We start from the raw sequence: 72,089 nt of genomic DNA on the forward strand, positions 1-72,089 counted from the left end.
TCTCCATCAGGATCCTCCTATGTCATTACAGAGAACATGCCACAGGAGGAGGAGACAGGAGCCTCGCCATACACTTGTCTGTCAAAGGAGATTATGCATTATTCTACACTAGGGGAAGTATTTCTTACGGGTGACTTCAATGCCCACACAGAGAGCAGACAGTGTGAGGTGTATGACTATGATGACATGGAGATCCTCCACCCTGTGAATCCAGAGGAGATAGGGGCTAGTCGGGCATCAGAGGACACGGGATGCTACAGTGGCCGAGATCAGGAGGGCTAACATGCTTCCCACATGGGGGTCATACACGGACCGGAGGCACGGTGGTAGACTACATTATGGGGTCTTTGGAGGCATCACAGCTTGTCACCTCATTCTCCATCCCACCTCGTCCTATTGGGGCAGATCATACATACTTGGCATTTTCACTAGCCGGATCACCTGTATTACCAATCCCCCACATACCGACGCCACACACTACCATCTACTTCACACATGACATGGCAGACATATAGACTTGCAGAGTAGTAGAGGATGGGCTCCTACTCATGGATCCCCTGGCACCTATGGATACCATTACAGCCCAGCTGGCATCACTCCTACACACGGCTGCATTACAGAGCTTCCCACATCGCGTCCACTCAGGAGAGCCTGCGAGATTTGGGACTATGCCCCAGAACAGATGGTATGATGACGAGTGCAGAGCCCTATACTCACGGCTCCACATACAGAGAGCCTTGGGAGCCATCATACAGCAGGAGTCGAGGAGAGAGATGAGACTTACTTGCCGCAAAAGGCGGGCCTTCACAGAGATACAAGAGCTAGAGATCTTCCATTTCTTCATGAGTAGAGATAGCCCTATCTCATGGCGGCACTTCAGAGAGCCCCTGGACACCGACACCCATTGCAGACCCATAGATATGGCACACATATGCAGAGGGCCTATACCACGCCCCACAACAGCCACCTATACCTCAACCACAGGAGCCTCGACCTACCACAACTAGCTTCTTTACCCACTCGATGGTAAAGGAAGCTATCCGGCGCCTACAGCATGGACGGGCCGCCGACCATATGGGCCTACAGGGTGAGCATCTCATATATGCAGTAGATTCTTTGGCTCCTTTTCTTGCACACATGTTTAACAAGGCACTAGCAGAGGGTTTGCCTGCGGAGTGGACGATGCACACCATTGTGCCGATCCAGAAAACAGGAGATATGCTCGATCCGAGCAACTACAGGACGGTTATGGTTGGCCACGTGTTGGCCAAACTCTATGGTGCAGTGTTGGAGCAAGAGCTTAGCTTATATGCTGAGCGAGCACGTTTACGCTCATCAGCGCAGGCAGGCTTCAGGAGAGCTTTCTCTACCACTGACCATGTATTCACTTTGAGATGTATGATTGATCAGGCCAGAGTGAGGAAGAGAAAGCTCTATTGCTGCTGTATGATTGATTAGGCCAGAGGGATATGCAGCATTGAATATGCTAGAGAGACAGTGCCACCAGGCGTATTTTTAGGAGCCCCGGACGAAGCGGTGGCTATTTGACACATTACTCATACCGGCACTGATGTTGTATGGAGCAGCGGTATGGGCGCCAGGCCTTGCTACCCATTGGTGGACACAGATAGAGAGACCATAGGCCCTCATGATGACACGCATGATACGCAGCAAACCGTTAGTACCTCATGACATTATCCGAGCAGAGTTTGCTTCGCCTCCTATGATGGTAGAGGCCATATTCCAGACCATATGCCTGCTAGACAGATTCAGAGAGATGCCACAAGACAAATTGTCATACAGAGCTTTTGAGGCATCTAGACAGCTGGCTGAGGCAGGAGCCAGAGGATCATGGTATGCACAGGTCACACATTGGTTCTCACAGCATGGCCTAGACTTGGATCATTTACCACCATTCCAGTATGACAGGGATGCACCACATATCCGTCTCATAGTGAGAGGAACAGAGTATTGAGACAGGACCTATGGTAGCTCTATACACGAGAGACATGGATATCGCCTACACAGCCTCTTCCATCGAAGATGCTATACTACAAAGATCACTTCATGAGTATCACTGATGATGGATTTATAGAGAGGCTTGGATACATGGAGGGCTTTTTACCACACGGCTCCCGAGTAGCTATTGGTCAGCTTAGAGTCTCATCACATCAATTGGAGATCGAGACTCGCAGAGCAGCACGGATCCCCCCAGAGGAGAGGGTATGCAGATTGTGTAGAGAGGAGGTGGAGAGTGAGGAGCATTATGTATGCAGATGCAGAGCATATACAGCCATCAGAAAGAGATATCCCATTTTATTCAGAGAGCCACATTCCCTACGCCAGATCTTCGAGGCAGCAGACCAGCGCATACTGGGGAGATTCATTCTAGACATACGTCACAGAGAGACATCATTACAGGCTCAGACAGCTCCAGAGGGGGGACGACAGACACAGATTACTACATTTTTTCAGAGATCCACCCCACTCCTAGCCCCTACACAGCAGGGAATTACTCTCTAGAGAGCAAAGACACTTAGAGCCCGTAGGAGACAGAGGACACCTGGCTTTCGGACACCACGCCTATACCAGAGAGAGATGACAGAGATCAGAGCTCAGTTTCACAGAGAGGGTGCTGAGCGACCGGCTCGCTTCAAAGAAAACCCAAGCATGTTCTTCAGGGAGCTGTGGACACCCCCTTCATTGATGTATACCATTTTATGCCCCCAGTATGGTACAGGATGGAGCTAGCTAGGTTGCATATTATGATTGTATACTCCATGCATATAGCTTTGCATTCTCCTAATACTAGAGCTCCATCTCCTCCCCCACTCATTGTACTTATTGCACACCCAAATTCAGCTTTTTAGTTCAGTACTTTTTCATTTTGTTGGGATGGCAGAGGATACTCCACACAGGTACACTAATTTGTCTCATAGGCCGAGTTCGGTCTTTTGGAAGACGTTAATAAAATCTCTCTCTCTCTCTCTCTCTCTCTCTCTCTCTCTCTCTCCTGCACAGTTGCATGTGACATCATCAGATTTTGGGGGAGCAAACCCAGGCATGTTCTTCAAGGAGCTATGGACACCCCCTTCATTGATGTATATCATTTTATACCCCCCATTATGGTACAGGATGGAGCTAGCTAGGTTGCATATCATGATTGTATACTCCATGCATATAGCTTTGCATTCTCCTAGTAGTAGAGCTCCATCCCCTCCCCCACTCATTGTACTTATTGCACACCCAAATTCCGCTTTTTAGTTCAGTACTTTTTCATTTTGTTGGGATGACAAAGGATACCCCACACAGGTACATTGATTTGTCTCATAGGCCGAGTTCGGTCTTTTGGAAGACGTTAATAAAATCTCTCTCTCTCTCTCTCTCTCTCTCTCTCTCCTGCACAGTTGCATGCGACATCATCGGATTTTCGGGGGGGGGGGGGGGAGAAGAAGAATCCCAAAAATCGTTGAGAGAGAAGTACAGAAGTTGCAAACTGCACACAGCATACCTTGCATTTGACCTTAACCTCTTTGAACATTTGACATTGGTCTAACATCCAAAGCAATTAATAAATCATTTATGTCTTTCGCTCAATGTACCCCTATTGTTGAAAATTTTGATATGCATCTTGCTGTAGGAAAAAACCCAAGACCATGATTCTACCTCCATGCCACCAAGTACGCCAAAGAAGGATAACAGAAAACTCTTCTCCCTGAATGAGCTATACAGGAATGGCTTTTCCTAGGATTAATAAAATTGGTCTTGAAATTATATAAGCCTGATTATTGGGATCAACCGAAGCTTTACCAGGTGCAACTCCATACTACAAGTACATCTAACCTGATGAATGTACCTCCAGTTGCGACGTCCCGTGAGAACTGGCTCTTTAATCTTTTTCTTCTTCACACCATCACCTCATCTTCCTGTTCAGGAAAATATACCTAAAACTACTCCCGCAATTCATGTACAGAAACATCAGCCGTTGGATCACCACACCAGTTTTTGTACATCACCCAATAATTAATTCCAAGGGTCACCTTCCACCTTAACCTCAGATGGCTCCACCACCTCTGCAGCTTCAACCGTCTCAGTCACTGGACTCAGTGTCTCATCTTGTTCCAAGCTTGATTGTGAGCTTGGACTAGCCATTGCTAAACCCAAAATCTCAAACACCTTCCCACCATACTCAGCAGGATTTTCAGGCTGAAACATAGACCAGAAAGAAGAAAAAATGAATATGATGAATCTCAGCAACCATGACGAAAGTGGAAGAAGAAAGTTCGGGCCTCAAGACTTACGAAAAAGCCACTTGACAATAAAGCAGTCTCATGCAGCATCTCCACGATCTTCTGAGCTCGAGAGCTTCTTGGAGTGTCCTTACAGGCAAACTACAAAAATCTTTACAACATCAATGACAACACAAGTACAGGGTAATAGGGGTCCTAACCGCATCAAACTACAGAAACACTAGAATTACTCACATTAAGATCCTTAATTATAGGGTGATCAGGATTAATCTCTAGAACACGTCTCCCCCTCATAAACTCCATTGTTGAGTCGTCTCCTAATGTTTGGGCTTTCATTATCCTGTAACAAAAAGGGTCCGTGCACTATTTACACATTTGACTAACCCACAAACATAAACAATGAAAAATCCCAGTAATGTTGCAAAAACTCAATGATTGTACTACCTCTCCATATTGGCAGACCATCCAAACTTTCCTGAGACAAGGACGCAAGGTGAGGAGCTTATGCGCTTAGAAACTTGCACTTTGGCCACCTTGTCCCCGAGTGTTTGCTTCATCCAATCACAAAGAAGCTGGTATTCCTTCTCTTTCTCTCTGTCTTCTACCTCATCATCTCCACCTTCATCCCAAGCACAACATCAAAACAGGACTTGAACTATGAGCAATTAAAAAACAGTTGCTAAGAGAATAAATTCGTAATTACTGATGTCATACCCAGATCCAAGTCCTCTTTGCTGATATCCACAAACTTCTTTCCTTCATATTCCTGAAGGTTTGTGATGGCCACTTCATCTATTGGCTCAATGAGGAATAGCACCTACATTGGAAACACAATTGGCGGGTAAAAGCAATGCCATGCCTGCACGGTGCGCTGGTATACCTCAAAATGGTAAAAGTTAAAGGAACATCATATCATGCCTGCACAATGGGCTAACATACCTCATAATCTTTCTTCGAAAGTGCTTCAAGGAAAGGTGCACTTTTAGCACTTTTTATACTGTCTGCTGCAAAGTAGTAAATGGCGTTTTGGTCAGGCTTCATGTTCTCCATGTAGCCTTTCAGACTTACTAAGTCATCCTCATGTTTTGAAGTATAAAAACGTAGAAGCGGAGTCAGCCGTTTGTGATTGGCCGAATCCTCTATGCATCCCAATTTTATACTTCGACCAAAGTTGTTCCAGAAGTTCTTGTATGCCTTAAGTAAAAACAAGAATAATTTAGACTAGTGTTAACTGAATCATGACAAAGAAAATTATAACTAACCATAATCATAAGAAAGAAAACAATACTTAGCCATGGCAAAATTATGACAAAGCATATGTGCTTGATAGAAGGGCAAAGAAGTTACCTCCTTGTCTTCCCTGTCAGCAATGTCTTGACACATATCAAAAATTTTCCTAACAAGCCGTTTTTTCATGATCCTAACCTGCAGCAAAACTCCATGGGCCACACTGTACATATAAACAGTCTAAACATAAAGCACGCAGCACAACCAACTACCACATGCTTACAATCCGGCTTTCTTGTAGGATCTCTCTTGAAACATTCAATGGAAGGTCATTTGAATCAACAACACCTTTGACAAAACCAAGATAGCGGGGCAGCTGCAAGTTTGCATAGAAATCTTCAGATTCCAGAAGCACCAAGATAAAGGTTCAAAAGACAACCAATTGCTCAAGGTTTTTTAACTGGAAAAGTTGATGGCATACCAGTTCCCCATCAAAATCAGCAGAGATAAAAACACGCTTTACAAATAAGCGAATATTCTTTGCATTGTTGCTGTACAACTCCTCAGCATTAAAAGGAGCCATTCCTGGGATATACAGGAGACTTTTAAACTCCACTTCGCCCTGCAAAATGGAATACAAAAACATACACCTTCACCAGCTTGCCTTCTGTAGGAAAACGAGCATTTAGCTCAAGAACATTGTGCACTGTGCGATATCCCAACATAGCAAAATAATAAGATATCCAAATGTACTGTAAAAATTAAGTCAGTTCTGGATTGGATCCCAATCTTGACAAGAAGAACATGCTCCACACACAGCTTTGAGAAAAAGCGCATCTTATGCAAGTCCTGTACACTTCCGTAAGTGAGATTTGTGCAAAGGCAAGCAAGCCAGGTCTTCAAGGAAAGGATCTCAACTGAACTTCCACCAAAAGCATATGTTAAAAAGGCTTTGTCGATTAGCAGGTTCAAGCGTCCAGTTTGAGTGTTCACAAATAGTAGTGCTGTCCATAAGCTTGCAGTCTTTCCTTCCAGCTCAATGAAGTGAATTCACAGATTTTGCTCCCAGCTTGCCAAGGCCACAAAAAAAGAAAAAAAAAAGAAAAAAAAAAAGAGGATACCATGATTTAAGCCCGTGTCATCGGTGTGGCAGCCTGGCAAACAACAAGCTCGCCTACTTCTGCGGCACTGTAATTTATTGAGTTGTTTGTTGTGAACAGGGCAGCCAGACACACATTTTCCATCCTCTGGCTGCATATGTGAGGTCGACATTCTCCTTGCACAGCCCAAACATTGCTAGCCCAGTATAAGGCGAGTCAACCAAGATGGAAGAGCAGAGCCTATTGATTGTGATCACAACATGATCGTGTGTGAATCAAATGACATCCTTTCTATTTGGGCTAGAATCACCTTGCTCTATTTGTTACAAATCATGTAATTTAAAAGTTTGCTTTGTCCATAAGTACTTTAATAAGTTATTAAGTTAACCTTTTAAGCTAGCACATAAAGCTAGCTCCTTAAATTGGACAGTAATGTTATATATACCTAGATGAATCCAAGAGCATGCCCAAATTCACTTTATAAGAAAGCACAATTTATAACCTCATGGTAGTCATCCACAAGACAATAAACCATCAACTCCATCATGCATAGTACGGACTAGATACTACGACATCCCCACTAGCGTCATCAGTGCCCAATAGTGGGTGTAGAACTTGGTATCAATATATGCTCCCACACACACACACACCCCATGCAAACACACACACACATAAGAGCATACATTCATACAAAGGTCTGTGTACTGAGTTTTTGTCAAAGCTCCAGAAATGCATGGCAAACTCAGCCATAATGAAGCCTAGCACTAAGGATCATTACAAATAGAAAGAATTATTACAACAAAAGGTAGTTGATAGGGCATATGCACCACTAAAGATAGAAAGAATTAACACAATATCAATTGGCTGCAGCCTGGACGAAAACTTCACAATGTGAAATTTCCATGTCCGCAAATACAGCAAAAAGATATACCTAGATAAATCCAGGAACGCGCCCAAATTCACCTTATAAGAAAGTGCAATTTATAACCTCATGGTAGTCATCCACAAGACAATAAACCATCAACTCCATCCATAGTATGGACTAGATACTATAACGTCATCAGTGTCCAATAGTGGGTGTAATACTTGGTATCAATATATGCTCCCACCCCCCCCCCACGCAAACACACACACATAAGAGCATACATTCATACAAAGGTCTCATGCATGAAATGGCTGACACATGTACATGCAAGTTTCCTGTGTTGTCCTAGTAGGTTACAAATTTATGAATGTATCCAAGGATCCTAAGTGACCCTCCGGATATTAATTTACTCCCAACATGTGCACCTTAGTGCACCAACAAAATAAATGCCAACACCACAAATACAAGTCGCAAAAGAGCGCCCCAAGTGGTGCTCAACTCTGTAGAGGGTGTGTCCAAAGAGTCATGTTTGTCAAGGATTATTGTTAATGGGAACCACCGCCAAGCATTGTATTATGTAATTCATGTGAGATAAAACCCTTTACTTGAATATTAGGTCAAGCCCTTGGCTTGGCTTAAAATAGAAGAAAGGCAGTCATGTCACGTACATGAAGCAACAGAAGACTTAAACATGAGAGCTTAACTCTAATCAAAACTAAGCAAGACACAATAAAGAAGAGAGATGTAGCCCTAATCTACTAGATTTTACAAAACATGCTAAATCTACAATGACGTTCTTGGATCTTGACTTAGATCTTGTTGTGGCATCCTCTCCTACTTGATCACATTTCTTGCTGTCCGTCCGACTGAACTCTAAACTTGGAGCACTAGGACAAATCATACTCCTTTGCTCCACTTTTGTTCTAGTACATCTGCAAGCTCCACTCCATATCCATTGGTTCGATCTCCAAACTCTTGGGCTCAATAATTGGATCTTCTACTACAAGAGATGTAGCCTCATCCTCCTCCAAGGCTCTTTGGAAGCTCCATGGAAACTGATATGCTAACCTCATCCTCGTCCTCATAGGATTGGGGGAGATCTACCTGTCGTCTCTCTAGTCCAGGTTCCAGTTTGGGTTCAGGCATTGGCAATCTCAACAATGAAACATCTATTGAAATATCCCTATCCCCATCTATGGTAGCGTCACCCGAAAGCTTCTCCTACCTTGGAAGCTCTCCCTCACTTGGATCACTGCTCTTGGTCTTGAACGACTCCTCAATGCTAGGCAATACTTGCCATTACAAGTACTTGCTTCATCATGCTATTTATCACCATCTTGATAATCTACATACATACATATATACATATATACATACATACATACATACATATATGTATGTGTGTGTGTGTGTGTGCGTGTGTGTCTATATATATATTATATATATATGAAACTCATTTCGGTGGCCTTGAGACTCGTTTCACGTTTCGGTGTTGAAACGTTTCATGCGCATAACTGAAACCATTTCGTTTCATGTGGAACAAAAAGTTGTAATTTTTTCTATGGTTTTCAGCCTCTCTCTATATTTTTAAGCCTTTCACTTTCCTTCTTTTACGACTCTTTTGCTCTCGTTTCTTCAATGGTGACATTATAGTAATATATTTTCATGTTGTCATGTATATATCGTTTCGATCTACCGTTTCATTATGCACCTATCCACATTTGAAACGTTTTATTCCAAAATAGATCGTTTCGACAACAAAACGTTTCGTGGTGACCTTGATATATATATATATGTGTGTGTGTGTGTGTGTGTATACATATACATCTTGGATTCATCTAGGTATATAATTCAGCCATATTAGCGGACATGCAGATCTCACATTGTGAAGTTTTCGTCTGAGTTGCGGCCAATTGATATTGTGCTAATTCTTTCTATCTTTAGCAAGGCATTTCCCTATCAACTACTTATTTGCTGTACTAATTCTTTCTATTTCCTACTTTCCTTAGTGCTAGGCTTCATTATGGCTGAGTCTATCCTGCATCTCCGGAGGTTTGACAGAAACTCAGTATGAAGGGCTTTGTGTCAATATATGCTCTTATGTGTGTGTGTGTGGGGGGGAGAGGGGGGGGGGGGGGGGTTGTGGAGTGCGTATGTGAGAGCATATCTTAATACAGAGTTCTACACCTACTATTGGGCACTGATGACGTTAGTGGAGATGTCGTAGTATCTAGTCCATACTATGCATAATGGAGTTTATAGTTATATAGTCTTGTGGGTTGACTACCATGAGTATATAACACGCACATTCCTAAAAGGTGAATTTGTATCTTGATTCAACTTTCTTCACACATTAAGGGCATCCGTCAACATATTGAATTGATGATTCTGCTAGGAAAAGGGCAAAATTTTGACATTCAAGAGTATTGGGAGAGATAGGAGTATTATGAGACGCAGTCTGAAGGAGGAAAAGGAGAATTGAAGAAGCACATCAACAAGAAGAAAATGAAGCAAGGCTTTGGGAAGAGCAAAGGAAAGCCTACACATACATACATACATACATACATATATACATACATAATATATATACACATACATACATACATACATACATACATATATATATATATATATATATATATATATATATATATATATATATATATATAAATATGTGTGTGTGTGTGTGTGTGTGTGTGTGTGTGTGTTATACACACACACACACACACACACACATACATACATACATATATATATATACACACACACACACGTAAGGAAGAGTCATCTCCAATGCCAACCAAAGAAGAGAGCGACTGATAATCCTCCAAAATATGAGAATGTTTGGGCATATAAGCGGAAGCACCGTTGTCACTAACCCACTCAACCTCTATTGGTGTGTCACTAATCTCTATGGAAGAAGTTATATCTGTGATCACGAGGAAAGTATCCTGTGGAGAGGTAGGGGAAGAATTTGTAACTGCCATATGTGCCACTTGGGCATTGCCCGCATCCTTCACCTTTTCCTTGACTTTATTCGTATCAGAATCCTTGTCGGAATCTTGAGAGTTACCTTTGGCTTTGTATTTGGCTTTGGCTGCCCTAGAACTGCCACGTCGAGCAAAGCACCACTCCTCCGTATGGCCTGATCAACCACAAAAAGGACACTCCAAGGTTTTGTTACCTTTGGCCTCTGTAGCATCCTTCTTGCCCTTGCCTTAGGCAGCTTTGTTCTTGTTGTTGTTGTTGTAGTTGCATCCTCGTCCTCCTTTGTTCTTGCCCTTATCTTGGGCAGCAAAAGCAGATTCTGACTTTCCTTTGCCTCTCATCAAACACTTTGTTGATTGAGCTCCCATATTCTTCAAGGTGCTACTTGATGCGAGTAAAGTCTCCAATCTTATCAATGATATTGTTAGATTCACTAATGGAAATCTTCTCAAGATCCGCCTCCAACTTAGTAATCTTTATGGAAGAAACAACACCAAACCTCCCCCAAATCTCAAGCCACATCTGTCAGGCATTACTCCTTGTAGAAATAAATTGTGCCTATATGGCAGGAGTCATGCAACAAATGATCATGCCGCATGCACGAGCATCCAAAACTCCTCGAAAAATTGGATCCACCAAGGGAGGTGGCATAACTGATGTCCAAACACTAGCACCTTCAAGTAGCAACTAGGTGTAAAAGGGCCGCGTATGATAATTGGTGGCTTTAAGCTTCATGGAATCATTGATTTGGGGAGGAGTGTAGGATGGAAACTGAGAGAAAGCAAGAATGAGATTTTGTGGCAAGGGAGAAACAAGAGAAGAAGTGATTGGGGGAACCACCAAAGGGAGAGAGTACCGATGAAGTGGTAACCTGAGAAGTAGGGGATAGGAATCCCTGGGAAGAGAAAAGAAGTCTGAAGTTAGAGTATTGATCTCCTAAAGCCATATCCTCCAAACGTAGAATCTTCCTCTTCAAATAGGGCTAGAAGCAGCTAGAACTCCTCTAAAACTGAGCACAGTTAGTATGAGGATGAAGGAGGAGGAATGCAAGGTGGGAGGGAGGGAAAAACCCAGAAGAGGAGAAGAGAAATGGATCTCCAAGGTTTAATGGCACCACAGATGCTGAAAACACAGCTCTGTGAAGAAAACACAGCACCTTTGAGAAAAACGCAGCTTTCTAATGAAAAATGCAGATCCCACATGAAAACACATCTCCTAGATCTGAAAACGCAGGTCTTTATGTGCTGAAATCTGTAAACAACAGGTTCTTAAAGAAAAACGCAGGTCCTAGAGCAGTTCTAGGCTCTGATACCATGTGAGAAACATGTGCTACTGCTGTAAATCTGAAAACAGAGAATAAAACAGCATATATGTCTAGACAGTAGACTGCAGATGATCAAGAACCTGAATATGATGGAAGGTACAGCACGAGGGAGGCCCGTGAGTGCTGGTATGCATGGATTTTAAACATTTATGTGACTTAAGGTTTAAGGTTTTTAAGTCAATGTGTTCAGACATCATTAAAGATTGACTGGACATTGGGCATGAATCCCTAGACAAAAGGAGGCGCCTAGGTACAAACTTGTGCAACAAGTTGAGAAAAGCATAAAAGGGGGGATATTCTAGGCAACCAAGGCCACTTTTGGCAAAAAGGGGAAAAGCATGGCTAAAAAGCCGACTCCAACAAAAGGGAGGCAAGCCTGAATCATAAAAAGCCAGGGGACTGTTCGTGGAAAGAGGTGGCACACAGGATTGCAGGTCGGCTGTAGCTGTTTCTCTCTCTCTGCACTGGCCGTAAAGGCGGAGTTCTTCTCCCTCTCCTCCCAACTTTAAGCTAGCCGACAGCAGTGGTTCTATATCCTTTTTGTTGGCTGCCCTAGAGCTGGCTGTACAGCAGTCGCTTGCTTTCTTCTGGCCGACAGAAGCTCATACTTCATCTTCCCTTCATCCGATTGGTTGACAACAATGTTCAAGAGCGGGTGGTGCACATGTGTACAGGCTGGCAGCTCCTGTTCACACTCTTTCTCTCTTGAACAACTGGCTACTGCAAGAAGCTGGCCGTATAGCAGTTACTTCTCTCTCTCTCTCTTCTAGCTGCCTTCAATCTGGTGGCTGCAGCCATGTGGTGCCTCTGCCTTTTATTGGTTGCCTACAGGGCTGACTTGGGACTGTTTTGAGACAGCTTTTGGACCGTTTTGTGCTTAGCTTGAGTCTTGTTTATGCTTTGTGGAAAGTTGCTTAGTAAACTGTAGAAAATCTAGTGCTGTATGCACCCTCGCTTTGGATTCTTTGTAAAGATTCTACTTGATAAAGAAGTTCCTATGGGGGGGCCAGCCGTTCTGGCTCAGTGTGCTATCTGTTTATTTCATGTGGCTTACTTATGTATACTTTTTGTTTGCGTATTTGAAGTGTCTATCTTTCGTTGTGGGTCCCCTATCAATTACATGGTTGCCTGCATAGCAGCTATCAACTTTTGGTTCTGGACTCGGATAGCTTCACGTTCAAGCCTTTCTCGAGTTGCTTGGTCTGCCTGTGTTTGGTCTTCTTCAGCCCTACGTTTGGTGTCCTTGGCCCTTGGTTCATCCTCACGTCCAGCTTCTTTGACCTGTCGTTCTTCCACCTTTTTGGTGTCTTCTTTTTGCCTTTGTTGCTCCATGATGAGAAACAATCTTTCCAATTATGAGAGTTCTTTTGGCTTTTCAGCCGCTTCCTTGGCTTTTTTAGCCTCCTCCTCAACTTTTTTTCCTTTGGCTGTTTCTTCTTTAGCCTCTATCTGTTGCCTTAGCAACTTGTTTTGTTCCAAGAGTAATTTAATGAAGTCTTTATTGTTTTGCAGAAGCATTTTTTGTAGTGGTGGTGTCTTCTTTGTAGATCTCACCTTCCATATCTTCTTTATAGCTTTTTGACGACGTCTCTCCTCATTTTGTGGAGACCCTGGGTGGTTTTTCCTGACCGCAATTTTACCATCCACAGACTGCTCTCACTTTTGGGTAGACAAGTTGGGTCGCAACCTACAGCTCTGATAACAATGTAGCATGCAATAGGTTGATCATCGTAACGTGCAACAAATCCTTCTTTAAACCCGTGAGTTTATGCGATTCCACTTTACTTTGATAGAGGAGAGAAGATAAGAGTCGACACTGTATTGGGTCCCAATTACCCACTAAAGGGCCCCCCCTGAGGGCAAGTATTTGCTTGTATTTCTTTGGAGAACTTTGTACAATGAGGATGAAAGATGACTGAGGACTGCCAAATGCAAGGATAAAGTAGACCGAACGCAGGCTGAACCATATGCTGTCCAAGCTCTCCTTTGAATAACTCTTCAATGACTGCTGTCGCCCTGTTTATGGGACAAATAAAATGCTTATTTGTTAGCATGTAATGCTGCACATCATATCAATATTGTCCTTACGATGCTGGCCGGCTGGAGCATACCCGACTGCACACTGAGCAAGGCTTAATGCTGGCCGACCAATATATGGAGACTTCTGTAGGCTGCCGACTGGCTGCCTATGCCATCCATTGGCTTAGAAGGTGGCTACATGCTGATTATGTTAGCTAGGCTAGCCATCATGCATAAGAGCGGTGGCATAGGGTCCTTAGACCCATATGCAAGGCGGCCCCCATGATGGGGTGCCTAATGGGCTGGCCCATGTGCATATGCCCTAAAATGCCTGCTAATGCAATGCTTCAAGCTGGACTTGACCTCTACATGAACCTATCTGATGAATTCTCCAAGTGGGTAATAGGGAACCACCCTAACTTGCACCCCCAGGCGTTGTGTTGTGTAATCATGTCAGATAAAACTCTTTGCTTGTATAATTATTTAAGTAAAGACACTAGCTTGCTTAGAATATAAGAAGAATTTCAGCCCTTTTTCTATCCTAACCTTCCGCTGATTTGAAAACCTTAACCAAGCCTCTTGCTTACTCCAACTTCAGCACTGTTTAACACTAATTTTGAGCTGATTTGCAACCCTAGATTGTGTCCCTAGCTTACTTCATCAACATAACTGCAAGACCTTGTACAAAAATCAGCAATACAAGCTGAAGAAATGGTGTTCTCGAGGGAGGGGTTGAATGTAAACTCTCAACAAATCAGAAAGTTCCCTCAATGGGGTGAGATCCCCAATTTGGCCCTTAGTGTGAGCCTCTATTCTATTGTTAATTCTTGTTAACCTTTCCTGTATCACTAAGCACATTAAAAAAACCTTCTCATCAAAACCCAAGCCTAGTCTCTCTCTAGACATAAAAATTGAAGTTTTATTTGAAGTGTTTAGCTTGTTAAGATATAATGAACTAAATGCCTTAGAAAAATTCATCTCCCTCATCATCCAAAATCTGCATGCATGAGCAAGGAATGATAATAATTCATTTAAAAATCTTTAGAAAGCGCTTAATCTAAGAATCAATCCCGTCATCCAAAATACACCTACACGAGCAAGGGATGGTGACAACTCCTCAAAGAGTTATTAAAAAGGGATTTATTTTAATTAATCACATGCATAAGAACTTAAGTTTACCCTAAGATGTAACATTGTTAGACAGCATAAACAAGCTAACAGTGCCTTGAGCCTTAGATTGAAAATTCCAAAGCATCTATAACCACAAAAACAAGAAGATATAAGTATAAAACATTGAGTTAAAATAGCATCTTGACTTCATAAGTTCACCATGTATAGCATTGCATGCAAAAATCCACTTTAAAGGTTAAGTTTTATAAGTTCCTTAAAATCAATATAATTTTCTCGGTGAACCTAATAAACAGTATTCAGTAGGGTGGTCACATACTAAGACAAAAAAAAAGATTGAAAATTTGTGCTATCATTCAACTATAGCTCAAATTAAACACATGAAGAAGTTAAATATAGTATAGAATACCTCAGTTGTAAAATGTGTGTAAGCCAAGGGCTCTAAATATTCATTGAAGGTGCTTTTGTAGAAAGCATCATACTCTTCTTTTTTCACCTCCTTGGGGCTACGCATCTGAATCACACGAATAGCTATCTCCCTCAAAAAAAATGTGAAACGTTTTGGTAAAGGCAAAAGAAAAGAATTCTACAGAGATGAAAGCCTTCAAATAAAAAATCATGTGGCATACCCAAATAGGTTTTGTTTCATTGACCAACTCCCAGTCATAATATTTTTCTATCTTTGTCTTCTTCTCTCCTTCCTGCACATTGAATGCAAACATTCGCTATGTCCCATAAATAGTCAAATAAAAGTATGTAGCCAGCTGCATTTGTGCTTGAAGGCACACCTTAGATTCGCCACTTGTTTCAACAACCCCATCTGCATTCACGATAGTAGTAGTGTCCTAAAAAATGCACAGATACATGTATAAATGGATTTTTCTTAGAGGTAAACAAACCAACAATTCTTTTTGAAAATGTGCACACAAGAAAACGAAGTAACAGGAACAAAAATAAGAAGAAACTATGGCATTTGAAAGCCTCCAAGTGTAATCAAATACACCAAAGGCATAACTGATTACTACAAGCATTAGGCCTCTAATTATACAAAATTGTCACTGTTTCCAAATTAAGAAACAAGAGAAAGAGCTATTTGTAGCCCCTAGGTACAACATGACATAAACCATAACAATAAATTTTTTTACAACTCTATGTAGTATTTTGTACCTCCACTGTTCGAGATTTTTCAACCCATGTATAGATAGGAAATGAGATGAACTGGGAGTAGTTTTTCACAAGGTCTTGAATGCGAACTGGGTCAGAGTATTCAAAAGTCTCATCTGGCTGCATGCGGAGAGACATAGTATGGTAGGTAAGCATTGCAACTTAATAGCAATTCCAGAGAAGCAAAAGGTGAGTGAGTGAGCGAGCGTGCATGCGTGTGTGCGTGTGTGTGTGAGAGAGAGAGAGAGAGAGAGAGAGAGAGAGACCGTGTGTGTACTTATATGATATTTATGTTTGTATATGCCACAGATCGGTACCTTTAGATACAAGGTTATGGAAGTTCCCCTTGGCAACAAATTCTCGGGATTTGTCTCCTCTCTAACCACATAGGAACTACTGTCTGCTTCTCCCTCCCAAACATACTGTCTGTCAGATTTGGGACTCTTGGTTGAAACAACCACCTGCCAGAAACAAGCATCTGTAAGACAACACCATGCAAGAAACAAAAACAAATAAAGCAAGCCCTTACCAATGTAAATGACATCAACACCAAGAAAGTCATAAAGCAGGCTTAATTACAACTTGGCTGAAGGCTTCAGCACTCATAGAAGCTACATAGATGTGCTTACTATTGACACTGGCTACAACCAAGTGGAAGCTGCAAGATAAAAGGATACAACCAAATGCAAGCAGGAACATCAACAGATTTAATAACTAAGGACTAGAGCTACATCAAACTGAACATTTGCAGTCAGAGGAAGCACAATTGAAGATCACCCACCATACACATAAGAAGCATTTAAAAGAGCATCTCCAAACAGTGGAGATGGAACGAGAAAGGAATGACCACCTTCTCGGAGACCAAAAATGCAGAGTAAAACCCGACCCCAAATTGACCAATCAAATTGTTGTCACTTGAGGCCTCTCTACTATCCTGTCAACGAGCACCAGATGTGTAAGCAAGATCACAGATCACAAGACGTTTTAGAACCAAAACAAGCTGGACAATGTAGCTTACTTTTAGTGCCTTCACAAACTTGGCAGTGCCACTCTGTGCAATGGTCCCCAGACTATCAATTAGTTCCTGCTTAGTCATGCCCACTCCCGTATCCCTGGAACCACATAAGGAAAAAGTCATTACAAAAGCAGGCCCTCCATTTACATATATTGTTTTGAACATGGTGACATAGAAGGTCACGGTATCAAATGGCATTGGCTATATTGCTGGCATTGTCCATGCAAGTGCTTCAGGGGACATGTGCTCAAATGGTTTTGATTTTGATTGTCTATGAGGAGCCATTTGTATAATGTATGGTTGCATGTGTGCCTTCATGAGTGTGCATCAATGTTTTGACCTTAAGAGTCTTTAGTTGGAAAAATGGGTGGGCGCTTATGTGTGTTTTTGATATACAAAGGGACATATTTAGCAACAGACCACAAGGCCCACAAATATTTTATTGAAATTTATTTATTAAAAAAATGTAAGAAGTAAAACAGAAAACACATCAACATTCTTACGTTATGGTAATGGTTCCGTTATCAGGATCAGGTTTGATTCTTATTTCCAAATCTTGGAAGTCACTCAATATGCTGTTATCTGTGACACTTAGAAACCTCAACTTGTCCAGTGCATCACTAGCATTACTGCCAAAAACAAAACAAAAATGTGATTGCAAGTTGCATTGAATATTTATAAGAAAACTTGTGCAAGCTCTTCCACAGCAAGTCTTAAATTTTTACAATGGTAGTAAGGTGTAAGGGTACACTGAGCACAAATACCTCACAAGTTCGCGAAGAAAAACCTCCTTGTGACTGTACAGACTGTGAACAATCAGGTCTAGTAGGCGACTAACCTACCAAAAACACAGCAGGGACCAATTTCCAAAAGTCAATAGAGAGACCAAGGCACGTGGCTCAGCTGCTGTAGTGCACAAACTCATTCTCTTACCTCTGCTTGATACTCAAACTTCTCAGCAGGAACTTCCGCCTCCTCTACCTCTGCCACCGTAGCCTCACATCTGAATGGTGCGTAAGTGTGGGGCAAAGCCTTTGCTGTGCATCCAGTGCCACAATGCCCGACATGGGTTAACGACTGTCCGAAGAGAGAAGTCTTCAAGACAGCTTGGCACCGTCTCAATGTCCTGCTTGTCTGCAAACCTTGAATTCCTGACTTATAAACAGAAGCTCGAGCTCCAGTGGCCTGCAAAGATCCAAACAAGACTAAGCAATTTAACATCCATCTCCATATACACAGAAGGAAATGAAAACCGTATAAAAGAGGAAACACTAGTACTACTCAAAAATGGCTGAACCAGTCAATTCTCCCTGCTAGGAGGTACACGTTGTCTTCCTATGAAACATCAATTTGCCATCATGCTTAGAATTTTCCAATTCAAAGAGTTGAATGGCTGATGGTAATTAACAAGGTTGATTGTCTTGAAGGAGCACTTCAAACTGACTGGATAAAAGAAAGAAAAAGAGATTACTACTTGGCTTTCTTATTCCTATTATGAGTGACTCAGTTCCGGCACTTCAGCATAGTTTTCAGCCAAGTGTTGGACTATGTCCCTCTCCAGCATTTATCCCATTTACTGCACCATTTATGCAGCATTTTACTTAGTCGTAGGTATTTTTCCCCACATTTTTAGGCACTTTTCCCCAATCATAGGTATTTTCACCAGTCGTGGCCCGTGGGTTTCTTCTACTAGCCAACTTGGCAATTTGTGTTGTATATAAGAACAAGCTTTTTGCCATTTAATTCATTCATCATTTTGCTCAAGTGTTGGTTGCTAGTCGCTCCTCTGCTTCCGCTTGCTGCCTTCAACCACTCTCTCATGGTATTAGAGCGCTGACTCGCTGAGGTTCTCAGGCCCTTGCTTCCACACTCTACAGGAAGACTATCAGCCAGTGTTTTCTTTTTTTCCAGCCGTCCCTCCCTGCAGAGGAGGTAAAACGCGAATTTTGTATTTTGTGAAGATGAAGACTTTACTCCGGTATCATCGGCTACGGGGTATCGTTACCACGGCTGACACTAGGCCAATTGCGGCTTCTCCTCAAGCTAAGATTGATGCCTGGCTTGATAAGGATGCTCGGGTACATGCGTTCATCATCTTCAACATTAAACCATCTGTTGCTCGTCAATTTGATGACAATGATGATGAGACCACAGAACAATTGTGGGATGCCATTCAAAGGAGGTATCATAGAGAGAATTGTACTCAGAGGATTGCCTTGGAGACTCAGCGTGCCAACCTGAAGATCTCTGATATTGCCACATAGTTGATTCCGTACGTCGTACGGCTGAAACCATACGTACCTACCGTACCGTACAGATTCGTACGATACCGTACGAAATGATTTTTTTTTTTAAATTATTTAATTATTTTATTTTTTATTTTGGGTGCGTGGAGCAATTTCAGTCTTCTAGAGAGCCATTCATCGCCCTTTGCAGCCTATAGGGAGCTGTTTGTCAGGAGCGTGTGCACTTGCCATTGCCATATTAGGTAAGCGATCATAGAGGTAAGCATTATTTTACTTAAGTGTGGCTGATTTTGTCATTTGTGCAAAGCCCTCAACTCATATGATTTATCTACCATGTAGGTTGGGGCTCAAAACGTGGTGCAAGTCATCACCGACAATGCATCAAATTGTCGACGCATGGGCCGTTTGCTTGAGGAGGAATTCCCCACCATTGTGTGGACTCCATGTGCGAGTCATTGCATTGACTTACTCACGTGTCTCGTCCACCTTCGAAGAGTCCTCTTCAGAGAACTCTCTTGATGGACACTCTAGTAGTGATCATGTTGATGATCATGCAGATGTTGGTGATGATGTAGACTTTTGATATGTTATAGCTCTCTAGGCATTGGGCATCTATCTCCTTCTAGCCCATCGATGATGTATTGTAGTATGTAGTATCATGTATGTACGCATGTTGGCGGTCGACCATGCCATGAGTTTTTGGCCTATCCTTTTGTAGCAATTTTGTACTCTAATGGCATGATGACATTATGTTCATGGTTCTACTATTTTGTAACTTCTTGTCTACAATTTTTAACTTTAGGAAGTATTTTTTTAAAAAAAACGTACTAATATCGTACCGTACCTCAAAAAATTTTAAGGTACCAATTAGTACCGTATTTTATCGTACCGTACCGTACCGTACCTTTCGTACTAACTAACCATGTACTGCCAACATCATGGATTCCATCACAAAGTTTGTTACCATCCAGAAGCAGTTGGTCGCTTTGGGGAGCAAGGCTACTGATGAACACTTTGTTCATCGGCTCCTTGCCAAATTGCCCGAAACTTTCTCATCTTTCTATGATACTATCACTTATTCCCTCTACTCCCGCCTCTTCAGGTCAAGGGTAAAGGCAAATGGCAGTCTAAGGATTCCACCAACAACAAAGTTGACTCTAAACCTGCTAACAATCTTGCTCATAAAGATCTTACTTGCCATTATTATGGTCACAAAGGTCACTGTAACTCTTTGGTCCTCCTAGCTCTATTTCGCATTATGAAACCCATGCCTGAATACCAGAAAGGTGGAAGAAGACATGGGGAAAGGGTCCATAAGGTTTGATTAAGAAAAAGCACCATTCTTGGTCAAAAAGCAAGAAAAAGTAAAAATTCAAACAGGGTTGACCGCCAGCCAAGGGCACCATTGAAAAGAGGAGATTGAGCCGGATCAAAAAGCTAAAAGGTGCTTTCTCAAAAAGCAGCTCTAAGGCCAAAAAGCAAGGCCTTAAAACCAGAAAAGCAAAGCACCAAAAGTTGAGTAATATTTTATTAATAAAAGTAAAAAGAGCAAAAGCAAAGCATAAAAAGGCAAAGCAAAAGCATGATGGCTTTTTGGCAAAATGCAAGGCCCTCCCCAAGTATAAAAGAAGCTAGAGCCCTCTTGTTTTGGGCATCAAGCTTGTGGAGAGCAAGGAGAGTCTCATCTTCATCCACTCGCCCCGCCGCCGCCGCTCAGCTCAACCACTCCAGAACCGCTACCGCTCCCACTCAGCTCAACCACTCCAGAACCGCTACCGCTCCCGCTCCCGCTCAGCTCAACCCGGCCGCCACCCAGCTCAGCCACTCCAAAGCCGCTTTCGCTCTCGCTCACCTCAACCCGGCCGCCGCCGCCCAGCTCCACCGACCGTAGCCCAGCTCCACCCGGCCACCGCCCAGCTTTGGACACTTGGACTTGTGCATGAAGCTGAGACATGAACATGAAACTTGGGTATACAGCTTGGGCATAAAGCTTGGACATGAAGCATGGAACTTACACATGGGTATATAGCTTGGGCATATAGCATGGAACTTAGATATATAGCTTGGGCATGAATTTTGGGTATGAAACATGGAACTTTGTCACATGCACTCTGCGCTGTAGTGCATGGTGACAAGCTGGCTCATCATCATCAGTGCAACATTGTAACAGTATTAGTACCTTTCAAGATGATATTTGTCGAATGCCATGACCCCATTGTAATCTTCAGTCCAGGATAAGTCACGCACGAGCCACATAGGTCATTCTCAGCCATAGCAAGTCAGTCAATCAGTCTAAGTCCCTTAACCCACTTGAAGAGACGCATTCATGCATATACAGTCAGTAGAAACCTTAGGGTTTGCATTAGAAAGCATCTTGCATATTGCACATCATTCATGCATAGCATCTAGACCATTGCAGGAACCCCAGATATCATCAAGTATTTATCAGGATATTTACTAGGACTTTTCTGGTACTTTTTCCATCATTTTCAACATTTTATACACATTCATGCATTTATTATTGGATAGGAGCAGACGGCCAATACAGTAGCCAGCCGACTGGCTCCATGAGTCCATATAAATAGAATCCTTGCATCATCATTCATTCATTCAATCATATTCAGCCAAGGAGCATTCAGGTGCTTAGCATCTTCAGCATAAGAAGCAAAGCGATTGCAATTTTCAGCCGCCTCCTCTCAACGTTTTTCTCCTACAGCAGTAGGCGCCTCAATGCATGAGCATTCAGCCATCTTGCATCAGCAAAACGCATCAGTTCAGCATTCAGCCTTCAGTCCACCTTGCGTTTTCTGCATCCATACAGTTTTCAGCATTCATCCATTCATCGTTTTGCTCCATCCACTTGGTGAAGGTAAAACGCAGTATTCATATTCATTTACAGCATTCATACTCGAGAAATTAGAACGGTCCTTTTATTGGCCAAAGATGAGGCGTGATGTATATTCACATGTTCAAGCCTGTAAGATTTGCCAAAAAGTAAAGGTTCCACATACAAAGAAGACTCGTTTACTTCAACCTTTGCCTATCTCCAACAGACCTTTCATCGACATATCTATGGACTTTGTAGGGCCTCTACCAGCATCCATCGAATCCCGTAACACTCATTGTTTCACCATTGTGGATAGCTTTAGTAAATTCTGGATGCTCATCCCATGCAAACATACGGCCACAGCCAAGGATGTAGCCTGTCTGTTTCTCAAGCATTGGTACCCAATTTGTGGTTTGCCTAGCACCATAACATCAGATAGAGATTCCAAGTTTACCTCGCATTTCTGGAGGGCATTATTTGAAAATTTCGGAACTAAGTTGCAGTTGTCTAGTACATTCCATCGGCAGACAGATGGCCAAACAAAAATTTAGAACAAGTTGGCCTTTGAGGTTCTCAAGTCATATTGTCATGACCAGCAGTCCAAATGGGAACATTATCTTCCATTGGTCCAAGCTATCTTGAACGACACTCATTCATCCAGTGTCGGACGGACTCCATATGAAGCAGCCTTTGGTCGCCGTTTCTCTTCTCTTTTGACGAGATTGATGTCTCCATCTCTAGAGGCTAATAAAACCACGGAAGCATTTTTCGAGATCATTGAGTCAGTCAAGGACCACTTGACCAAAGCACAAGAAGCGTATAGCAGACAGGCGAATAAGTCTAGACGAGATGTCCACTTCAAGGAAGGAGATTGGGTCTATTTGCGTATCATGAAACAATGATTGAAACAAGTGGGAAAACGTTGTCCCAAGCTTTCATTCCGTAGTTTTGGACCTTTCCCAATAGCTAAGAAGTTAAGTGATGTCTCCATGAAATTAAAATTGCCTACCAGTTGAACGATGCATGATGTTTTCCATGTTTCTTGGCTAAAACCATATGTTGGACCAGAAGTGTTTGATGTTTCAAATGAATAGCAGCCAAACGTGGTAGACGAAGCAGAAGTCATCGAGCCCGAGCAGATCCTTCTTCATCGTTGGAAGCATGGTTCCAATCGACGGATACGTCAGTTCTATACGAAATTCCGAGATCAAGGCACCCACGAAGCCGTATGGCTAGACGAGTTCTTTCAAGAGTACCCCCAGTTGTTGGCGGACTACTTGGAAGCCATGAACCTGCCGCCAAGCTAAGCAGGAGGGAATGTCACATGCACTCTGCACTGTAGTGCATCATCATCAGTGCAACATTGTAACAGTATTAGTACCTTTCACGATGATATTTGTCGTACGCCGTGACCCCATTGTAATCCTCAATCCACGATAAGTCGGGCATGAGCTACATAGGTCATTCTCAGCCATAGCAAGTCAGTCAGTTAGTCTAAGTCCCTTAACCCACTTAAAGAGACGCATTCATGCATATACAATAAGTAGAAACCTTAAGGTTTGCATTAGAAAGCATCTTGCATATTGAACATCATTCATGCATAGCATCTACACCATTGCATGAACCCAGATATCATCCAGTATTTATCAGAATATTTACTAGGATATTTCTGGTATTTTTTCCATCATTTTCAGCATTTTATACACATTTATGCATTTATTATTGGACAGGAGCAGTCGGCCAGCTCGGCTCCATGGGTCCATATAAATAGAATCCTTGCATCATCATTCATTCATTCAATCATATTCAGCCAAGGAGCATTCAAGCGCTTAGCATCTTCAGCACAAGGAGCAAAGCGATTGCAGTTTTCAGCCTCCTCTCAGCGTTTTCCTCCTTCAGCAGTAGGCGCCTCAACGCATGAGCATTCAACCATCTTGCATCAACAAAACACATCAGTTCATCATTCAACCTTCAGTCCACCTTGCATTTTTTGCATCCATACAGTTTTTAGCATTCATCCATTCATCATTTTGCTCCAGCCACTTAGTGAAGGTAAAACGCAACATTCATATTCATTTACAGCATTCATACTCAATCTAGAACAGTCCCAAACAGCCCCACTCAACCCTAGCTTTGCATCCCTCCCTCATTCCATTGGGAAGAGTACATAGGCTCGAGATTGGACATCTTTGGTGCTTCTACAGCAGTGTACAGTTTGGCCCAACACTCGGTCTTCAGAGGTCTTGCGTTTGGCTTATCGTCAGTCACACCGTCAGTCTATTTAAAGATAATAAAGCAAATACTATCTCGGTAATGGGATAGGGGACCCTTCAGTGGGTAATTTCATACGGTGTACACTCCTCATCTCTCTCTCTCTCTCTCTCTCTCTCTCTCTCATATCTCTCTAAAGTTTGAAGTATTAAAGTGGATTGCTAAACTCGCGAAACTCAGGATACAGAAGACGGTGTGAGAATTTGTGTGACAGGATCCTCCAATACGAATACTTCCGGCTAAGTACTCATGCCTTCCAATGATGGTAATGTTGATGTTAATGCTGCTACTGCTGATGATGATGATGATGAATGCTGATGATGATGATGATACTAATACTGATAATGATGATTCTATTGCTGATGCTACTAATCTAATGACCTAAATGTTGACTCAACTGAAGCTTAATCAAGGATTAAGACTGTTCATGCAAAGATTTAGCCATGGCATGGGTGTGCACGTGACATTCCCTTCTCCTAAACTTGATGACACTCTGTCATCCTTCCTCCCTGCGACTACTAACTTTGAACTGCTACTCACTTTGACCTTCTACTTTAACTAACTTTAACTTTAAAACTGATATTTTTTTTTGTCCAAACACCTTCACTCCTGAACTCCACTTCCAAGTCTTGCTGAAGAACTGAGTAGTTGTTCCACTGCTATCCCTTACCCTTAACACAGTAGTGGGTCACTTCCCAAAACTCATGCCTGTTGCTAGGTCTTTGGAACTGATCTAAGAGCTTAATGATGTACTAGTTCTACGTGCATAACGTCAGGGAATGCTTCCTCTGGCTTCGCCTTGCAGACCACTCCATCTACTACCCTACAACATTCTTCTATTGAAACTATCATGTTGATCTTATGACCTAAATGCTGACTAAACTGAAGCTTAATCAAGGATTAAGATTGTTCATGCAAAGGTTTAGCCATGGCACGGGCATGCACATGACATATTATGCCTTGGAAGCTCAGGATGATACAACATTGTGGCATGTTCACTGCAGGCACTATGCTTCTCTCCAACAGCTATCTTCTCAGAAGATGGTCAAGGGTCTTCCGCAACTGGAACCCTCCCACTCCACTTGTGTGGCTTGTTTGCATGGCAAGCAACACAGAGAACCTTTTCCTCACGAGGCTACTCATCGGGCTCCTCACATCTTCGACTTACATATGGATTGTGCAGTCCCATGCAGACTACTACCCAAGGTGGTGCCAGGTACTTCATGCTTATTATTGATGATTTCTCACGTAAAGTTTGGGTGTATCTCTTGGCAAAGAAATCTAAGGCTTTCTCCCGCTTTCAAGAGTGGGTGGCTCTAGTCGAGAATGCAACCATAGAGAAGGTTCGACAAGTAAATTCGGACAATGGAGGAGAATTCATCTCCAAAGCCTTCCACAACTTTTGTTCAAAGAAAGGTATTGGCCGTCAGTTCTCCAAAACCTGGCACTCCACAGCAAAATGGTGTAGTTAAATAAAAACACTACTGTTCAAGAGATGACCAGTGCCATGCTTTCTTCTTTTGATCTTCCTCGAGAAGCTATGACCACTGCTGTCTACATCATCAGCTGTTCTCCCACAAAGACGGTTGCTAATATGACACCAGAGAAGGCTTTTACATGGCAAAAACCTTCAATTTCTCATCTCAGGGTTTTTGGTTGTGACGCCCATACTCATATCCTTGATTCTGCCAGGTCCAAATTTGATCCCAAATCCAAGAAATGCAAATTCCTTAGTTACATCTCTCAATCCAAAGCTTACAAATTATGGGATCCGGAGAAGAAGTCCTTAGTGATTTCCCATGATGTTCACTTTGTTGAACCCTCGTCTGATGGTTCCCAGTCTCCCCCCAAGCTTACCCTCATCCTCCTCCTTCCTCTTCTTCCCCAGCACCCCCACCCCCTTAACTTCTCCACCCAGAGTTTCTCCACCCTCAGCTTCTCCTACTACTACTCCTTTTGTGCGATGGAGGATTACCCCTAGGCTTCCCCGATGGCTGGAAGCCACAGTTCGTGACTCTCATCTCTCAGATGTTGATCTTCATCAGCTTGTTGACTCAACACCACCTTTAACACAGGCACAGAGATTACAGCAACTTTGTCGTTCCTATAACCTTGCATTGATGAGTAAAGTTGTGCAATCATATGAGCCTACTACAACTAAGGAGGCTCTTGCTATTCATGAGTGGCAGGCTACCAAGATTGATTCAATTGTAAGGAATTGTATATGGTAGCTTATGGGAGCTTGTGGACTAGCCTTTGCATAGGCAGGTCATTAGGGTCAAGTGGGTCTCTAAAACAAGTTTCATGCCAACGGTTCTTTGGACAAACACAAAGCCAAATTGGTTGCAAAGGGGTATTCTCAGATTAAGGGTATTGACCATGAGCAAACTTTTTCCCCTACAGCCAAATACACCACTATCCAAACAATTATTGCTCTGTCTGCTCATCCTCACTGGCCGTTTTATCAAATGGATGTCAAGTATGCCTTTCTCAATGGCGACTAACATGAGGAGGTCTATGTTGAATAGCCTCCACGTTTTCAGGTTCCTGGACACGAGCGTAAGGTGTACAGATTGCACAAAGCCCTTTATGGTTTGAAACAGGCTCCCAAGGCATGGTATGATAAGATTCATGCATTCTTTCTTTCCCTTGGCTTCAAGAGATGCTTTGCAAACAGTAATCTCTATGTCTTTGCTTAGGATGCTTTGATATGTTTGATTGTCTTATATGTTGATGATTTGTTGATCGCTTGCTCTCATCTTGCCAAGATTGAATAGCTTTGATCAGATTTAGCTCTCACTTTTGAGATGACTGATTAAGAACTTCTCCATTACTATCTCGGTATGGAGGTCTATCAAAATCCTAATGGAGTTTTCTTAGCCAATTCAGATATCTACAGCAACTCTTGAAGACATTTGGGATGACACAATGTCATCCTCTTTCATGTCCAATGGATCCTAACTCCAAGCTTTCCCGAGAAGATTCTACTCCCATCTTTGAGGACAGTACACAGTATTGGAGGCTTGTAGGTTCTCTTATTCACTTGACTTATGCCACACCCAATATTTCTTACAACGTTAGTGTTCTCTTATTCACTTGACTTATGCCAGGCCCAATATTTCTTACAACGTTAGTGTTCTCAATCAATTTTCTTCCACTCCTCGACATTCTCATTGGCACGCCGCTCTTAAGGTTCTTCGATACTTATCTGGTACCTTGGATTATGGTCTCTCTTTTAGAGGAGACACTAAGCTTGTTGGATACTTTGATGCTGATTGGGTAGGTGACCAAGATACTAGGCAATCCACTTCTGGTTATGCTTCACTTTAGGTTCTCGCCTCATTTCTTGACGACCCAAGCAGCAGGTTACAGTCTCAATTTCTTCTACTGAGGCCGAGTAGTACTGGGCCTATTGGGATACTTGATGTGAGCTCATATGGTTGTTGCAGATGCTAAGTAATCTTGATGTTCTTTCGGACTCCTCTGTTTGCATTCTTACAAACAGCCAGTGTGTCTTGGCATTGGCTCGAACTTTATCTTTTCATGGCACGGCCAAACACATTGAGGTTTATTTTCACTTTGTTCGTGAGCTGGTCGTTCATGGCATCATTTCTCTAGAGTATTGTCACTCTCTCAAGACAACCTAGTTGACCTTCACTAAACCTCTTCCTCGAGATTCTATTGATCAACTCCTAACCCGTATGGGAGTTGGTCCACCCTGCTGGAGTTGAGAGGAGGTGTTGGACTTCATTCATCTCCAGCATTTATCCCATTTATTGCACCATTTATGCAGCATATTTATCTGATGTATTTTACTTAGCTGTGGGATTTTCCCCCACATTTTTAGGCACTTTCCCCAATCGTAGGTATTTTCACCAGTCGTGGGTTTCTTCTACTGGCCGACTTGGCTATTTGTGCTGTATATAAGAACAAGCTTTTAGCCATTTAATTCATTCATGGTTTTGCTCAAGTGTTGGATCATTCTTCGCTGCTCCTAGTCTCTCCTCTCTCTGCTTCCGTTTGCTGCCTTCAACCATTCTCTCACCAAGTCCTAGCAAGCTTAGGATGTGTACTTGTGCACAGGCTTTCTAGAAGCAAATAAAATACCTCTCAATGGTAAGGTTTTTAACTCTAAAGCACAACTCTTGTAGATTGCCTCTCGATGGTAAGGCAGAGATTTAGCTTAGGGTGGGCTAACATGCGTCTACCACTTGGGGCGGACATGGAACCCAAGAGGTGGTTTCACAAAGATGCACTATTTTACTTCTACACCAGAAAGATGGAGAAGCTGGCACGAACCTACCAAAATCCCTTCTTGTCAAAGGCCAACATGGAACCCAATAAGCAGTTCACAAAGATGCACTGTTTTACTTCTACACTAGAAAGATGGAGAAGCTGGCACGAGCTTACCAAAATCCCTTCTCGTCAAAGGTCAACTTCGAGGGCAACACGTATGCAAAAAACTGCTAGAAAGCATCAATGAGCTGTGGAAAAAAAAATGAGGCAGCTTGGTGCCGACCCAACATGTTCTTAAGTCCAGCGGACCCTTCTAATCCAGCCTTACTTGGCCACTTACAAACCTCATCACTTGGAAAACTAAGACAAGGACAACATTGCATTCTGATCTTGCAAAAGAAATAAAAAGAATGTTACAAATAGCAATTGGAGAGATTGTTAGCATGATAACATCACTCGACGTCTGGAACAGACGTGTTGTTCGCACAAACCCTAACGTTAGAGAAAAAGAGGGGCTATACAGAGAACAAAAAGAACAGGAAAAACCCCTAAAATAATTGGTAAAATAAATATCATGCAGCGTAATGCAAAAGACATCAGGGCAAAATGCACAACTAAGGCTGCGGAATTCATGAGAGCTTTCGATCGAATGATCGGAAATATGACCGATATTTCTGTGTTTCTGGCAGGCAGACGACAACGCTGTGTGTGTGTGTGTGTGTGTACGAGAGAGAGAGAGAGAGAGAGAGAGAGAGAGAGAGAGCTTACCTGGTCTGACAGGGTGCGCCCGGCTACTGCTATGCTGGAGACGCTGAGAGAAGCCATCGAACCTCCTCGCCAAGCCGAGAGCGCGCGCGCACACACGGGCTTACGGCTGTGTAATGTGCACTCAGTTTCTAGCGAGGTTTATCCTCGTGGAAACGTGAAGCTTCTAGACGTGCACAACGCTATGTTTTAATATAAGTTGTGTAAAAAAATGGAGCCCAATCATTGCAAACCAACCCAAACAACTTACAAAGAACACCACATAACAAATTACAAAGAACAACGTATGACAAATTACAAAGAACAACACATAACAACTCATCATAAAGAGCGCCCCCGATCTGGTTTTTCAGGCCACTACTTCCACGCAAGGCAAAATAAATGCTACCACTTCTGACAAACCGCACACGAAAGCCACTAGAAGAAGACCCCAGAGAGTGCACAGGCACAGTCCTACACATCTCACGAGGAGCCACATGGCATGAAACGTTTCCACTTTCCATGTAGAATTCCTCGTAGAATGAACTCCGAATATGCAATCAGCGGATTTTATACATCTACAAGTCACAACACCCAACCCTAGGGGCTCTACATATGTGAAGAGTGATTTGAACATCTTCCACCTAGTTTAGAGTCTAAACATAAAACATGTGAAAAGCTTGACATCAATTGGGGAAAAGCTTAGTGGGACATTGTCACGCTATATCTAGCCAGTGGCATGAGTTGTATTCTTAAAACCATTTAGCTTCCTCCTAATATACAGCCTTTCAAAGTCAAAAGCCTTTTCCTTTCTTTGCATCCATTTCGTGAAACTGGCCACATGTCAAGCATGAGTTTCCACCCAAAGGCTTGTGAACCCTACCTAAGGATGGTTTCATAAACTAGAGAACTACCATCTATTTAAACACTCTTCATTTCTAAACTTTTGTCACATGTGGCTCTTTTGAGTAGGTATTGTGAAAAGGTCCTAAGTGAGTGAAGTCCTCACTTCCAAGTCCAACTTCCTAAGTGGCCCTGTCTCTATCTCTAGAGGCCTAACATGGTCATGCTTATGGAAGGAGCAAAAGGTTTCAACTTTGAGTTAGGAGAGTCAAAAGGTAGATTTGTGGTTTAGAAACTATCCCAAGCTAGTTGCCTAGTGCACTCTCTCTAACTCTATAAAAGGCTGGAGGCTTAACATGGTCATGCAAAAGGCTTCAGCTTTGAGTTAAGAGACAAAAGGTAGATTTGTGGTTTAGAAACTATACGAAGCTAGTTGCTGCTACATAAGTGCCCACATCAAATATATCCAAACAAGATTCCCAAATATTATGTGGGAAAAGTTCAAATAAAATATTTGTCAAAATATTTCAATGGGATGAATACACTATATTGTCTTGGCCTATCCAAGTTGAAATTTGCTAAAAGTAATTTTATTATAAGAATTAAAAGAGATTTTTTATTTATGAAACATAGTAGTAGTTATTCCTCTACCTGTCGCCTCTCTTTGCACCATTTATCCATCTCTTAACTGCTTCCTTGCCTGTTCAACCCACCCTTCATTCCTTTTTTTTTTCAACTTCCCTCTCTCTCTCCTTTCAACTCCTATGCTTCTAATCTATGTTTTTTGTTGCTAGCGCGCCACCCCTAAAGCTTTCCATTTCGTAGGACTCCATGACAAATCTCTTCCTCTCCCAAGTAGACCTCTAGCTCTTTGTCATGAGAATATATTTTAAGTCCTCTAGAAAAATATTATTCATCCCCTCTTGAGTAATTTGGGGACGCCTAGATTACTCTTGCGTCATGCCGGCTAGGTTAATATCGTGGGTGATACCACTATAAATATTAATACGTGCGGTATATGACGTATGTTTGAGGCCACCTATGATTATTTCAGTTAGGTTTGTATGGCAGGGTGATTCCTGGGGTACTTACGCCTGGTAGTCATGAGTTGGTGATGATTTGTGCCTGTTTAATATTTGTAGGATTAATTTAATAATTAATTGGGCTTATATTTTCAGGTGATGAAGACTATGGGAATTGAAGAGTTTACTTTGGAAGAAATGTCTTGGTTCATCACATTTCATTTTTAGCAAGCATAGTAGCTTGTAACCTTATCAAATGATTTTTCCATTTTGAACTTTAGGAAAGATACATTTATTTATGTGGAATTTATTAAAGCCTATGGCTTTACCCTAGTCCCAATTTGACACTCTATTTTTGTTAAAGAAGAGTGCCGTGCTCTCTAAAAAGCACATCTTGTATATTTTGGGGGCTATGGCCTAATTTTGGTGGAAAAGAAAGCTAATAAAGAAATACTCTTGTGTGGGGAGAGGCCACGCACAAGAGGGGGGAAGATTGCACCCAATATGGTCTTTTTGAGCTAAGTATTTTTGTTTAAGTGTTTAATTTTTCAATTGATTTGATTCAGTTGAAGCTTACAAGCAATGGTTTTTATGATTGAATTAATTCTCTACTCTTCCACAATCAATTCCTAGAATAAGATTCCGGTTGCAGTGGTATCAGAGCTTGGGCTAGGAGATTTGTGGAGAAGGTAGGAAAGGGCTTCAACTTCTCAAAAATCAAGAAAGTGCAGGAATTTATCCAATGGACAGAAGGGTGTTTTGTAGGTCTTTATCCAAAGGTCAAAGATTCAAAACTAGATCTACTCTCAAACCCACTCACCACCCTGCAAAACCAAATCAAAATCTGACCGTATGGATGAAATCCTCATAGCCAAAAACCTCACGGGTATCTCTCAGAAATCAGAAAGCTTCAAGGATGAGCAAATCTATAATGGATGGAGCAGATAAATCTATGTAAAAGCCAACAAAAAAATCACAAGAAATTCATGGAGAAGGAGGCGCACGGCGGCAGCCTGCCGGCGCAAAACGGCGTGTGGGAGAGATTATAAAAAAAAGAATCAAAAGCTTAATCCTCTCCATAAGCCTAATCCACTTTCTAATCAAGCTTACTTTTCCCAATCCCCATGCAAGTCACATCACTTTTTGAACCTTTACTTTTTCCTATTTTCAAATTTGAAGAGAAATTCAAAGGTTTTCAATTCTGAAAATTTCTGGGTGCAAAAAAGTGATTTACAGGTTTTAAAAGGCTTGAAAATTGCCTAGAAAAGGCCAGAAAATTTTGAAATCGCTTCTGAAAAATTTTGAAAAATTTTGAAAAATATTACAGAGATTGGGCAAGGTTTACAGGACTGTTTCAGCAGGTTTCAAAGTGCAGAAAAATTATTTCATCAACAATTCGACTAGCCCAAGACTCTTGAATCACGCGAAATCGTTCGGGATTTGTTTGAGGCAACGAGAATTCAATTCAGCCATTGAACAACGTCTTTGTTCAGCTTCAACCAAGATCAAATTGCGGGAGAAAAACAAGATAAGTACTTATTTTTGCTTTATTTATTTACATCAAATAAAGTAAAATTTTATTTATCTACATCATTTGCACAAGCACTATGGCAGATTTGCCTATCTCGCCATCAATTCAAGAGCAACTCCTTTCTTTACAACATCAAATTGTACAAAAAAGAGAGAAGCGTATTGAATTGGAGAGACAGCTCTCGAATCGTAGACGCAAGCGTGACTCTTCGCTATCTTTTGTTGATGACGAAGATGACACTATTCAAAGGGCTGTAAATGCTACATTGCAAGCACAAAGAGCACAAAAAGAATCCAAGATTAGTCGGAAAGCTTTCACATTTCAAAATTATGATGGAAAGAAGGATGCTAGGGTCATTTTAGCTTGGCTTAGTCAACTAGATGACTATTTTTCTGGAGAAAAATTTTCAGAAAGTGATAAGATTAAATGTGCAGTCAATCATTTGGTAGACAGTGCAGCTTTATGGTGGAGTGTAGTAAAGCAAGGTAGTGACAAGCCAGATTCTTAGAAAAGATTTCAACGGCTGGTTAAAAAGCACTTTTTACCCTCACAATTCAAGTCCAAAGTTAGGCACCAATGGGACACTTTGCATCAATTGGAAAAGAAAACTATGTCACAATATGTAGAAAAGTTATGGAATACTTTATTACAGGTGCAGGTTGTGGATAGAGTCAGCGAGAAGGACCAACAAAGGAAGTTCATATCGGGCCTTAGATCTACCATTAGGGCCGATGTGAATATGTTTCGACCTCATTCACTATCTTCTGCAATATCTTTGGCAACTAATTTAGAACGTAAAAATGGTTTTCCTAAAGAGATTAAAGCACACGAGGGTACTTCATCTAAACCAGTTACTAAATCTTTTTATGCTTCAAAGAAGATGTATAAACCAGGTTATGACAAAGGCAAGGACGAGGCTAAAGGCAACATGAGTACCAATAAGAAAGTCAATGGTGGCAAACCGAAGACATCTCCTATCAAATGTTTCAAGTGCCACAAAGAAGGTCACATAGCACCGAATTGTCCGGAGCATACCAAGAATTCAACACCAGCAGCAGCAGCTCGAGTCAATATGATTGAAGAAGACGACAATGAAGAAGAATCATTCGAGCAAAAGGGTAATTCCGATCCAGATTACTCAGAACAAGAAGGTAAACCTCATGTTCATTCTTTGCTTAAAATAAAAGGAACGATAAATGGACATGAAGTTCTTATTTTGCATGATGATGGTAGTATACATGATTTCATTTCTGAAAAGGTACTTAGAGCATTAAATCTTCATTCTTTACCCACGCACTATAAAGTCAAAGCAGCATTTACTGGAACAAAGTATAATTGCATGCAAGAGGTGAAAAGTTTGGATTTATGCATCAAACATTTAACAGAAAAGAGGGATTTCTTAGTTGCACCTTTACAAGGGGTAGATATAATTTTGGGTATGCCTTGGAGACACAAATACAATCCTATTATAGACTATGACACTCATAGCATTTCTCTAAGGAAGGACAAAGGAGAAATGAGTCCTTTGTTGAGTCAAAGGAGAAATGAGTCCTTTGTTGAGTCACACTCAAGCAAAGAGAGCTCTAAGAAAAAGAGACAAGACTTATATGGTATGGGTTAACCAGCTTGATGCTGAGTTTGACACATCCAAAAGTTCAAAGTTTGATCTTTTTATCTCCAAATTTAGTGACTGTTTCATGGAAGATCTGCCTCCAGGATTACCTAAGTCTAGGCCTGAGGATCATAGTATTGACTTATTGCTTGGAAATTCTCCGCCTTGTAAAGCTCCCTATAGAGTCAACAATTTAGAGCAAAAGGAAATCCAAAGCCAAATAGAAGACTTGCTAGAGAGAGGCCTTATTCGACCTAGTAGTTCACCTTTTGGAGCTCCAGTACTTCTTGTTAAGAAGAAGAACGGAACTTACCGAATGTATGTAGACTATCGTGCATTGAATAAGATTACTGTCAAGAACAAATATCCTATTCCTAGGGTAGATGATCTTCTTGATAAGCTTAGAGGATCAAAGGTCTTTAGCAAGATTGACCTAAAGTCTGGGTATCATCAAGTTCGTATGACTCAATCTGACATTTTCAAGACAGCTTTTAGAACCCAAACTGGTCATTATGGGTTTTTGGTTATGCCATTTGGTTTGACCAATGCTCCAGCTACTTTCAGTCGTATGATGAATCGCATATTCCTTAAGTTTCAAAGTTTTGTTATAGTGTTCTTTGATGACATTCTTGTTTTCAGCAAGGATCGACAAGAGCATGAACAACACTTGGAACAAGAGTTCAACCTTTTGAGAGAAAATGAATTGTATGTTAATCCTGAAAAGAGTTCTTTCTTTCAAGAGGAGATTGAATACTTAGGTCATATAGTATCGGCTGAAGGGATTCGTGTAGATCCTAAGAAAATTAAGTGTATTGCTTCTTAGCCTATGCCTAGAAACATACATGATCTTAGATCTTTTCTTGGCTTATGTAGTTATTATAGGAAGTTCATCAAGAATTTTGCTTGTATTGCTCATCCTTTGACTGAACTCCTTAAGAAAGCTACAAATTTCAATTGGACTGAAAAGCAAGATAAATCTTTTCCAGTTTTAACACTACCTGATTTTCAAAGACCATTCTTTATAGTAGTGACTGATGCTAGTGGCAAAGGATTTGGAGCTGTTCTTATGCAAGACAACCATCCTATTGCTTATCAAAGTAGAAAGCTTAAGCCTGCAGAGAAAAATTATAGCACATATGACAAGGAATTAGCAGCAGTAGTGCATGCTTTGAAAATCTGGAAGCATTACCTAATGGGCTCTGAATTTCTTATCAAGACAGATCAATAAAGCATTAGGCATTTGCTTACGCAACCTCTTATTTCAGATAGGCATATCAAATGGGCAGCTTTCATTCAAAGTTTCCAACCTATGATTCAATACCAACCTGGAAAAGAAAATGTTGTTGCCGATGCTTTGAGTCGAAGACCAAATATCAACAACATTTCCATTATTGAAAGTGAACCATTTGTCCTTATGAAAGAAACTTACGAAGTTGATCCAGATTTTTCTCAAATATGGATCAAATTGCGTGAAAACAATTGGACACCTCACGGAAGTTATTCTCATAATGATGGCTATCTTTTCTTTGAGAAAAGATTGTGTGTTACTCAACCTTATAGACAACTTGTCTTGGAAGAGATGCACCAACCACCATTTGTGGAACATAGAGGAGTTTCCGCAACACTTCAAGTAGTTTCTCGAGAATTCTATTGGCCTCATTTGAAGAATGATGTAGCTAAATTTGTAGCTGAATGTAACATTTGCCAAACAATTAAAAGCTACAAAGTCAAAGCTTTAGGATTGCTTATGCCTCTACCTATTCCTGATAGACCATGGGAACAAGTGTCTATGGACTTCATTACTGGCTTTCCTACTACTTCCAGTCATCATGACATGATTTGGACAATAGTGGATAGATTTAGTAAGCAAGCCTATTTCATTCCATGTAAAAAGACACTAACTTCTCAGCAAGCCGCGAACATATTTGTTAAGCAAATTTTTGTTCATCATGGACTACCCAAAGTGATAGTTTCTGATAGAGATTCTAAATTTTGTAGTCACTTTTGGGTTGCTCTTTTCTCAAACTTAGGCACTAAGTTAGATTTTTCCACGACTTTCCATCCGGAATCGAATGGACAAACCGAAGTCACAAATAGCACTATCTTAGATATGCTTAGAGCCTATGTTCCCAGCAACCTTGTGCATGGGACAAGTACATACACCTACTCCAATTTGCTTATAATAATACTCCTCATACTGCTACTGGTCGAGCACCATTTGAGATTATCTATGAAAGAGCATTCCCTATTCCGGCTACTAGACTCTCTCATAAGATTGAAGCTGCCGACCAATATGTTAGAGACTTTGATCGCATTCTATCTGAAGTGCGTGATTGTATTCAAAGAGCTCAAGAGAAGTATACATCTCAAGCAAATAGGAAGCGCAAAGATTTTTCATTTCAAGAAGGTGATTATGTACTTTTGAGAATTGAAAAACGGCGATTAAAGAGTGTGGAAAAATTCCCTGCAGTGAAGCTAGCGCCTAGATATTATGGGCCATTTAAAATCCTTCAAAAGATTAATGATGTGGCCTATAGACTAGAGCTTCCATCTAATTGGAATATCCACAATTCTTTTCATATCCATCTCTTGAAACCATTTCGAGGAACACTTCCTACTCACCCAACATATGAGGAACCACCTCTTATTAAAGGAGAGGAAGAAGTACTAGTTCCTGATGCTATCATTGACCAAGAGATAACAACAACAAGAACAGGTAATCAATACTTCAAGTATCTTTTGACTTTTAAGAATCATCCACAAGAAGATGCTAAATGGATGCCTGAGAAATTTTTCTGAGTTTACCCTGAAATTCTTCATTCTTTTCAAACCCAGCAAATCCGCAATTGAGGACAATTGCAAACTCAAGCAAGAGGGATGTCATGAGAATATATTTTAAGTCCTCTAGAAAAATATTATTCATCCCCTCTTGAGTAATTTGGGGACGCCTAGATTACTCTTGCGTCATGCCGGCTAGGTTAATATCGTGGATGATACCACTATAAATATTAATACGTGCGGTATATGACGTATGTTTGAGGCCACCTATGATTATTTCAGTTAGGTTTGTATGGCACGGTGATTCCTGGGATACTTACGCCTGGTGGTCATGAGTTGGTGATGATTTGTGCCTGTTTAATATTTGTGGGATTAATTTAATAATTAATTGGGCTTATATTTTCAGGTGATGAAGACTATGGGAATTGAAGAGTTTACTTTGGAAGAAATGTCTTGGTTCATCACATTTCATTTTTGGCAAGCATAGTAGCTTGTAACCTTATCAAATGATTTTTCCATTTTTGAACTTTAGGAAAGACACATTTATTTATGTGGAATTTATTAAAGCCTATGGCTTTACCCTAGTCCCAATTTGACACACTATTTTTAAAGAAGAGTACCGTGCTCTCTAAAAAGCACATCTTGTATATTTTGGGGGCTATGGCCTAATTTTGGTGGAAAAGAAAGCTAATAAAGAAATACTCTTGTGTGGGGAGAGGCCACGCACAAGAGGGGGGAAGATTGCACCCAATATGGTCTTTTTGAGCTAAGTATTTTTGTTTAAGTGTTTAATTTTTCAATTGATTTGATTTAGTTGAAGCTTACAAGCAATGGTTTTTATGATTGAATTAATTCTCTACTCTTCCACAATCAATTCCTAGAATAAGATTCCGGTTGCACTCTTGCCTTGTCAGTTTCTTCCCTTGAGGTAATCACCCTTGTATGAAAGTTTGTTGGCAACAAGCGAGCACATGCATTGATCTGGCCAACACATATAGCAATGGACCTCCTGTCATGAACCATAGAGCCTGATTTCCACATGTACATAGGGGCCCATGGGCAAAAGAAGAAAGTGACTATAAATAGGGCTTGGGGTACATTGGTAGGATCTTTTGACACTTTTACTAATTTTGGTCATCTTGTACCTTTGGGCTCCATCAATGGAGATTTGGCCTTCCATGGTCAAGTTCATGGGTAGCTTGAAAGCCATCCTCTTGGTGAGAGGTTAAACACACTTAGGCTATTTGTGCATCTTCTCTTGCTACATGCACTTATAGATTCTCTCTCTCTTGTATATTCATGTGATGAGCCATTTGATAACTAATCTCATGATTAATGGATACTAGATTCTTGCTTTGATGTGTTTGATTCAATATGTTACTCTAGATCCATTTCATTTGGTATCAGAGCCTTGATTTTGATCCATTATCAAGGTTTTGGGCATGAGATTAGTCATTTTCTTGATAATTTTCTGAATTTTCTCTTGATTTCTTGGAGTTTTGGCTTAATATTGCTTAATTTCTACTTAATCTTTGGAGATTAGTGGAGGGGAGGCATCATTTCATGTGATTTCATGTGATTTCATGGAGATTTAGCTCAATTGGATCTAATTTGATACCCTCGACCAATTATTTTGGGACGGGGTACAAAAATCAGAAAAAATTTGAATTAATCACCTATTAATCTCTCTCTTAATCACGTTTATCTTTTTGTGCTTCTTTTCCAAGCTTTCCATAGCCATTACTTCTCATCTTTCCCCCGTTTTGCTCCCATTTGCTAGGGCTTTTGTTGATCTTGAGGAGAGGAACACATAGAGTACCAATTTACATGCATTTTTATGAAAATTTCTAAAAATTTCTTTCCCTTTTCTTTCCCTTTGCTCCAAACCCTAATCTCTCTCACATAGCTCACCATTGTCCATCTCCACTCACCCTAAATGATTGCAAGTGCTATCCTATGCTATCCTATTGCTATAATGGTGTTGATTTTGCTTTTTTTAACTCATGAGGCTAAGCGTGGTGCATCGTATTCCCACGCAGCCTCACGGCCATAATCACAAGAAATAGCTTCATTTCAAGCCATTCCATGCCATGTGGTAGCTATGATGTTTGGCATATTTTTGGTGGATTTTGGGGAGTTCTTCATTGCTATTGGATAGGGAGAAGAGGAGGTTTGAGCAGCCCTCAGAAATTGCAAAAATCTTCAAGATTTGGATCCTTTGGAGGCTCTATCAAGCAACAATCCAACCATTGAAGCTTTTCGGAATACCATTGGTGAGTTGCTATGGCCATTTTCTCAAGCATTGGTGATTAATCCTCATGCTATGGACAAATTGGGGTTATTCATGAAAGAAAACCCTAATTTATAGAATTTTAACATTCCTACATAACTCATGATCCATTGGAAAGTGATTACATGCTCTTATTGCTCACATATTTCTTTAATCACACCCATTTGGATGTCATGTGGCCATTTGTGAGACAAATGCAAGATTCTTTGATGAATCCATGCATAAATGGATGAAGGAATGCATATGCTTAGATGCATTGATTGAGCCACATGCATGGAGTGGATGTTGGGTAATAATGAGAAGGATTTTGCTATGGACATGATGCTTTTATGCATTGGTATGATGCTATTGAGTATTGGAAGAGCTTGATGTGTGATTGGAATCAATTGGTAATGCTACATTCAAATGCAAGTTGATGTCCTTGAATGCCATTTGATGCCAATTACTCATAAGCAATGCTTATGGGAGTGATACCAATTGGAGATTGATATCATTGGTATATGGTATTACCTCACTTGTGCTTATTGATTGATGTTGGATCTTTGGATGAATGGTGGACATTTGGAGCTAAGTGGATAAGCATGAGTTCATTCATAATGGTTTATGAGTATATTGTAATGGGCATGAGTCATGCCACATCCTTGTAAGTGATTCGCCTCATTTTCATATTCAAGCTATATGCACCTCACAATTGTTTGCACTCACTTCAATTGTTTGCACTCACTTTAATTTCTAGAAACTAGATATGTTGGTGAGGGTACCCCGGGTGTTGGCGGAGAGGCCCGGGGAGAAGCATGGCTTGAATCCACCGTGCCGTGAGTGCTGTGGTAAAGCGGTACGGTGGAGGATTAGGTGTGGAGGTGAAGACTTGGCCTCAACCCGTGCCTTGGTTTGGACTAGGTATGGGGGTGAGAAGAGCTTGGCCGAGAGATCGGCAAGCTTCAACGCGCTACACCGACGATCTTCTTTGCACAATCATCCTCTTGGTTTATGTACATGGCAATGGTGCCTTAATATGGACATCTCATGGGAATTGATCTTGCATTATGCCATGGAAAACGTATGGTGAATGCTTGGAATTGCAAGGAATTTGTATGCCTTTTGGTGATGCAAGTTGAGGCACATGCTATGTAATGGATGGGAATTGATAAGAGGATTATAGATTTTTGCATTGCTACTTGAGAAAATTTGAGATTTAGATCCCAAAACAAAGGAGAATATGTCAAAATTTTCTCAAATTTCTGGTCATACATGGACAATTGAAGCTTGTGGAGCATAATTTGCAGACCTTGGGATGCCAATGAGGTGCGGAAGGTGTTGACATTGGTTTGTGAGCAAACAAAGATCAATTGGGCACAAAAAGGGTCACTTTGGCAAGAATCTGCAGATTCACAAAAACCCTAATTCAGTCCCAACCCTTTTGGACTGAATTAAAAGGACCATATGAGCTCTTAGTGCTTCCTTAGAGCTACCCAACGAGCCCTTAACCTTTGCATTTCGATATCTCTTTAGGGTAGAATTTAGGGTTTTTGCAGAAACAGTAAACCCTAATTCAGTCCACAGGGGTTTGAAGGTCTTCCAGATCCACCAATTACATAGGCTTGTAGTACTCATCGAAGGCTTTCATTTGAGCTAAAAAGTTTTGCATTTGGATATCTCTAGCTCAAGTTGTACCCAAAATATCGTTTTAGCCTATAACCCTGTAAACCTTAAAACAGAGAATAGTAGCACACCTCATCTCTTACGGGTCTTTGCATAGTGGTCCAGTACACTTCATTAGCTCTCCAACAAGCTTTAGATCACTTCAATAGGACATCCCTACCTCAATTTAGAGCCAAATTTCTGAAACCGAAGGTTTCCATGGGGCGAGGCGCAACACTTTGGCTTCCGAGGGTGAAGAGGCAATGATGGAGCAAGGAATTTTGGATGCTCCGGAGGATACTCTTGGGCACACTTCAAGAGAAGGGGATACTTTTGGGCATACTTCAAGAGAAGGGAATGAGGAGTTGAATGTCGGAAGTGCCCATAAGCACACCCCACAATCTTCGCATACCATCCCCATAGATTCGATCATGCAAATGCTCACGAAAATGAATGCTAAGATGGACACGATGGCTACAAGGGTGGAAGTCAATGGTAGGCTTGACACTATGGCTACAAGGATGGAAGTTGCGCATTTTTGAAGACCTCTCTACTTCCCATGGGTTTACATTGAGATTGCGATTTAATTGTAAATATCTTGTATGATTTTGAGGACAAAATCTTGTAGAAGGGATGGTTTGTCATGAACCATAGAGCCTGATTTCCACATGTACATAGGGGCCCATGGGCAAAAGGAGAAAGTGACTATAAATAGGGCTTAGGGTACATTGGTAGGATCTTTTGACACTTTTATTAATTTTGGTCATCTTGTACTTTTGGGCCCCATCAATGGGGATTTGGCCTTCCATGGTCAAGTTCATGGGTAGCTTGAAAGCCATCCTCTTGGTGAGAGGTTAAACACACTTAGGCTATTTGTGCATCTTCTCTTGCTACATGCACTTATAGATTCTCTCTCTCTCTTGTATATTCATGTGATGAGCCATTTGATAACTAATCTCATGATTAATGGATACTAGATTCTTGCTTTGATGTGTTTGATTCAATATGTTACTCTAGATCCATTTCACCTCCTTTCAAGCAGCTCTTGTTGGGGACCATGAGCTCTTAGAGAACTTCTATGTGGCCTTTAATAATGCATCTCATCCATTATCGTCCAATGCATTGAAACAAATAGAAAGGAGGAAAATGATGATCTTGTACTCACTACAATCCAACCAATTATGTCTGATATACATAAATCTATGTCATTATTTTTAACTCGTTTTTGTTCCTTGCATTTGCAAGGGTTATGTGGAGGGATGGTTTCTTAGGTAGTGCCAAGGTCTTGGTCAACATCTTGGTTGATCCAATGGTGGTTGGCTGAGGAATTTTTTATTTGGATTTTTTATTATTTTCATTCACATAAAATGTGATTATGTGGTAAGTGTCAGTTATAAAACCAAGCTTGATGTTTTTATGCACATTATAAACCAAGCTTGATGATTTGCTTGTTTTACTATGATTCACATTTTGTTGTTTCTTTTACCATGATGACTATTTTACTTTGATACTTGTTTTGCTATGATCCACGACACGATTGGTTCCATACTAGATTCGGTTCATGCAAGTAATGTGCATTAGCTTATTGATACTTACACATCTCATAAACAACCATGGTAAGATTGAATTTGTATTATGAAGTGACTTGATATTTAAAGTCACTGAGACAAGATGTATATGTAGGTAGTAGTGTTAATCAACCTGACTTATGGTAACTCAACTTCTTGTGTTGTTCTAAATAAGGAATAATATTTTTACTGGTAATTATGATTTGATTTGGTTTGTTTGTTTAAAGTCTTGCCAGCCTAGATAGTAGTGTTTTTGCACACCATAAGAAATGTGGTTACTTAGCTTTACTCTATTTTGAGGAATATGTTCTTCATTATGGTTTTTTTGCATAAGCTTGTTTTAAAACATTTTGTTTAGTATTTGGCAACTTCATTTACTTGCAATGCTCTTATAGATTGGAAGTGTAGTTAATGACACATGCTATTGAATTTACTCTCTTTGATGGTAGTGTAGTTAATGACACATGCTATTGATTTTACTCTCTTTGATGGTCTTTAATGAATTAAGATAAGCTTAGCACCTTGGAAATCATATCATATATGTTTGTTTTCCTATATAATGATCAGTTAATCATCTCAATTGAGTTGCCTGTCTCAAAGGTACTAGTAGTAGCATGCTCTTCCTTTCTCATAATAATAGAATAAGTTTAAACTTTATCAAAGTCAAATTTTGTCTAAGTTTGTTGCTCCTACTTAACGAATATGTTGAACAAATATAGTTTGATGTTTAGTTTTGTGGATTGTTAGTCTGAATTCATGCTTAGTTTGGTAGATTTTTAATGTGAAATTATGTCTATAAGTAGTATAGTACATTTCCAAAAAAAAAGCTACTTATCTAAGTATTAGTCATCTGTGTTGTAAGCTGATTACTTAAAAGTATTGTGTTAGTTTTTCAGAACCTAATTATCCAAGGTTAGTTTGCTCTATCTAAAGGTTTATGTTTCTCATAAATGTGTGTCTTTATTATACATGGTGTTAAATTTGACTAAATTAATCCGGCTTTAAGTGCTAGTAGGTACTTATAGCAAAAAGTTGAATATTAGTATTAGACACTATACCATCAGTTTTTTCTAACATATTAGAATTACATAAGCGATATAAGTTTTGAAGGTATAATCTTCAATGATGATGTTAAGCAGTTTTGCGAACTCTACAAATGCACAAAATAATAATAGGGATGAATGTAGGGAATCATAGAATAAAGACAATATCATGTTTTTTGTATAGAACAAACCAGTTGTTAAGGGGGTGTAGTTAGGATGCATTTTTTTAGCCATGTGATCTCATCATTCTTGTACACATAGCATGATGGGATTACATTGATAGGGGAATAAAGGAATAAGATGATAATTTTTCTCTTGATCCATGTATATCGGAAGGCTCGGTGGTGGCACATAGTATGATGAGGATTCTCATGGTATAGGGCATTCACATCATCAAGATAAGATGCCAAAATGTTGGTGGCCAACTTCTCTCTACACATGTTGGAACTATGGACAAAGACAATTAGTTATATGGGTGTGTGTGAACACCCATTATTTTTTGAGAGCTTTGGCTAAAACCTTTCACTTTGAAGTTGTGGCTAAAAACAAATAAGAAAAATAAAGATCCACGGGTGGTAAAGCAACATGCCACAGGCATCATTGGGTGGTGGAGGAGATAGTGTAGCTGGATAAAAGCACAATGGTGAGGAGAATGCACACGATCCACCTTGGAAAGAGAGGAAACAAGATGCATGCACTACACGATACAATTGTGGCTCTGGGAGTTTGCGCTGAAGAGGAAGGGATGGTGGAGAAGAAAGAGAGTCGGCCACCATCAACTAAAAGACATTGTTTATGGTTGAATGATACGATTGAAAAAGAAGAAGTTAGCCACCATGGCTACATCCAAATCAAGCTGGAAAAACACGCACGAGAGATTGAGGAGATTGTGGGAAAGGTGTGGTCGGAGATGTGGGTTGCAAGACAGTTGAAGCCTATAAAAACCCATGAAGAGCCAGAGGACGACAGTCGAGTTTTTTAGTGCTATTGATCTCTTGTTTGCAAGAGAGCTAGTCGTTTCTAATTTTTGTTCTTTATTAAAGGTGGAAAGGCCAGTTACACAGAAGAGAGACGGCTAGTTTCTGAGTTTTGTTGATAGCTTGTTAGCCAATTGAAGCTAACTGCATACAGAAGTTAGCTGTTTTCTAGTTGTTAATGTTCTTGTTGATGACTAGTTAGCTGTGAGGAGCTGACTCTGTGCGAAAGAAGTAGATGGGGCCAAGTCTGGGTGCAAGGTTTGTGAAGGGGAGAGGGTGATTGTGTCAGTGATAGTTCTGTGTGATCAACGCACCGAGGCAATGGGAAATTTTTTTCAATGCATATATGGTGTAGCTTGGGCTCTACATGAGAAGAATGTGTGGCTTTCTTCTTTGAAAGATCATCAAGATTAGAGTTTTCTTGTGGATCTTTTGTGAAAGCTTCGTGATGTAGTTGGGTTTCGTGTGCTTATTCCAGCACTGGCTAGCCAAGGAAGCTCTTGAGTTTTGTTGGATTTCAAGGCGGCTGTTGAGAGAAGTTGGTCACCTCAAAGCTTGTAACTGTTGTGTTTGAGAATGTCTCTCTCCTATCTGAGAGATCCTTATATATTTTAAAGGAATAAATTAGTGGCATGTGGGAAGTTCTTGTATGTGCTTGTGAAGAAGACTTGAGTATGGTCTTGTGGTGTTACCTTGCTGGATGTTGTCTTTAGTGCCCGAGGTTTCTTTGAAATTGTGTTAGTGTTGCTTTGTGTGCTGGTGTTGTGGATGTTGGTGATATGATCATGGTAGCTACATAGAGGCATTGCGCTACTCTACCAAACACATAACAACGATAGTGAATTTATAAATAACAATTAATGATGAGATTAATGTGATCTTTTTTAAAGTTTAATGTTGAGATTTAGAAGCATGCTAGATTGAGAGTTCTTATGTGTGTGAGAGACATGCGATTGAGCTTTTAGCTAGTGATGTTTTGGTTTAGGCACCTCCTTATATATAAAGCTACCAAGGGGTACTACTTGGAGTGGCATGCCTTGCTTTTTCTAGGGATTCGTTGCTTGTGGTGATGGTACCTAGCCATGTGTAAGTTGTAGTCTTGACCTTAATCCATTGATGTGAGAAATGAGTTAATGTGTGTGTGTGTGTGTGTGAGAGAGAGAGAGAGAGAGAGAGAGAGTTGAGTTGAGTTAATATGTGTGTGTGTGTGTGTGTGTGTGTGTGTGTGTGTGTGATAGAGGGAGAGAGAGCGAGAGAGAGAGAGAGGGTTAGAGCAGATGTGTGTGTGTGTGTGTGTGTGTGTGAGAGAGAGAGAGAGAGAGAGAGAGAGAGAGATGGTTAGAGTAGGAGTGTGTGTGTGTGCGTGTGTGTGTGTGTGTGAGAGAGAGAGAGAGAGAGTCATAACCCTTAGCTTTTTTCCTTTACTTCCTTTTCATTTGTAATTAACTTATTTATAACCATAATCTCAACCCCTAATCTAATGCTCATCCCCCGAGAGCCCAAGTGAGACCGATGACTTAGGGAAGGTTATCTTCTATGTGGATTCCAATGCCACACGAATGCCTGGAGGTGCAGGAGTTCACAAGGAGGAAACAAACTCAAATATGGGATCAACATTTACAACAATTCTTCACAAGAAGCAAGGATGGGATGACTTCGGGGCCAACAAGTTGATGTAGTTCATTTTTCATCTTGTTAAAATATCATTCAAGATTAAATGTGAATAAAGACATTGAAAAGAGGCTGTTTCTTTAAAACATCAAGCCTATTGTGATAATGCATTGTAATGGTAGCAAAGATGTTTTTCTATTAATTTTTTTTTAAATTTGAGCATCATCAAATAGCAACAAAGAAGTTTTCTTACAAGGGAAGGTTTAGTGCACATAAAGAAGAAAGGTAGATACCATGCTCACCTACCATACCTAGGAATGCTACCAGATTGTAAACAAGGACTATGGAGGTTATGGAGCACCTCACTCGGCTCGGACTCGGTAGTATTGCTATTATTCCTACTTGGGGTCCTGACCTCACCACTTACTTCAGATTCATTCCTTCTTATGATGCCCATCTCAGTACCGGAATGTGCACGGGGTTTGTTAGATACCCGTAACGCCACTACGGGCGTTACCACGAGAGGGGACGGCCTCTGGCTCACCACCCAGCTATAGAGGAAGAATGAGGATTGCCCCTCATCCCCCAGGCTATAGTGTGTGGCTTGCCGTCCACACTAGCCTGGCCGCCCATGACTCCGTATTGGCATCCTCTCCCACTGAACCCCGGATGGCCAGATCCTTGGCCATCCGGTCTGCCGCCATCGGTCACAGGCGTTATAGCCTACGTGACATTACCCCCCCTTAAGAAGAGTTTTCATTCTCGAAAACAAACTGGGGAAACCTCTTGGAAATTGCACTACGGCGTTCCCAGGTAGCTACCTCCTCATCCCTATCTGTCCATTTAACAAGTACCTCCTGGTACACTTTATGTCGGGTTTGTCTGTCACGATACCCTAGAATCTTTTCAGGTTCATGTGGTATCTTTGGTGGCTCTATCAAGTCCACCAAAATCTCTGGAGAAACTACGTTCTCTAACCCGTGAACTGATTTCTTCAGTTTACTGACATGGAAGACAGGATGGACTTGAGAACTCTCCGGTAACTCAAGTTTATATGCTACGTCCCCAATCTTCTTAAGGATTTTAAAAGGACCACAATATCTCGGAGAAAGTTTATCACACTTTCCCGTTTTCACGGTTTCTGACTGCGCAGGAACCTTGAGGAGGAACCTTGTGGAATACAAAGTCACCTTCTGCAAAGGTCACCTTCTGCAAAGGTCACCTTTCTACGTCCTTTATCCACATAAGTTTTAGCGCATCCTGAGCGCTACGAATGCTCTCACGTGCAGCTCTGAGCATATCATTCATATCTTCAAGGAAATCCTTGACAGATTGAATCTTCTCCTTTTCTAGGCCTACAGCCATCGGAGATCTCGGCTGGAATCCATACATTAACATGAATGGTGTAAATCCAGTTGCTGAGTGTTTGGAGCTGTTATAGGCAAACTCCTCTTCCCAATTAGATTGCTTCTTACTAACATAAGAACGCAACATATCGTCTAGAATTTGGTTAACTCTTTCAGTTTGACCATCAGACTCCGGATGATCCGCCGTACTCATACTCAGAGTAGTATCCAACTTTTTGAAGACTTCCCTCCAAAAATGACTGTTGAACTTTCTATCTCTATCCGACACTATATCTGCGACGGCAGGCAGGCCATATAGCTTGTAGAGATCTTCAATAAAGAGTTTTGCCAACTCTGGCATTTTAACAGTTTTCTTCGTGGCGATAAACTTTGCCATTTTAGTTAACCTGTCCACTACCACCCACACCGAGTCATTCCCTCGACTCGTCTTGGGTAAACCGGTAATGAAATCCATGGAAATGCTTTCCCATTTCCCCTAAAGGAATCTCCAGAGCGGATGGAGTAGTCCTCCAACCTTAAGACGTTCATGTTTATTGACCTGGCACTTACTACATTTCAGCACATAAGTCTGGACGTCCTTAAACAAACTAGGCCAATAAAACTGTCTTTTTACTAGTGCATAGGTCTTCTGAATCCCGGGATGACCCACACTTGGACTATCATGACGTTCTTTAAGAATTTGAGTCCGAAAGTCACCAATAATTGGTACACATACTCTACCCTTGTAGAGTAAGTACCCGTCGTCAATAGAGTAATTAGCATATTTCTTCCCCCGACGAAGTTTATCACTCCCCTTTGAAGCCGTGGCAGTCAAAGGTGATGAAGGGCCTACGTCAGAGCTCTCTGGCTCCAAACTATACCCAGAAGATACGGCTAGTCTCTCCGGACTAACTCTTGCTTCCCTTCCCATTGCACCTTCAGCCAGTCTCTCCGGACTAGCAATCCGTGCCAACGAGGGAGGTGGTCGCATCTGTGAAGAAGTGCGTACGCATACAGCGCGCCAAACCTCTGTAAAAGATGGATTGTGCTCACATAAACCACGTAGGGACTCCAAGAAATCATTCTTGAAGACTATGAAACTAAGTTCATTAATCTGTGACATGCGACTAAGTGCATCTGCCACCACGTTATACTTACCTTTCTGGTAACGTATCTGAAGGTCAAACTCCTGTAGAATCTCCGCCCACTGAGCTTTTCTACCCTTCAGTTCATTTTGACTTGAAAGCCATTTCAGAATTTCATGGTCCGTACGGACCTCAAAAGTAGCACCATATAAATAGTGTCTCCACTTTTTCAGTGCATGAACTATCGTTAGTAACTCTCGCTCGTAAGCCGAGTAGTTACGCTGCGCACGATCTAACTTTTTACTCTCAAATACAATTGGGCGTCCCATTTGCATAAGTACGACCCCAATGGCCTCATTACTAGCGTCTATTTCCAAAACAAACGGCTTATTTGGATCGACAATAGGCAAAATAGGTGCAGCTGCTATACGGTCACCTTGAGCTTATCAAAGCTCTGCTATTGGGCTTCCCCCCAACTAATGTTTTTAGTTTTAGACCGTAAACTGGTCAGTCAACGGGACTGCGATCTTCGCGTAGTCCTTCACATACTGTCGGTAGAACCCCGACATGCCAAGAAAATTCTGCAGTTCCTCGAGATTCTTCGGCGCTAGCCATTTAAGAATAGCCTCTACTTTTTCTGGCTCCATCTGCGTACCATCGGCGGATATAATATGGCCAAGGTAGTGAATTTCTATTTCAAAAAATTCACATTTGCTCTTCTTTGCAAATAGTTTGTGCTCTTGCAACAACTCGAACACTAGACGCAAATGCTCTATGTGTTCTTTCTGTGTCTTACTGTACACAAGAATATCATCTAGAAAAACCACTACAAATTTTCCCAGATATGGACGTAAAATACTGTCCATCAGTGTCATAAACATCACTGGAGCATTGGTTAGCCCAAATGGCATAACCAAAAACTCAAAATGCTCGAAACGGGTCCTAAATGCTGTCTTCGCAACATCTTCTTGTTTAATTCTAACCTGATGATATCCTGATCTTAGGTCTATTTTTGTAAAGTATCTCGATCCATAAAGTTGATCAAACAACTCATCCATGCATGGAATTGGATACTTGTTCTTAATCGTTATCTGATTAAGAGCCCTATAGTCTATGCACAATAGGCGATGCCCACAGACTTGAACTAGGCCGAATGAAGCCTTTGTTCAAATAGGCGTCAATTGTTTTTCCACCTCCTGTGCCTCGGAGTGGCTTAATCTATAAGCAGGTTTGCTTATAGGTTTTGATCTTGGCATAACTTTGATGCCATGGTCTACTTCTCTAGATGGTGGTAAACCATCATCAGGAAAAACATCCTGAAATTCCTCTAATAAATTCATTAAAGTATCTACGTACTTTTTCTTCAATGTCTCTTTCACCTTGGATTTTTTCTTGTTTGACATGCATGCCAAACAGGGTTTTCAAACAGTGGGTCTCGTCCAAGGCTATTTTGTTTTCCTTGTTTGTCTACGCAAACATTATTTACAGTTTCATCTACAGAAACAGAATTTAAAAGAGGGTAACAAGCATATACCTCTGCTATCTGGTCTCTGCGGACCGCTGTGCACAGCTCCATGGAGGAAATAAGTGGTGTGACGGGGACAGTATGGTCGCCCTGCAGGGTAATGACTCTACCTCCATGCTTAAAACATAGCGTATTATGTAAGTAATTCCGAGCTAGACTAGGGCCCAAGCCATACAGCCACTCCCTGCCTAGATATACGTTTTCTCTGGCTAAGTGCATGACCTGAAAGTCAAGCGGAGCCTCGTAGTCCTGCATAGATAATGGGACCCCCAATACTAAGGTATTCCATACCGTTTTGTCATATCCGTTGGCTAAGCCAACAGTATACTCATGATCACTCCGGGTCTCAGTCAACCCCAACTTCTTGACTAACGAGTAGTTCAAGAAGTTGTGGCTAGCTCCATCATCAATAAAAACTGTGACTCTATGGCCACCTATGGTGCCATACATGCGCACCATGTCATGCGGACCTACAGTAGGCTGCCACATCGCTGGTGTCACTGAACAAGCGTGATGCTCATCACAATGACACACTGTCACCTCTCTGAACTCTGCGGAACTGAGAGGGAGTCTCTGCACTGTATGCAACTGCTTCGAGGATTTACCATCTTTAGGCTTTGGACACTCAGCCTTCGTGTGCCCAACCTCATTGCAATTAAAGCAGCGATTTTCCTTTCGCGCTTTAATATACTGCTCTTTCTTTTGGATTTCGATGTCTCTTTTCTTCTTGGATGGTCGCGGTTTTTTAGACCAATGACCACCCTGTCCTTTCTGGTCCATCCTATCCCCTTGTTTATCACTGCGGAACCCTTTTCTTTTAAGACCTGACCTCCTCTTTTCACTACCTTCGGCCCTGCTAGAACCACCACGCGCACTACGGCGCTTGATGTCATCGAATATGTGCGCATACTTAATTGCCTCTGCTAAGTCTTTAGGCTGTAAGGGCTCTATGTACTCAAGGTAATCATCTTTGAGGCCTCTTTTAAAGCCTCGCAATGTCTGGAATGCATCGATTCCCTTTAGCTTGAGTACCATCTCCCTATAGTCTGAGATGTACTGAGTTAGGGATTTGTTCTCCATCGAGCACTTGTCCCATAACTCCCAGCTTCTCTCTGCCTCATTAACAAGCAAAAACTCTTTTCGAAACATCATTTCAACAAGTGGCAAGACGAGTTGTCAAACTCATCCACCACTTGTACGCTTTGCTGGTTAATGAGAGGCTAGCCTCTACGGGCTGTATCCGGCTAGGCTGCTATCGCAGCGCGTGTAAATCTGACCACTTCGCTAGAAACATATTGACCGAGTCTTTGTTTCTCTTCTTCTCCTCGACACCAAAATTAGGCGGCTTTAAGTCTTTTAATAACGACGAAGCTGTCGCTACGGACGGTCCCGCAGGCGCATCGGCCTGTACTCCTGCAACCACTTGCGAGGCTACGCTCACCCGTGCCGCAGGAGCTCGGCTACCACGAGGAGTCGAAGTACTAGCCGAGGCAGCTGTCAGTGCATCTAACCGTGTGGAGATGCTCTGTAGCATCGTGACTAAGTCAGCTTGGACTTTACCCATATTGTTTAGTTTGGCATTAAGATATTTAAAAAGTCCACTAGAGCTCCATCTCTGTCAAGACGTCAGCAGCAGCAGGGTCCAATAGGTCATAATCGTCGTCGTCATAATCCAAGAGGTCCTCCTTGGTCCCCTCGGCGACGTCGATGTTCATGTCATCTGGCTCATCGGCCAGAAAGGGGTCATCTGCTAATGCGGCCGCTGCGGGCTCGCTGGGTCCTAAGGCGGGGTCAATAGATGAGGAGGGCGCTGGCGGATCACGCGTGATCGACGAGCGCACTCCGGACCAGACAACGGTCGGGCGTGTACGGCCTGACAATTCGGTCGGGGTTAAACACGCGACCGCAGACAAGAGACCTGAAAACCCTAGAGAAGTAGAAGGCAGTGGGGACACACTATGCCTAGTAGACATCTTTAATTCTTGCACAAAAAACAATGCGAGAACTCGAAAATTACAAAAAAAAATGCTAATAAAATGAGCAGTGGTGGAGAGAAAATAGTCACCCCCCTTACGGTCGCCCGTCGATTTGTGTTGCGCTGCGAGCCTCTACAAGTGTCGCTACTCCGGGATGCTCCGATCCGAGAGAAAAAAATGCCTGCAACTCATAACAAAAATTAATCTCCGGAAACACTTATCCCTTGTCGGGATTATCCCTCCACAGCCGGGAGAGAGGGTCCGTTTGATTAACAAAAAAAACAAAAATAAAAAATTATTATTTTTTTGTCGGCTGGGTGTGGGGGGCTGGCCGCCGGTTGTAATGCAAAAGAGGACGGCTGGCCGCCACCTGTGGGCTGACCGCCCGCTGTGCGCTGGGCAGACTGGCCGCCCGTTGGGCTGGGTAGGCCGCCCGCCTGCTGGGCTGTGTGGCCTGGCTGGCCGCCTGGCTACGCCTGGTTGGCCGCCCTTTGCACAGCGCCGAAATGGTCCTGGGACTGGTCTTCGCACCCCCCACACAGAATCAACGACAGCGATTATGGGTGGTCTTCGCCCCCCCTTTCTGCACAACAGCATTTACGTGTTTAGGCTGGCCGCCCCGCCGACAGCACCAGGCAGTCGCGTTATTTTTTCTAACCGCACTCAAATGACGCAATGCTCCAGCGGCATCTTTCTCTACACACAACTGCTTGCTCTACACCAAGCGACCTCTCTCTTCACAGCCGTTAAGAGGTGGGGCTGGTCTTCGCCCCCCCCACACAGTGGACAGACGCAATGCTATTTACTCTACACCAGTTTCTCTCCTCCACCAAAACAAAAATGTTTTTTGCAGACAAGCTTCAACGGCAAAAGAAAAACGAAAAATGCTTACCTGCTACTACTGCAGATTCGCTTTGGTGTGTGCTACTGAGAGAGAGAGAGAGAGAGAGAGAGAGAGAGAGAGAGAGAGAGAGAGAGAGAGAGAGAGAGAGAGAGAGAGAGAGAGAGAATTCTTCCCTTCAATTCTGGTCGCCTCCCTCCACACACTCCATTGTGGAGATAAGGATGAGATTTGAATGGTTGAAAACCATTGAGTGGGCTTGGAGAGGCCACTTACGTCGAGGGGTGTTTGTGTTTGGAGAGGCCACTTATGTCGAGGGGTGTTTGTGTTTGGAGAGGCCACTTATGTTACGGGGTGCTTGCCAAGGCGAAGGTCAACATTGCATAGGCGAGGCTCTTATGGGGGCTTGGTGATTCATGGCTGTAGGTCAAGGATAGGATAGGCCTCTTCCTAAGTGGCTTGACTATGTTATGGATTATGGAAATTATTGAAATATTTTTATGGTATATTTTTCATGGATATTTATTTTTAATTATTTGCCACATGGTCAGTGACTTGCAGCCACATATTTACTATGCATAGTTGTTATAGGGACATATTTATTCAAATGGTTTGTTTACCCTTAGTAGATGGCCCATATTAATTCATGCATGACACTTTGCTAAAGTCAAGGCCCAAAGATGGTTCACATTACTTCATGCATGACACTTTCCTAGATTTTAGGGGCAAGGCCCAAATTCGAGTGTAAAAGTCATATTTGGCTCACAAAATAATATATCTAAATACACTTGCTTGAAAGCATGAGCCGTCAAGCAAGTGGGAGGAGATTGTAAACAATGTGTGTGTCTTGTATCTTCTCTTCCTTCATTTTCATGCAAGTTTATTTCTCATAAGCTATGGTGTTTTAAGAGAGGTAGAGTGAGCTTTGTCCATTATTTTATTAAATTTGTGCATGAGAACCACAACCTTCGTGCAATAGTGGTACCAAAGCCAAGCCCACATCTAGAAGTGCTGCAATGACCAGTACTTGGTAATTGTGTCACCATCAGGGAAAAATTTAGTCCTCGATAAGGGTGCCACTTGTTGCACAAAGAAGCATCCTAGAGACATGCTGCGCGAACGTGGTGGGTGCTAGCCTAGCTTGTAGAATCGAGCACACCCGACGGTAGCTAGGTACATCCTAGCACATGCCCATAAAGGCGCCAAGGCCTAAGGCCTTGTAGAGGATCAAGGTGATTAGTATAGGAGCAAGTGAGTAATGCCTACAATCTCTCTCTCTCCTCTCTTACACCTCTTGGATACATGCAAATCAAACCAACACACTATATATACCCCTCTCCTCACTCCCCATGTTCTGGCTTATGGGATTTGTCATTTTTCTTCTCCCCCCTCATTCACATTGTCACTTTTTCATAAACCCACCTCCCCCCGAAAATTCTCCCCAAATTATACTTTTTTGCTTCTAAAATCCACATCGCACCTCCAAATTCACATCTGCAATGTGTGAGAGAGAGTTGAGTTAATGAGTGTGTGTGTGTGTGTTAGAGAGATAGGGTTAGAACAGGTTTGTGTGTGTGCGAGAGAGAGAGAGAGAGAGAGAGAGAGAGGTTTGTGCGTGTGTGTGTGTGTGCATGCACGCACGTGTGTGTGTGTGTGTGTGTGTGTGTGTGTGAGAGAGAGAGAGAGAGAGAGAGAGAGAGAGAGAGAGAGAGAGAGAGAGTCATAACCCTTAGCTTTTTTCCTTTACTTCCTTTTCCTTTGTAATTAGCTTATTTTTAACCCTGATCCTAACTCTTAATCCTCTACCTAATCCTCATCCCTCGAGAGCCGAGTGAGACTAATGACTTAGGGAAGGTTACCTTTTATGTGGATTCCAATGCCGACGGAAACACCCGGAGGTGCACGGAGTTCACAAGGAGGAAACAAACTCAAATATGGGACCAATATATACATCAATGCTTCACAAGAAGCAAGGATGAGATGACTTGGGAACCAAAAAGTTGATGCATTTACAAATTTGGTATCTCGGTTCATTTTTCAGCACGTTAAAATATCATTGCAAGATTAAATATGAAGAAAAAATTTAAAAAGAGGTTGTTTTTTAAAAACATTAAGTCTATTGTGATAATGCATTGCAAATGGCAGCAAAGATGTTGTTTTTCTAAAAATAAAATATGGTTGAGCATCATCAAATAGCAACAAAACACACCTCCCCCCCAAATTTTCTCCCCAAATTATACTATTTTGCTTCTAAAATCCATATCGCACCTCCAAATTCACCTATGTAATGTGTGAGAGAGTTGAGTTAATGTGTGTGTTAGAGAGAGGAGGGGCTAGAGCAGGTGTGTGTCTAGAGAGAGAGAGAGAGAGAGAGAGAGAGAGAGAGAGAGAGAGAGAGAGAGAGAGAGAGAGAGGTTAGAGTAGGTGTGTGTGTGTGTTAGAGAGAGAGAGAGAGAGAGAGAGAGGGTTAGAGCAGGTGTGTGTGTGTGAGAGAGAGAGAGAGTCATAACCCTTAGTGTTTTTCCTTTACTTCCTTCCTTTTTGTAACCCTAATTAGCTTATTTTTAACCCTAATCCTCATCCCCTCGAGAGCTGGTTACCTTCTATGTGGATTCCAATGCCACACGAATGCTTGGAGCTGCAGGGAGTTCACAACAAGGAGGAAACAAGCTCAAATATGGGACCAACATTTACAACAATGCTTCACAAGGAGCAAGGATGAGATGACTTGGGGGCGAACAAGTTGGTTCATATACAAATTTGGTATCTCAGTTCATTTTTCAACTTGTTAAAATATCATTGCAAGATTAAATGTGAAGAAAGATATTGCAAAGAGATTGTTTTTTAAAAACATCAAGTCTATTGTGATAATGCATTGCAAATGGTAGCAAAGATGTTGTTTTTCTAAAAATAAAAAGTGGTTGAGCATCATTAAAAAACAACAAAGAAGTTTGCTTACAAGGGAAGGTTTAGTGCACATAAAGAAGAGAGGTAGATACAATGCTCACCTACCATACCTAGGAAAGCCAGTAGTTTGCAAGGATTGTGGAGGTTATGGAGCACCTCACCCCGCTCGAATTGGGTAGTCTCACCACTATTCCTACTTGGGGTCCCAACCTCACCCCACTTGCTTCAAGTTCATTTCTTCTCTTGATGCCCATCTCAGTATCGGAATGTTCATGGGGTTCCTTGAATTTGAGGTGTTGGATGTGCACTTGTTGCATGTGGATACATATATTGCAAAATGTCATGATCTCGTCATGATCAAACAACTTGCAATGAATCCGATATAGAAAGATTGGCTTAAGGTACATGCAATGTGGATTAAATTTGTAGTGCCCATAATGTGAACAACACATTAGGTCTACAAGAGAAATGTGTTGTAAAGGTTGCTCGAAATTTAGCTCATCTCCTTTCTTATAGTGACTTTCTAAGTTTTCAAGTAAGGGATTATAGAATTCTGCAATCAACATCTTAGAGCTCAATGTCTCTTTGCTCCTTGTCTTATGTGGCCTAGATGAGGAAGAGTTCATGCCGTTTGTATCTTCCATCATGCTAGATATTGTGTTGCTTCTCATAGTACCCTTGTACTTGGAACAGTAGTCTTGGTATGCCCACCACTTTGTCACCCCTCTCTTGGAAACATTGGTGTTATTGGGGACTGATGGTGGGTGGTCTAGATTCTGCAAGGTTAGTGTTCAGAGAGGCTACTTACATCGGGGGGTGCTTGTTGAGGTGAAGGTTGATGTTGCATAGGTGAGGCTCTTACATGGTTTGGTGATTCATGCCTGAGTCAAGGATAGGATAGGATAGGCCTCTTCTTAAGTGGCTCGACTATGTTATGGATTATGGAAATTATTGAAATATTTTTGTGGTATATTTTTCATATTTTTGATTATTTTCCACATGGTCAGTGACATATCGCCAAATATTGCTCGCACCATGTTAGGTAGATAGTCACTCGATATAATCTTATGCATGTGTTTTTGATAGTAGATCATTGGTGGCTAGTGCTGCGGGTGGCATGATAATGGTTATACATTTTTGCCATGCATATTGAATGCACATTTTGGCATCGCTATGTTCGTGGCGATATTATATTTTTGGTGACATTATATTTATGTGACATTTTATGTAGTGTCTTGGTGGCTGTCATTATCTTGTACATAAAATGGTGGCACACATATTTATACACATTTGTTATATAGATATATTTATTCAAATGGTTTGTTTAACCTTAGTAGATGGCCCATATTAATTCAACCATGACACTTTGCTAAAGTCAAGACTCAAAGATGGTTCAGATTACTTCATGCATGCCACTCTCCTAAAGTTTAGGGGAAAGGCCCAAAGTGGAGTGTAAAAGTCATTTTTGCCTCACAAAATAATATATCTAAATACACTTGAAAGCATGAGCCATCAAGCAAGTGGGCGGATATTGTACCCAATGTGTGTGTCATTCACCTTCTCTTTCTTCATGTTCATGCAAGTTTATCTCTGATAAGCTATGGTGTTTTGAGAGAGGTAGAGTGAGCTTTGTCCATTATGTTATTGAATTTGTGCATGAGGACCACAACCCTCCTGTAAGAGTTCTACCAGAGACATGCCCACATTCAGAAATGTTACAGCAACCACTCCTGGTAATCGTGTCACCACCGAGGGAAAAAAAACTAGTCCTCGGTAAGTGTAGCACCTGTTGCGCAATGAAGAATCCTAGAGACACGCTGCACGAATGCGATGGGTACCAGCCCAACCTGCAAAATCGGGCACACTCGATGGTAGCCTGGTACATCCTAGCATAGGCCCAAGGCCATGTAGAGGATTAAGGTCATTATTAAGAGCAAGTGAGTAAAGCCCACAAGCTCTCTCTCTTCTCTTTCACCACTTGGATACATGTAAATGAAACCAACACACTATTTATACCCCTCTCCCCACTCCACATGTTTTGGCTTATGGGATTTGTCCTTTTCCTTCTCCCTTCTCCTCATTCACCCTCCCATTTTTTCATAAACCCACCTCCCCCCAAAATTTATCCCCAAATTATACTATTTTTCTTCTAAAATCCACATCGCACCTACAAATTCACCTCTCTGATGTCTGAGAGAGAGAGTTGAGTTAGTGTGTGTGTGTGTGTGTGTGTGTGTGTGTGTGTGTGTGTGTGTGTGAGAGAGAGAGAGAGAGAGAGAGAGAGAGAGAGAGAGAGAGAGGATCATAACCCTTATCTTTTTTCCTTTACTTCCTTCTCCTTTGTAATTAGCTTATTTTTAACCCTAATCCCAACCCCTAATCCTCTACCTAATCCTTATCCCCTGAGAGCCAAAGTGAGACCGATAACCTAGGGAAGGTTACCTTCTATGTGGATTCCATTGCATACAAATGCTCGGAGGTGCAGGTAGTGCACAAGGAGAAAACACACTTAAATATGGAACCAACATTTACAACACTACTTCACAAGGAGCAAGGATGAGATGACTTGGGGGCCAACAAATTGATGCATTTACAAATTTGGTATCTCAGTTCATTTTTCAGCTTATTAAAATATCATTGTAAGATTAAATGTGAAGAAAGACATTGAAAAGAGGTTGTTTTTTAAAAACATCAAGCCTATTCTAATAATACATTGCAAATGGTAGCAAAGATGTTTTTCTAAAAATAAAATGTGGTTGAGCATCATCGTTTTCTGAAACAAAGAAATTTGCTTACAAGGGAAGGTTTAGTGCACATAAAGAAGAAAGGTAGATACCATGCTCACCTACCATACCTAGAAATGCCACAAGGACTGTGAAGGTTATGGAGCATCTCACCCAGCTCGGAATCAGTAGTCTCACCTACCATACCTAGAAATGCCACAAGGACTGTGAAGGTTATGGAGCATCTCACCCAGCTCGGAATCAGTAGTTTTACAACTATTCCTACTTGGGGTCCCGACCTCACCACTTGCTTCAGGGTCATTTCTTCTTATGATGCCCATCTTAATACCGAAATGCCACAAGGACTGTGAAGGTTATGGAGCATCTCACCCAGCTCGGAATCAGTAGTCTCACAACTATTCCTACTTGGGGTCCCGACCTCACCTACCATACCTAGAAATGCCACAAGGATTGTGAAGGTTATGGAGCATCTCACCCAGCTCGGAATCAGTAGTCTCACAACTATTCCTAATTGGGGTCCCGACCTCACCACTTGCTTCAGGTTCATTTCTTCTTATGATGCCCATCTTAATACCAAAATGTGCATGGGGTTCCTTAATTTTTAGGTGATGGTTGTGCACTTGTTACATGTGGATACATATATTGTGAAATGTCATGATCAAACACCTTGCAAAATGACTCCAATATAGAAAGATTGGCTTAAGGTACATGCACTATGGATTGCAATGTGTGGATTGCAATGGTACTGCCCATAATGTGCATAACGCATTCGGTCTACAACAAGACAAAGGTATTGTAAAGTTTGCTATAAATTTAGCTCATCTCCTTTCTTATAGTGACTTTCTAAGTTTTCAAGTAAGAGATTATATAATTTTGCAATCAACATCTTAGAGATCAATGTCTCTTTTCTCCTTGTCTTCAGTGGTCTAGATGAAGAAGAGTTCATGTCAATGGTATCTTCCATCATGCCAGATATTCTATTGCCCCTCATAGTACTCTTATACTTGGAGCAGTACTTTTGGTACGCCCACCACTTATTGCCCTTCTCTTGGAAACATTGGTGTTATTGGGGACTGATGGTGGGTGGTCTGGATTCTGTAAGGTTAGTTATGTTAGCAATTCAGATGTTAGTTGGGTTAGTGTTTGGAGAGGCCACTTACATCAGGGAATGCTTGTCAAGGCAGGCGAAGATTGATGCTGCATAGGCAATGCTTTTATGGGGGCTTTGTGATTCATGGTTCAAGGAGAATAGGATAGGTCTCTTCTTAAGTTCTTGACTATGTTATGGATTATGGAAATTATTGAAATATTTTTGTGGTATATTTTTCATGGATATTTAATTTTTATTATTTGCCACATGGACAGTGACTTACCGCTAGGTACTAGTCGCACCATGTTAGGTACATAGTCGCTGGATATAATCTTGCGCATGTGTTTTTTATAGCAAATTAGGGAGAGGGCCAGTGCACGTGGCATGATGATGGTTACACATTTTTGGAGTATATATTGGATGCACAAGACTTGTGAATCCTCATAGTCCTCCTGTGCTATGTAGCTCTTTATGTCTTGGTATAACTCATGTTTAGCCTTTAAAGGTGCAAGTACTGACGCTATGCTGGCTTCACCATGAGAGAAGAGCACTCCTCCAATTGAGGATTTGAGAGATTGCTTTAATTTTGTAAGGGATTCATCAAATTCCTCACGTGCTTTTTCAACTGCATAATTTTGTAAGGAATTCATCGAATTCCTCACGTGCTTTTTCAACTGCATAATTCGTGCAATCTGCCTCTATTGACTCTTCTATAAAGAGTATGTCCTCCTCTTGAAAGGGGAAGCGATACTCCTTTGGTTCTTCTGTTTTGGTTGCTTTTTTAGGAATGGCATTATTAGGTTCAATCATAACCGCCGGTGATCCTGTATGACACTCAACAATGCTAAGCATGCTCTCCTGAGCTTGCCTTTTGCATTCCGCATATGTAATGTGATCATGATTTTCAATTTGGGGTGGTCAGGCGGGTTCTAGTTTCTTGATTGGTTTGTGAGGTGCACCTAGTGCCGAACAGAACTTGTTTCATCCTCACTTAGCGACGTACTAAGACTTGTTTCATCTTCTGACTTTCTTTGGATCGTCAGGTTTTCATTATGTTTACCCATGTGACGAGAAGAAACTTTCTTTGGATCGTCAGGTTTTCATTATGTTTACCCATGTGACGAGAAGAAACTTTCTTTTGGGCTCACTCTAACCCCCCCTTGCATCCAATAAGAGATTACTTGGTGAACTGCAACTGTCTTAACAAGATCTTTCCAATGGCCGAGCTCATAACCCTTGAGGTCTCCAAGCTCTACAACTCCTTGAGAAGCAATTCCACTACGTCTCCCACGAACGTTGTCACACCTCCGCGTTGCACTACGGGTATTCGTCTCTCCTCTCACCTCACTTCTCTCACACACACTCACTAGCATGCATTAGGGAGAGAGATTAGCAAGATCAAGACTCTATTGCGCAATGGGAGAGTATATTTTATTATGAGAGAAATTCACTTATATACATGGCCATAAGTGTTCACACTCACTTAAACTGTGGCTGGCCAGGCAATTTATACTCATAAGAGGCCCGATGCTATTACAATGACTACTCTCATAATATATCCATGAAGTACATCCCGTAGGACTTCATCCTAACTTACTACCACACGCTCTTGAAGTGGGAATCACCAAGTATTCTGTTAAAACATTATGGGCGCTTGTCCCCAAGTTATAGATTTGGACGCCATTGATTCATATCTTCAATGTATGACCTTTTGGTGTATCTACCTTGACTCTTTGATATAAGATAATGGTAGTAGCTCTTGTTAACCCTAGAAATGGATTAACATAATCAAAGCTAAGACATCGCTCTTTACTTTTACAAAATTTGAATCTTATTTTTCTTTCATGGTTAAGTCAATTTGATGATTACTTTGTTGATGAAAACTTCTTTGAAAGAGAAAAAATTAAATGTGCTACTAATCACATGGTTGACAAAGCATCTCTATGGTGGAATGTACTTTGTAATGTTGCTGACAAAGTATCTCTATGGTGGAATGTACTCTGTAATGTTGCTGGACAAGCCAACCACTTGCCTTGAGTTCTAGGACAAAGTCAAAGAGTCTTCAGTTTCATTTGCTGGCATACCATGTATGGAGAAAATTCTCTTGGAATGATTTTGACAATGTGTCACAATACATTGAGCATTTTTGGCAAACATTATTACATCTTCGCATGCTAGAAGATGTACATGGTGACGCTTTGCAACAAAAGGATAAGGATGGTCTTGAAGAAGGCTTGCAAAGCAAAGGTGAATATGTTCCAACCTTCTTCTCTATATGAGGCTATTTCTCTTGCTCATGATGCAAAGAAGAAGCTTCACTCCGTCGGCAAGTTTGTTAGGCCTATGCAAGGGCCTAGTCCAACAAATTGGAAATCACCTTTTGTAGGTAATAATTATCCATCTAGACGATTTGTTCAACCTAATTCTTTCATTTCACATTGCCCTAACAATGTTCAACACTCACGTGCACCCACATTTCCTCCTAAAAATGTATTTAATGGGACAACTTCAAAGATAAATTTTGTAGATTCAAACCCCAAGCCTAGTCACGATAGTGCTCACATTGTCTTATCAAAAGCACCTAGGCCTACTCCTACTTATCATCATTGCGTAAAGCTGGGCCAAATTGCGGCAAATTGCTTTGCCAAGTTATCACCTCCAAAGAAACCAACCACGCGTGGTCCACTACATCGAAGAAGAAGCTCATGAGGTCGATGATGACACCATTCCAGAATGGATGGAGGACACTCTTCATATGAGGTAAATCAAGAATCAAACAACCCTCTAGGTATTCCTCAATCTATCCATTCATTATTACACATGCTAGGCTCTATCGATGGTTGTGTTTTGCATGATGATGGGAGTTCGCATGATTTTATTTCAGAAATCTTGTAAGGAAATTACAATTGCACACATCTCCCTCTACATATAAAGTAAAACCTACCTTCCAAGGAACTCACAATGGCACTCGTGAAATTAAAAATCTTGAAATTTAAATTGGGTCATATAAAGAGCTTTGTGAGTTCTTGATTTCACCTTTACATTCCACGGATATCATTTTAGAAATGCCATTCCGTCATCAACACAATCTTAACATTGATTACAACACTCATACTATTCAATTCACATATAATGACACATTGATATCTCTTTCTAGTGACACTTCACTTGAACTTTTTCCATTGATTACACATTCATAAGCAAAAAGAGGACTTAGAAAAGAGCACAAAGCATACATGATTTATGTGACTGAGGTAGAGAAAGTAAATCAAACACTCACCCCACATCATCAACACTTTCTTGATTCTTTTCATGATTGTTTTGTTAAATACTATCCCTCTCACTTACCTCCTTCTCACCTCGAGGACCATAAAATAGAGCTCTTGCCAGGAAGTCAACCCCCACATCGTGCACCTTATAGACAAAGCCCTTTGTAACAACAAGAACTTCAATGCCAAATTAAGGAATTACAGGATTGATACGACCGAGAACCAATCTTGTTAGTTCAAAAGAAGAATAAGACTTATCGCATGTGTGTTGTTTACCGTGCATTAAATAAAGTGGTCGTTAAAAATCATTATCTTGTTTCTAGAGTAGACAATTTTTTTGACAAATTGAAAGGTTCTTGTGTTTTTAGCAAGATAGATTTAAAATCAGGTTATCATAAAGTGTGTATGGACTCCACTAATATTTATAAAACTGCATTTTGCACTCAATTCGGTCTCTATGAATTTCTAGTAATGCCCTTTCATCTTACAAATGCACCGGCCACATTTGTTCGTATGATGCATATAATCTTTTTGAACCATTAAGATTTTGTGATTTTTTTAATGACATTCTTATTTTTAGTCGCTCCAAAAAAGAACACAAAAATCATTTGAGAATTATTTTTAAACTTCTTAAAGAGAACCATTTGTATGCAAATCCTGACAAAGGCTCTTTCTTTCAAAGTAAAATTGAATATCTTGGACACATTGTTTCTGCCTGAGGACATTCATGTTGACCCTAAAAAGATAGCAACCATTAGAGCCTGGCCAAAGACTGTACATGATGTGAGATATTTTCTCAGACTTTCAGGCTTTTATAGAGAATATGTGCAAAACTTTTCTCTCATTACATTTCCATTGACATTATTGTTGAAAAAGGAAATTGTTTTTCGTTGGGTGACAGTTAACAAAAGTCCTTTGACTGTCTCAAATATCTCTTAACATACGCCCCAATCCTACAAGTACTTGACTTTACTAGACCATTTTTCCTAGTTGTCACTAATGCTAGTGGATCTCGTATAGGAGCCATTTTAATGCAAGACGACCATCCCTGAGCATTTGAAAGTCATAAACTAAAACCCTCTGAACTCAACTATAGCACCTATGATAAGGAACTTTTGTTCGTAAGTACATGCTCTTCGCATATGGAAACACTACCTCATGGGATCAGAATTCTTGATTAAGATTGCTTACATTGTGAATCCTGCAATGAAATCATATCCTAAGTTTTAGTTTCACATTGCGAATCCTGCAATGAAATCATATCCTAAGTTTTAGTTTCACATTATGAATCTTGCAATGAAATCATATCCTAAGATTGTATTTTCAAATCTCAACTTGGCTCGGATCTTGTACCCACTATGAGACCCTTACCCCTCTATCTACACAATAATATGGCAACATAAACTACACTAAAGATAGAGTGTCTCACTCGATGCCATATATCATAATGTCCCAATGCTTAAATATCCCAGTAGCTCTCCAAGGTCTCGCTATAATAATTCTTACGTGAGGAAATATGTATGATTCTACTAGCTTTTTCAATTCATAATTATCACAAGTAGGTCACATTGAGCGGCTCTTTGAGGCTCACCAAGACATCCTAACTCCTCAATTATGAAGTTTAACTCTCTATCCTTTTCATAAGTTTTAATCTAATTTACAAACATAACTCTTCTATCCTTTTTATAAGTTCTAATCTAATTTATTTCCCCCAAGTTAACTTGTTCTAAGATACAATTTGGTTTCACACAAGCTCAAGTACACCATGTCACCCTCTTTCCAATGTTTGATCCTTTTCTACTTAAACCAGCTCCATAGACTCAGCCTAGCCTTGTCTAATCCTATGGGTCTAACCTACTACTCTACCATTGGGCCTATGGAGCCGGTGTGAAGTCACACACCCATGATTGAAATTGTCATTTGACTTATGCACACCAGTTAACAAAGTTCACACACACACTCCTTTGAAAGTATTTTTTTTAATGAAAACAAATTATATTGCTAAGATTTTCACATAATATCTATAAGTTTTATGTATCGAGATAATAATCATAATCAGCTATCACTGAGTAACACATCATAATGTCACAACATCATCATAATATATCTCATTGTACCACGACCATAATTCTTAGATAGGAAGGTATGGATTGTTGAGCCCCAATACCCCTCGATCTCCATGTGTAGATTAGCACACAAAGGAGCCCATATGACTCACATCCACCATAATATAAAATACCATTATCCTAGGAGTTGCTTCTACCAGTCTCGTCACCTATCCCAAAAGCTAGTACACTCTAGTACCGGCATTAGGGGCTACATATGTCTAGTCCCATACTTAGCCACCAAACCTCACCTAGCCTAAATCACCCAAATCGCTTCCTTGTCCATCACACAAATTGTGCCAAGAGTATACCCATGTTTGACTGAGGGGTCAAGTTCTCAGAAACAACTACCTTTGTGTGACGTACCTCGTGAATCAACATGGTAATCCATGAACATGTGTGGTACCTTTACAGGCTTCCACAAACAAATAACATGTACATATCACATGAATATGGTGTCCAAATAAATTTTTAAAGATATGATTTCAAGCAACATGCATCATACACATAATCGGGTTAGTGTAAACCATCACAAGTTCGATGAGACATCACAACTCTTGAATCAAAACCCCAAGTAAGTGATTCCTCTAGCTGCATATATTCTTATGAGGTCTTCTCAAGATGTTTTCTTTTTAACATTCTTGAGATGGGGGCCAATTTTCTCAAGAAATCACAACTCTTTTCCCTTTACAGTCTTCTAGGGTAATTGTAATTTCTGTCTAATGTCAATTTAAGATTCCTTCTTTGCTATTTTTAATCTAAGTTTATAACCTTAATAATTTTTTGATCCCTAAGGCCCTTTATGGTTTGTATTGGGTGCATGCATATGGAGGCCACTACCAGCGCCATGTCTCTCCCTCCCATCCACCTCATATCCCATGTGCACCACATAAATGTGGAGGGATGAGAGAGGCCAAGTGTCCCTTTTTACATATATACCCATGATGACTAGACACATACATTACGTATAGGACTATGCTAATCCACATGGCATGGCCATGTTAATAGCTTCCAATACCTTCCTCAACCATGAGCACATGAATACCCACAGATACTGAGACGAGATTAGGCTCAAAGGCTTTTCACACAATTTGTGACGTCACAGTTGGTACCCTTAGGATTTACCCACATAGCCTTTTTCTAGCCCAATGATTACACCCGGCAAGATAACAAGCTTGTCCACCTACTTGTACATGCATTCAGTTCACCACTAGCTCCATCATGAAGGTCTAGAGGGAGGACAAATAGCTCCACAACTAGTCAATTAGCATCGCTAAGTTTCCCACGAGGAATGTACCCCCCTTGGCTTTGATACCATGTTGTTCGTATTACTCTAGGTTGCAATTTCGTGCTAGCACTTTACTCCATTTAGGTCCAAAACTACCTTAGATGGCATTCTTGGCCTTAATTTATTCTAATTTATTGTTTACACCCTAAACTTGATAACTAATTGTTTATCATATTTATGCATTTCTAAGGATCACTAGCACTTCTCAAATTAGCTTCCTTAAGGTCCTTTAAGATTTTCTCTCTAAACTACTACTTAAGTTGGTAAAATGCTACATCAAATTTAACTAATTCTAGTTACCTATTTTTCAATTTCTTCATAGGGTTTGACTATTTTCTTCACTAATTTATAAAGAGATAAACTACGAAATTGAACATGGTTTACTAGTAAATCACATGAGTTTTTAACTCCTCATTTCTTTCCAAAAATTAAGGTCAGGATTTACACCTCCTTTGTGCATCAGTGCACTTGATTAATGAGATAATTAATAGCTTTCCCTCTTTAAAATTTTTAAAATTATTAATCTAATTTATCAATTAAAAATCAACTATTTCAAGTTACTTTAAAGTCTAATTTTTTGTATAGTATTGTTCTCTCTTGAACCGTAAAGTATTATTGATCTACATCTGTGTATGCATTAGGATTTTCTCTCTCTACACTTATAAATTCAACCCTAGATTATTAATCCCAATCCTAATGCTACTAATACGAGATACAATCGTATTAATAATATGTAAATAATCCGCATCTATCTAATGTCAACACGAGAAAACGTACTTCACCATTAAATAACCCTCGAAAATATTAAATTCTCGAGAAAAAAAATTATCATAATTTTTTTTCAATTTTATAGGGCCTCAAAATACGATAATTTTGAATTCCACCAAACCTATCTTATGGTATTCCAAACCTATATTCTTCAAAAAAAAATTCAGCAATTAATTTTACCAAAATACCATTGATATTTTAAAATTACCAATTTTTAGGATTTCTAAAAATAATTTCTAGAATATTCCTAATTTTTCCTGAGAATCCCATCGTTCATGAAATTTCTAATTTCGCACGACAATTCTTAAATCCAATGAAAATTTTTATTTTTAATGGATTTTTTAAATTTTTGGATCAAAAAATATATTTTTAAAGGAATTTGAATAGTCACACGGGTGTCCGAATGGACACACCACATGCCAAACACCAACCCCACTTTTCCAGAAATTTAAAATAACCTTTGTTTACTTTTTCACTAATTTTTAAGAATTTTTAAAAATTTTTAATTTACCTCGAACAAATTTAGAATAGGAACAGTCAAAAAATTTTGGAATTCCAATGGTTTTCCCAGAATACGGAAAGCCAAAAGTTTCGAGAAAATTAAAAGACAAAAAAAATCGAAATGTGAAAGGTCAAAAGTTTCCGGAATACGGAAGGTCAAAAGATTTCCCGGGATTCGGAAAGCCAAAAGGTTTCCCGGGAATGCGGAAAGCCAAGAGTTTTCAAGAAAATAAATTCTAGAAATTTTCAAAGAAAATTTTTTCTCAAAATTCGGATTTTTCTCTCTTTTTTGGGCTTTTTTCCAAGCTTTTTTGAAATGCCTTTTTTGGAAATAAAAACTCTTTTAAAAAAACCCTTAAAAAAATAAAGCTTTTAAAAAAACCTTTAATAACTAAGGTTTTTTTTTAAAAAACGTATTATGGGGGGGACGAATTTCGCCGCGGTGGCTGCTGCTGCGCAGCCCTCCCCCCTACCTGTGCGCCTAAACAAGAGAGGAAGAGAGAGTCCTTTCCCCTCTCTCCTCTCCTTCTCCATCCCACACTTTTTCCTCCTCTCCCCTCTCTCCTCTGTTAACAGAGAGGATCCTTAATCTTTAATTAAAAATTTAATTAATCATAATTAATATTAATTATGATTAATATTTAATTAAAAATCTCTTTTAAAAGGAGTTTACACGAGTGGGAGGAAAATAGACGAGAAAAATCAGATTTGAGAGGCGGAGAGAGTCCCACGCACACAGGAGAGCATTTCATGCATCAACATGCTTTCCCATATTGAATTTCAATAGAAAATCGACAGAAATTTGATCGCATACCCATGAAAAAACCCGTAAAATGCATTAAAAATACATTTTTAACAATAAAAATGCTCCAAAAAATTTTAAAAATTAAGAAAAAATTCTTTAAAATTCAAGAAATTTAGGAAATCCATTCTACCAAAAATATCCACAATAAAATATGTGTATTTTAGTAAAAATTTTCATTAATGCTTATTTTAAACCACAAAAATAGAAAAAAATAACATTAAACTCACGGAATTCCTCCCCAACGTCGATTCGTCCATTAAATTGTAGTAATACGCGTTTCAATCGCCATATCAACGATCCACGTACAAATCATCAACATAAATTAACAAAATAATATTTTTATTAATAAATATTAAAATTCACTTTTAAAAAAATACCAAAAATTACAAAGAAAATTCAACAATAATTAACTAGAGATTACTCTAATACCACTGTTAAAACCCTAAGATCTCTCTAAATAATTATTATGCATAAACATACATAAATCAAGCATAAACTTATCCACCCGACCACCTTTGAGCCCAAGGGATGCACACATGAATTATAAATGAAATACATCATACCTCTACCTCGATGTCCCATACCATCAAGAGGTATAACTCCAATCCGATAGCATGTAGCTATAGTGTGAAATGGTAAGTGAGTAGATATAGACCTCTACACAAGAGACCATAGCCTAAGCCTCCAAGTCCCCAAGCCTCCCTTGAGTGTGCCCCATTCCCCTATTATATAAGAGGACCCTCAAGTGACTCTTGACTCTCCATTTTCCATGTGTGACCCTTGGATGCCTGACCCTAACCTTAACCCTTAAGGTTAGTCCTAACCCATGCTCCACTAGAGCTTGTTCCCATGCTCCCATGCTCACAAGCCTAATATGGGTTAGCCTCCTAGTATATGCACACATAATGTGCATATAACACAAATCCACCAAGATAAGGGTATAATACGCTATCCACAAGCGTCATAAACATAGCTGGAGTATTAGTTAGACCAAATGACATAACTAAAAACTCATAATGTCCAAATTTAGTATGAAAGTTGTCTTAGGCACGTCCTTCATGCAGATGCAAACTTAATGATATCCCGATATTAAGTCAATCTTGCTAAAGTATTGCGCACCTTGTAGTTAATAAAAAATCTCATCAACTCGTGGTAACAGATACTTATTCTTTATCATCATTGCATTCAAACCACGATAGTCCATGCATAAACACATAGACCCATCTTTTTTCTTAACCAATAAAATTGGTGATGCCCATGGTGAATTGCTAGGTCTAATGAATCCCCTAGTGAGGTAGTCAGCAAGCTGACGCTCTACCTTATTGGCTTCACTAATGATAAGCCGATATGGAGACTTGCAGACTGGTTTAGCATCCTTGAGCACTTCAATGGCATGCTGGACATTGCACTCAAGGGGCAAACCAGACGGTAAGTCACTTGGAAACACATCAGGAAATTCAAGCAAAAGACTTTGCAACAAAGAATTAGAAACTTGTTAAGTGAGCTTAGGAAAATTTTGAGTTTGTTCATTATTATGCATAGCACTAACATATTGTTCACATATGATAGAATTGAGGGACTTAATACTCAAACTGGAATTAAAATCACCACAACTAGCATCGTCATGAGATAAAACTAAAGGGGACATGTAATACAAAAAGAGATTTTCTATTTCATGAGCATGTACAAGGCAGTCCAGTGGAGATGGGGGTATATCGCGCTTACCTTGCAAATGAACTTGCTTACCATTGACCTCAAAATTAAAAGTATTATCTAGATAACTACGAGAAAGAGATGGTCCTAAATGAAACAACCATTCATGACCCAAAATAACACTAGCTCTAGTAATATGCATAACGTGAAAATCTAAGTGCATTTCATGTCCCTGAATGATGAGTGGTACTTTCTTAACCACCATGTCCCATACATGCTTATCATGCCCATTAGCAAGAAATACCATCACTAGGGCTTTGTGATAATTTTAATTTTTTAACCAAGTGATAATTTAAAAATTTATGTGTAGCCCCATCGTCAATCATGACACGAACTCTTTGTATGTTGATGTGTCCATGCATCCAAACCAAATCATAAGGCCAGAAAGAGGGTACCCACATCCTAGAGGTTATACAACACTCATGCGTGGCATCGATATGGCATACTTGAACTTCAGAAAACTTTGACATTCTTGCCACGATTCTTGGAACAATTCTGTTTATGGTGATTAGCAGCCAACAAATAAAACATAATTTTTCCTCTTTAGCTCGCTCATAATTTTGCGAAGATAAGGGACCCCTTGGCCCCTTAGCCTTCTTAACTGCGTCAGTACCTTGTTTGGCCCGCTTCTGTTTGTTCCCCTTAGAACTATGGAAGTCGGATGCTCCAACACCTTGGTGTCTTGGTCGTGCGTTTCTTCTCAATATTATTATTAAAGATTTGTGCGCTTTTTATGGCCTCTTCTAAAGTTTTAGGGTATTGAGTTTTAACCTTAGTCTTATATTCATTATCTAGACCACGTAGAAAACCTCGTACTTTCTGAAAATCATCCAAACCCTTAAGCTTGAGAATTATCTCACGATACTTAGGAATATATTGGATCAACGGAAGACCTTCCATCTTACAGCTTTCCCAAGCATCCCAATCGCAATGCTTCTCATTCTTAGGTAAGAATTCTTTTTGAAAAAGTGCCTTAAAAGCAGCTCATGACGTAGGTCAATCACTCTCTCCGAGGCTCATCCACCATTTATAGGCCCTGCCCTCAAGCATGAGACTTGCCTCGAAAGCCTGAACAGCATCAGGAGAACACTTCAAAAGATGCATGTCTGTGCACTTTTGTAAAAAAGTGTTCACTGCATCTTTGATACGCTCCTTCTCTTCCCCGCGGAGCACATGAGGCTTCATGCTCTTGAGCATAGCTGCCACTTCTTGATTCCCGAGCATTTCGATGTCTTGAATTGACCCCCTAGGGGTAGATGCCCCTGGAGTATCAACCGGGACACTTCGAAACCATGAACTAGCAACCAACTGCTAAAGAGTTGCCTACATGGTTTGTAAATTTTGAGAAAGAACAAGTAAATTTTGATCAATACGTTGTGTGCATAATTCTAATAAAGGGTGTACGTGTAAATTCACAAATCTGTGATCACCCTCATCCAGATCAGCCATATTGGTATTTAGAGATGGATAACCGCCATGTTGCTGACCTTCGGGGTTCTCAGAAACTTCAGAAGTCATGGTAAGAAATATAATTCGTGTGCAAGATGAAGACTAGTACCTGACCAAAATCGGACTTTTGTTGCTAGCTCTGAAGTGATGCGGCTCGTTTGCACACGCTCCTTGTTGTTATCTAGCGTAGCCTTGCTGTTGATGCTGTTGCAGCGTTGTGTGTTGTGTGGGGCTTGGCCACTCTCGTCCCCTTGCTGTGTGTAGGCCCTCTATGGCCTTACGTGTGTGCGCTTGCCAAGGCTGCCAAAGGAAGCTTTTACTTGGAGATGGCCAAGAGGTCTAACGTGTCTGGTCATA

The 72,089-nt window shown here is 40.8% G+C and overlaps 1 protein-coding gene across 2 annotated transcripts; it reads right to left on the reverse strand.

The window, feature by feature from the left end:
- Positions 1-3,684: 3,684 nt before the first annotated feature.
- Positions 3,685-29,592, reverse strand: LOC147619890 (heat shock protein 90-5, chloroplastic-like). 2 transcript variants are annotated; one of them, XM_086825747.1, is made up of 20 exons: positions 29,429-29,592; positions 18,014-18,265; positions 17,845-17,918; positions 17,584-17,709; positions 17,084-17,177; positions 16,916-16,999; positions 16,383-16,526; positions 16,069-16,185; positions 15,690-15,746; positions 15,531-15,602; positions 15,311-15,415; positions 5,959-6,099; positions 5,761-5,853; positions 5,598-5,675; positions 5,190-5,444; positions 4,965-5,067; positions 4,695-4,869; positions 4,485-4,590; positions 4,302-4,391; positions 3,685-4,206 (listed from the first exon to the last, which is right to left on the reverse strand). In XM_086825747.1, the coding sequence occupies exons 1-20, from the start codon at positions 29,483-29,485 to the stop codon at positions 4,024-4,026; spliced, it is 2,406 nt and encodes an 801-aa protein (XP_086681873.1). In that variant the 5' UTR covers positions 29,486-29,592; the 3' UTR covers positions 3,685-4,023. The 2 variants fall into 2 exon arrangements, with proteins under 2 accessions (XP_086681873.1, XP_086681875.1); XM_086825749.1 differs by lacking the exon at positions 16,069-16,185 and having other exon boundaries at positions 29,429-29,588.
- Positions 29,593-72,089: the final 42,497 nt, after the last annotated feature.

This window comes from Cibotium barometz, chromosome 32, assembly GCF_041138505.1.
Source record: "Cibotium barometz isolate CiBa-2024 chromosome 32, ASM4113850v1, whole genome shotgun sequence".
Classification (NCBI taxonomy): Eukaryota; Viridiplantae; Streptophyta; class Polypodiopsida; order Cyatheales; family Cibotiaceae; genus Cibotium; species Cibotium barometz.

Coding starts and splice junctions, on each gene's coding strand:
- LOC147619890 (XM_086825747.1), bottom strand. CDS start 29,485: ATGGCTTCTCTCAGCGTCTCCAGCATAGCAGTAGCCGGGCGCACCCTG. Junction 15,603..15,689: donor AAACAAGTGGCGAATCTAAG/GTGTGCCTTCAA, acceptor TTCAATGTGCAG/GAAGGAGAGAAGAAGACAAA. Junction 4,207..4,301: donor TATTGTCAAGTGGCTTTTTC/GTAAGTCTTGAG, acceptor TCTATGTTTCAG/CCTGAAAATCCTGCTGAGTA.